Source organism: Nicotiana tabacum, chromosome 8 (assembly GCF_000715075.1).
Source record: "Nicotiana tabacum cultivar K326 chromosome 8, ASM71507v2, whole genome shotgun sequence".
NCBI classification, from domain to species: Eukaryota; Viridiplantae; Streptophyta; class Magnoliopsida; order Solanales; family Solanaceae; genus Nicotiana; species Nicotiana tabacum.
Genome location: NC_134087.1, coordinates 157,408,702 through 157,480,790, shown reverse-complemented (window position 1 = coordinate 157,480,790; position 72,089 = coordinate 157,408,702). Strand labels below are relative to the sequence as shown.

General features: G+C 39.0%; 3 protein-coding genes across 3 annotated transcripts; 1 reads left to right on the top strand and 2 right to left on the bottom strand.

Moving 5' to 3' along the window:
* The first annotated feature begins 9,606 nt into the window (after positions 1 to 9,606).
* Positions 9,607 to 10,182, top strand: LOC142163372 (uncharacterized). The gene has a single exon (XM_075220649.1). It carries the CDS (start codon positions 9,607 to 9,609, stop codon positions 10,180 to 10,182), a length of 576 nt encoding a protein of 191 aa, XP_075076750.1.
* Positions 10,183 to 31,033: 20,851 nt separating this feature from the next.
* Positions 31,034 to 33,669, bottom strand: LOC107803692 (uncharacterized). Its single transcript, XM_016627461.2, has 2 exons — positions 32,423 to 33,669; positions 31,034 to 32,114 (listed from the first exon to the last, which is right to left on the bottom strand). The coding sequence occupies exon 1, from the start codon at positions 33,322 to 33,324 to the stop codon at positions 32,467 to 32,469; it is 858 nt and encodes a 285-aa protein (XP_016482947.1). The 5' UTR covers positions 33,325 to 33,669; the 3' UTR covers positions 31,034 to 32,114; positions 32,423 to 32,466.
* Positions 33,670 to 42,948: 9,279 nt separating this feature from the next.
* On the bottom strand, positions 42,949 to 49,866 carry LOC107803693 (high mobility group B protein 10-like). The gene is made up of 6 exons (XM_016627462.2): positions 49,570 to 49,866; positions 47,167 to 47,245; positions 44,958 to 45,120; positions 44,780 to 44,857; positions 44,099 to 44,460; positions 42,949 to 43,460 (listed from the first exon to the last, which is right to left on the bottom strand). Exons 1-6 carry the CDS (start codon positions 49,779 to 49,781, stop codon positions 43,374 to 43,376), a joined length of 981 nt encoding a protein of 326 aa, XP_016482948.1. The 5' UTR covers positions 49,782 to 49,866; the 3' UTR covers positions 42,949 to 43,373.
* Positions 49,867 to 72,089: the final 22,223 nt, after the last annotated feature.

Genomic DNA, 72,089 nt, shown 5'->3' with positions numbered 1-72,089 from the left:
CTCTGCATTGCGTAAGGCTACCATTCTGCCTTCTGAGGTTAAGCTCTACCTCCATCTGCATTCTCTACATTGCATAAGGCTACCATTTTGCCTTCCGAAACTAAGCTCTATCTCTATCTGCATTCTCTGCATTGCATAAGGCTACCATTCTGCCTTCCGAGACTAAGCTCTGTCTCCATCTGCATTCTCTACATTGCATAAGGCTACCATTATGCCTTCCGAGGTTAAGCTCTACCTCCATCTGCATTCTCTGCATTGCATAAGGCTACCATTCTGCCTTCCAAGGTTAAGCTCTACCTCCATCTGCATTCTCTGCATTGCATATGGCTACCATTCTGCCTTCTGAGGTTAAGCTCTACCTCCATCTGCTTTCTCTACATTGCATAAGGCTACCATTCTGCCTTCCGAGGTTAAGCTCTACCTCCATCTGCATTTTCTGCATTGCATAGGCTACCATTCTGCCTTCCGAGACTAAGCTCTGTCTCTATCTGCATTCTCTGCATTGTATAAGTCTACCATTCTGCCTTCTAAGACTAAGTTCTATCTCCATCTGCATTCTCTGCATTGCATAAGGCTACAATTCTACCTTCCAAGGTTAAGCTCTACCTCCATCTGCATTCTCTGCATTGCATATGGCTACCATTCTGCCTTTCGAGACTAAGCTCTGTCTCCATCTGCATTCTCTGCATTGCGTAAGGCTACCATTCTGCCCTCCGAGGTTAAGCTCTACCTCCATCTGCATTCTCTACATTGCATAAGGCTACCATTTTGCCTTCCGAAACTAAGCTCTATCTCTATCTGCATTCTCTGCATTGCATAAGGCTACCATTCTGCCTTCCGAGACTAAGCTCTGTCTCCATCTGCATTCTCTGCATTGCATAAGGCTACCATTCTGCCTTCTAAGACTAAGCTCTGTCTCCATCTGCATTCTCTGCATTGCATAAGGCTACCATTCTGCCTTCCAAGGTTAAGCTCTACCTCTATCTACATTCTCTGCATTGCATATGGCTACCATTCTGCCTTCTGAGGTTAAGCTCTACCTCCATCTGCTTTCTCTACATTGCATAAGGCTACCATTCTGCCTTCCGAGGTTAAGCTCTACCTCCATCTGCATTTTCTGCATTGCATAGGCTACCATTCTGCCTTCCGAGACTAAGCTCTGTCTCTATCTGCATTCTCTGCATTGTATAAGGCTACCATTCTGCCTTCTAAGACTAAGTTCTATCTCCATCTGCATTCTCTGCATTGCATAAGGCTACAATTCTACCTTCCAAGGTTAAGCTCTACCTCCATCTGCATTCTCTGCATTGCATATGGCTACCATTCTGCCTTTCGAGACTAAGCTCTGTCTCCATCTGCATTCTCTGCATTGCGTAAGGCTACCATTCTGCCTTCTGAGGTTAAGCTCTACCTCCATCTGCATTCTCTACATTGCATAAGGCTACCATTTTGCCTTCCGAAACTAAGCTCTATCTCTATCTGCATTCTCTGCATTGCATAAGGCTACCATTCTGCCTTCCGAGACTAAGCTCTGTCTCCATCTGCATTCTCTACATTGCATAAGGCTACCATTATGCCTTCCGAGGTTAAGCTCTACCTCCATCTTGCATGGCTGAAAGAACGCCACTTTACTTATATCTTGCATGGCTGAAAGATCGCCACTTCATTTACATCTTGCACTGGCTGAAAGATCGCCACTTTATTTACATCTTGCATCGGCTGAAAGATCGCCACTGCATTTGTACCTTGTATTGGCTGAAAGATCACCACTTTATTTACATCTTGCATGGCTGAAAGATCGCCACCTTATTTACATCTTGCATGGCTGAAAGATCACCACCTACTGCATCTCATGGGCTGAAAGATCGCCACCTATTGCATCTCATGGGATGAAAGATTGCCAAATCATCCGAAGGCGTCATTATTCGGAGGCACCATTTTATAGCCCGAGAACGACATGCCATGGCCTGAGGACCCCTTTTATCTTTTGCATATCATTATTCAAAGGCATCATAGTTCGGAGGCATCATTCTCATAGCCCGAGAGCACCATTTCATGGCCTGCGAATCCTTATTATATGCTTCATGGCCCAGGACATCATCCTAACCGTCCAAAGACAACATTTCATGGTCCGACGGGAACTTGCATCATGTTTAAATTTTCGCACAACATATTGTTCATTTGCAAGTAAACCAGCGAGCAATGGTCGTCCTAGCAGGAGCAATCCCGCTCCAATTCCCGCAGCCCTATTAGACTTTAACCATCCATCCTAACCCAAATATCGCGTCCGTCTTGGAAAATCTCCATCGGCATATTCCGCTGACGGATCCTAGACTACATATGGCCTGATTCCTGTAAAACCAGAGATATGTAGGCAGCTCAGGAGCTAGAGCTCGGACCAATTCTTCAAACCATTCCGTTCGGTCAAAATTGGTCATCATATCTTTACTCGATAACTCTTTCATCCTTTCCGAGTAAAGAGGGGCAGCTGTTGATACCCAATTTTTCCCTGTATATTTTTATATGCAAAATACTTTCAAAATAGCATGTATATGCATATATAAGTATGTCCCAAGATTTTACTATTTTTTCTCTTAATTTTTATAGATTTTTTAAATCTATTTATTGCCCTATTTTATCAAGAAAAACCTAATAATTATCCCCAAAATTATCATTTTGGGTTATTCACTTATTATATTCTCATATTTATATTAAAATATAGCTGGCATAATTTTTGCATATTTTTATAAATTTATTTAGTATTTTTTAAAGCTAAATTGCGTATAATTGAAATATTAGCCTATTTTAAGATTTAATTATTTTCGTAATTATAAAATTGACTCCAGTATTTGTAATTTGATAATTACGTATTATTAATCATTTTAGTACCTTTAATTTATTTCCAAAAATTATTTTACTATTTTTTATAAAATAAATAAGGAAAAAATGGCTATTTAAATGTTAGCCCTGTTTATTTCAATTTTAGCCTTATTTGAACCTCCAATTGAACCCAATTTTAAACACAATTACCCTGATCCAATCCCTATTTCAATCGACCCAAACCCAACCCTGTTAAACCGCCCCACCTACTCAATTAATCCAGGTCGTTGATCATTTTTGATCAACGGCCACCAAATACCCTTTCCTTTTTTAATCCTGACCTACCCCCTAACCCTAACCATTTCACAACCCCAGCCGCCTCTAAAACCCTCCACTCTCTCAAACTCTCTCAAGTCTTCTCAGAACCCTAGCCGCCCCTCACCGCTTCAACCTTGAAAGCCACCGGAATCCATGGCTTCCAAGGCTATGGGAGTCTTATACCTACCTCTTGTTGCTCATACACACCTGGTCTCTGAAGATTCAAGGCCTGACCTTGAACGTTTATACCCAGACCTTTGTCAATTCGAGGTTCAACGGTCATCTCCGGCCTTGCTCTGGCGTACCATGGTTATTTGAGTCTGATTCTGACCTCTCCGACTCAGATCGGTGACTTTTCAAAGCCTTTCTCATTTCTAGGGTTCTTCTGAAACCCTAACCCTTCGAGATTTTCTCCGATTCCTTTAGATTTGTTGTGTATCCACGCTTTCCTTAAGATTTTAAATGTTTTCCTGACTTTTCTTTCAAAAACTACTTTCAAAATCTTTCTTTTCCGATCTAGGGTTTTCTCAATGTATTTAAGTGTTTTCTAACCTTCTTTTTCCTTTTATGTGTATTTGCTTCTACTGGGTTCTTGTATTTTCTTCTACCGTGTTCTTACGTGCTTCTTCTGCTGTATTTTTCTATATTGTGTTCTCGTATGCTTCTCTACTGTATGCTTTCTCTATTGTGTTTTTACATGTTTCTCCTACTATATTTTCTTATTAAGTTCTTAAGTTTCCTTATTAAGTTCCTTTTACTGAGCTCTGTTTAAAGGTTCTTCTAAAATTTCTTAGCATGCTTCTTCTATTGTTCTTATCAGTCTTCTCTATTATGTTTCGTATCAGCTTTTGCTACTCTATTTTCTCTTTGAATTCTGCTACTATGTTCTGCGTGTTACTTGTTATCATTGTTTTCTCATGAGTTTCTGTAGCTGAAAGAAACATGCAAGAGGTTTCATAGAACTGAATCCTCTGAGCCTTTTTCGATTACTTGCCTTCTCATCTCTGTACTTGACTCAAGGTGGAAACCCTAGAATTCGGGGGTTCTGCCAAGTTTGACTATGTGATTTAATTGAACTAGAGTTTTTATTTCAGAACCCCTAACTCTTTCAGACCAACTTCGAGTCTTTGAACCAAGTTTGGACATCCGTGTTTGCATATGATTCTGACCTTTAGCTAAACTCTTCTAAAACTCTTTCTTCACTGGATCTTTCTATTGATTTTGCAATGACACCACAGTCTTTTTCATGCTAACCATGTTCGCATGCTCCTTATTTATGATGAATTTCCCTCTAAAATGTTTTTCAAATTTGCAATTGGTTCAAACTTCCTTCTGAATATGGCTTGATTGATTTCTTTCCATTGTTTAATGATTCTTCCTGTTACTCGGCCTAAGTTAAAACCCTTCTTCATCTTTTCTCACTTGGTTCATTCATGCAAAATCTCACACTCTTTTGATTTACTGTTTGTTAATTGATTTGCTTACCTTATTTGCACAAACCGTGTATTTCAAAACCTTGTCCTTAAATAACGTTTTATGTATTTGCCCCTGATTGCATGTTGTGCACAAAGTGCTTATTCAATTTCTTTCCTTAAATGGTTTTCACCTGTTTGAATCTGAATCCCTTAATTAAGGGAAGCCTTATGTAATTGATTGACAATCAGTTCCTTAACTGTTTTTCTTGCCTTATTTCTGCCTGGCTTTTACACTATAAAAGGCACGACCCTCTTCACACACTACAACATCAAAATCCTTCTGAACTCATGCTCTCTCATAATAATATTCTCTTCTTGACTGCACTATGGCCTTTTTACAAGACTTACTGCTTTCCTTTACTTGTTTCCCTGAAAACTGGTATGTCCTGATTTAATTCTTAGCACCACAACAATGTGTAGTTACTGCTTTTGTATCCATGTTCATCTGCTATTTCTGTATATCTCATCACTTAAATTAGCATGTTGATTTTCTTATGTGTGTTTTGTTATGAACCCTCATTCCTCTATCACCCCTATGTGTTTTGAGTGGTGACTTAAGGTATGGAAATGTAAGTTGTTGTCCATGAATAAGTTTGAACCACTGTGGTCTTAACCTCTAAGCAAACAGGCCAGAGGGTATGCCAGCATCTCCCATTGCTAGGTATGCCCTTCAGCCTGCTTTTCTGTTGCCTCTTGCAACTTCCCATTCCCCTATACCCTTATGTGTAATGATTTGAGCTGCTTCCCTTTCCCTTTTTCCCCTTTCAGAATCCTACTTCTGTACTTGCACTCTCTCTTAGTCCCTAAGTTCTGCCCCCCTCTTGTGAGCCTTGCCTTGGGACCTCGAGCTCCCTCTGAACTTAGACACCTGAGGGTTGGCCCTTCCACATTGCACTATGGCTTAATCCGTGATACATTTGGGTGTAAGCACTGCCCGGAGTTCATGTGAGACTCTTAGGGAACTCTGACACACCCCAAATAGGAAAAAGGCTTTGAAATATGATCTCTTGGAGTTGATTTACTTCATACTTCAGACAGGAAGTCTGAATCAGGCTCTCCTTGCTTGTACTTTTTAATTTCTGATGTATTTTTCCTTTACTTTACTTTTTCTGGGTTGTAATAATTTTACAATAAAACTCTCGGGGATGGTCAGTGAAGAGGGAGGGTAACTATGTATGCAAAAGTGGTAGATAACCTACCTATATGAGTTTATGAATTTCTGCATTCTCATATAGATACCATGTCTCTAGGAATCTTGTGTTCGCGTCTAGATACCATGTCTATAAGAATTTCTGCATTTTCATGTATAGATACCATGTCTATAGGAATCTTGCATTCTCATATAGGTACCATGTCTATAAGAATTTCTGCATTCTCATGCATAGATACCATGTCTATAGGAATCTTGCATTCTCATATAGGTACCATGCCTATAGGTTATTTCTGAACTTCTGCATAGCATATAGATATCCTGCCTATAGGAATTTCTGAATTTCTGCACATTATGTAGAAATCCTGCCTATAGGTTCTTTCTGAATCTTGCACATGCATTCCTCATCAGGCAAACATGTTCGTAGGTCTTAAATAATCAACTGCAATTAGATATCATGTTCATAGGCTTTAAACGAAATTCAGCATCTAGATGTCATGCCTATAGGATTTTTGTATTTTTTACTACGTTTATAAAAGTGTCCAAAATCGACAACACATAGAAAGTATATCTATAGGAGCCTTAATCGAATCTGAATCGTTTCACTCGCTTATAGGTCTAAAACCAGTAACAATGATGCATGCTCTTTTGCCAAAACTCATCTTTCTTTAATAACAGACGATTTTCTTAAATTAGTATGTATTCATGTTTGTTTTATTATTTCTGGAATCAGTAGATATCATGCCTATAGGGGTCTTCGTCTAACACTTAGGCAAGCCATAGGGTGAAAGTTTATAAACTGAATCAGATTTTATATGCTACAACCAGTAGGCAAGCGTGACTCGGGCTTCTTATCTGAACTATGTAATAAAACAGACTACCTCGATCCTTTAAGTTTAATCATACCCCAAACAATATGTGTAAGTCATGCTAACTACTTGCTTTTCTCTGCTTAAAGGAGGTTTGTTTGAGCCTTTTCATTTGTTTATACGCTTCCCCATACTTGCCAAACGTGTTTTGATTGTCGCCTTAGTATTTTACCTTTTGAAACCACAAATAAGCCCAATACCTCCTCCCTTTAGGATTAGTAGTCCCAAGTGCCTCCGGGGCTGATAAGATGGGGACGGGTAATAGCATACAATAAGTAAACGAGAGCATTCCACGCTTTAATACCTCAACGGGGTGGGAAAGGGTAGATATGAATATTATGACCACGTGATAATATCTCGTATAGCCCCTCATTGAGGAGTGATTACCGGATGTTGTGTGGGGTGATCCATGTTATTAATAAACCTAGGAACCCCCCCTCCCTTTGTTTTCTTTGTTTCTTTTAAATCTTTTTAAACCATTTCTTTTAAGAAAATCAACTCCTTTTAGTTCCTTTTTCTTACTTTCGTTTATTTGTAACCATTACGTAAAAATCCCCTCTTATTTGAAGTCTTTATTTGTCTATGTGTTATTTGCACTTAAGTTACAACAATAGCTTGGCCGGGAACCACACTAGTGGATAATACCTTCCCCTTGGGATAATTTCAAGCCCTTACCCAATCTCTGGTTGTTCAAATCAAACCTTTCTTAGTGTCATAATGCACTTAAATCATTAGGTGGCGACTCTTCAATTTTTCAATTCAAACCCAATTCTCGAAAGGGAACGAGTTGTCTCTCAAATGTCACAAACCTGATTTTTGCGAGAAAAAAGGGGGGAGTGACAATCGCACCGGTAGTACGAGTATTGAATGGGTTCAACATGACATGTGAGACAACGAAGGGTGAAATAACCCTATCGGTAAACACAGTCGGGACTACCCAAGAAATAAAATTTTATGTAATCGAGGGGGACATGAGATACAATGCCTTGTTCGGGAGACCATGGGTCCATAACATGAGAGCGGTGCCTTCGACCTTACATCAGGCGTCGAAGTTTCCAACCCCAGGCGGAATCAAAAGGGTCTAGGGGAACAACCGGCCGCAATGGAGATGTTCGCTATCGAGGAAGTGATCCCAGTCCCCGCCACCACAAAATCAAAAGGTGAGGGACTGGTCAAAGAGAAAAGCACCAAATAGTAATCACCGACCCCGACCCCGACCGGGCCAGAGAAATGGAAGGAACGCTCAACAAATGGGGAAGATTTCAGGGTCCTGCGATCCTTCGAAGCACCTGATGATACTGATGCCTCCAAGTCGGCAATCTAGGAATTGGAACAGGTCATACTGATCGAATATCTACCGGACAGAAAGGTATACCTGAGCACGAGGTTAGCCCCTGAGATCAGAAAAAAATTTATTGATTTCCTTAAAGCTAATGCCGATTGTTTTGCCTTGTCCCACTTAGATATAAAAGGGATCCCGTTGGAGGTGACAACTCACAAATTGAGCTTGGATCCAAAATTCCACCCAATCAAACAGAAGAGGAGACCAAAGTCCTAAATCAAGCACACATTAATCAAAGACGAAGTATCTAAACTCTTGAAAATAGGTTCTATTTGGGAAGTTAATTACCCGGATTGGCTAGCTAACGTAGTGATTGTGCCTAAAAGGGGAAATAAGCTTAGAATGTGTGTAGATTATAAGGACTTGAATAAGAAAAGTCAGAAGGATTCATTTCCTTTGCCTAACATTGACCGAATGATCGATGCAACGACCGAGCACGAGATGCTGAGTTTTCTCGATGCATATTTTAGGTACAACCAAATACGAATGGACCCGGGTAACCAAGAAAAGACTTCATTTATAACTAAATTTTGCACCTATTATTATAATGTGATGCCTTTCAAATTAAAAATACAGGTGCCACATATTGACGTCTAGTTAAACGAATGTTCGAGGAACAAATAGAAAAATTAGTGGAGGTTTATATTGACGATATGTTAGTTAAGTCCCTACGAGTAGAGGACCATTTGAAAAATTTGTAGGAAATCTTTGACATCTTGAGGAAATACAACATAAAGCTGAACTGAGAGAAGTGTGCTTTCGGAGTCAGCTCGGGCAAGTTCCTCGATTTCATGGTGTATAACGGGGAAATAGAGATCAACTTGGAGAAAGTAAAATCCATAGAATATATCATCGTAGTTGACAATGTCAAGGTGGTACAGAAGACTGACCGGGTGGATAGCCGCATTGGGTCGGTTTATTTCGAGATCATCGGACAAAAGCCACCATTTTTTCTTATTACTAAAGAACGACTTCTCTTGGACCCTGGAATGTCAACAGGCTTTAGAAGAACTCAAACGATACCTATCAATCCCTCTTTTGCTGTAAATTCTTGAAGGTGAACAAGTAGTTATACCTCTACTTGGCAGTCTCCGAGGTCGCGGTAAGTGTTGTCCTGGTCCAGGAAGAAGAAGGTACATAGTTTCCTATCTATTGTGTTAGTAGAACTTTAGTGATGCTGAAACGAGGTATCCTCACTTAGAGAAATTATCGCTCGCCTTATTAAGCGCATCTAGGAAACTAAAACCGTAATTTCAATGACACCACATATGTGTCGTGGCCCCGTACCCGCTAAGAAATGTTATGCATAAACCCGAGCTCTCGGGTGGACTTGCAAAATAGGTTGTAGAAGTTAGTGGGTATGATATTGAGTACAGACCCCCAACTGCTATAAAGTCTCAAATTTTGGTAGACTTTGTGGCCGACTTTACGCCGGACTTGATCCCTGAGGTTGAGGAAGAATTATTGCTTGCCTCGGGGACTAGCTCGAGGGTGTGGACCTTATTCACAGATGGTGATTCTAATGCCAAAGGGTCCGGGTTGGGAATCGTATTAAAACCACCTACGGGTAATGTAATAAGGCAATCTATTAGAACTGTAAAATTGACTAACAATGAAGCCGAATATGAGGCTATGATTGCAGGTCTAAAACTAGCTAAGAGCCTGGAGCCTAAAGTGATCGAAGACATGTATGACTCCCTCCTTGTTGTTAACAAAGTCAACAGGGCATATAAAGTAAAAGAAGACCGAATGCGGAGATACCTGGATAAGTTGCAAGTGACATTACATCAGTTCAAGGAATGGATACTACAACATGTACTCCGAGATGAGAACAACGAGGCTGATGCGTTAGCTTATCTAGGTTCGTCAGTCGACTACGGTGAATCCTATTCTGGAGAGGTGGTGCAATTGATGAACTCGGTGATAGAGGAAGGTCACACGGAGGTAAACTCAACAAGCTTGACTTGGGATTGGAGAAACAAATACATAGACTACCTTCAGAAAGGGAAATTACCATCGGATCATAAAAAATCTAGGGCCATACGAGCTAAGTCTGCCAGGTTTAGCTTGGTTGGAGGAAAATTATATCGAAGATCGTTCTTTGGACCGTTAGCAAGGTGCTTGGGTCCCGGGGAGACTGAGTACGTGATAAGGGAAGTCCACGAGGGTACTTGCGAAAACCACTTGGGAACAGAATCCTTTGTTTAAAAATTTACCAGGGTCGGTTACTACTGGAAAGAGATGGAAAAAGATGTAAAAAATTTTGTTCAAAAGTGTAACAAATGTCAAAGGCGCACCCCAATAATCTACCAACAAGGGGAGATGCTTCACCCGGTTCTTTCCCCTTGGGAGTTCATGAAATGGAGAATGGATATCATTGGTCCCTTGTTGTGGGCACCTGGCAAAGCCCAGTACATCATACTTATGACCAACTACTCCTCCAAGTTGGTCGAAGCACAGGCGTTCGAGAAAGTTAGGAAAAAAGAGGTCATCGACTTTATCTGGGATCATATAATATGCCGGTTCCGGGTACCGACCGAGATCACGTGTGACAATGGGAGGAAGTTCATCGGCATCAAGATTAATAAGTTCTTCAAAGACCACAAAATCAACAAAAAAGACTATACTACAAAATCTGAAGAAGAGGTTGACCGACTCAAAACAAAAATGGAAAGAAATTTTTCTCGAGGTCCTATGGGCATATGGAACAACTTTGAAGTCGAGTATCGGTGAAAAACTATTCTCTCTAGTCTATGACGCAGAAGCTTTGCTTCCGGTAGAGGTAGGGGAATCGAGCCCAAAGTTTCAATATGCTACAGAGGCATCAAACGACGAGGCCATGGCCACAAGCTTAAATTTGGTAGACGAAAGGCGAGAAGCCGCCCTAGTCCGATTAGCGGCTCAAAAGCAACGAATGGAGAGATACTACAATCGAAGGGCAAACCTTCGATACTTCCAAGTGGGTGACTTAGTATTGAGAAACGTTACACTGAATACCAAGAAACCGAATGATGGGAAACTAGGCTCAAACTGGGAAGGATCGTACAGAGTCAATGGTATAACCAGGGAAAGACTCATACTAGCTCGATTCCGGAAATGGTATATGACTACCCAACAACTAGAATGTGGCACACTTAAAGCGATACTACTGCTAAGGTATGAACATAATCTTCTTTGTGGTTTATTACATTTTGAACTAACCCGCGCAGGTACTCAGTCGAAGTCAAAATCTAAGAATTAAATCTGAAAGCACGTGTTGCACTCTTTTTCTCTTGGACCAATTTTTCCCCAAAGTGGGTTTTATGGCAAGGTTTTTAATGAGTTAATAGTAAGTGTGCTACCCTAGTTTGGAAGACCGATCTAAGACCGCAGATTATGGATCATCCATATCAGATCAATAGTATTCGAGCCCTCAAAATTTAGTCTCGAATACTAAGGGCCCATCACACACTAAGTCAAGAACCAAAGTCCTAAGTTCGAAAATTTAGAGGGAATTCTTATTCGTTATTGAAAGTCAATGCTTGAATATTAGGATTAATTGTAAGGGTCAAATGAACCATGTCTGCATAGCTCATTCTCTTCGTGCCAGATAGCTTTTGTGTCGTCGATTATTTACAAGACATTCAAAGTATTAAAAGAAATTTGCCTTCTATTTTCATCGGTTTGCATCTTCACAAGCAATATTGTTGTTAAAGTTACTTAGAATTAATATTGCATTCAAAACCCTTAAGTTATGGGCCTCCCCGAACTGGGGACTGCTACCCGACAATAAATCGGGGAATTTGGGCTACTAAATCCCGAAGGCACTGAGCCTACTAGGCAGGGCCCAAACAAGAAAAGCTACGACCAGCTTAAAATAGCTCGGAGACATTTGAGATAGTACATAAAAAGTAAGGTCCTTAAATACTTTAAACCACAAAAAGATTACTTCAGACCCGATCAAGCTACTCGGTCGTGAATTACGACCGTGAAAAGAGCCACCTTCAGCAAAGAATAATTGTGTCCGGTCAAAATGTTCAAATATTTTAAGAAAGACTTCATTTTTTTATCGGGTCCTCCGAAGTAAAAGAAACTCAGAGTCATTACTAAATCCAGGCCTCATCCGGGCTTTGGTGGAACGAACAGTTTAAGCGATGTCGAATTCTATGCTAAGGCATTGATGGCATATTAAGAAATCCAAAACACAGGTTATAAGTCTTAAATATAAGCAAGTACAGAAAAGTAAAGGACACAATGTGTAGCCAAAGAGAAAATCTTTATATATATTGACCAAAAGGTATTTACAGAGCCACTATGAAACGACCCCAAAATACAAAATATGTAGCTACAAGAAAAGAGAAAAATAAATTAAGGCATTTCCTGCCTTGTCTTCGTCTGAGCCCGACTCGCTGCCCGAACCATCGGGCTGATATCTCGTGCTGGCCTCGGCTTCAAGCCTCTTTGCCTCTTCGGTCTCGGCCGCTAGGTCATTCCCTCGGACATGGATCTCCTCAAGAGTCTCTCTCTGAGGAAGCCTTCACATATTCGATGTTCGTTATTACACGGGCCTCGACTACCTCCACATTGTTCTTGCACTGGCCAACATGTCCTGAACTTCAAAGGCCTTGTTAGAAGCCGCCTCTAATTTGGACTTCAGCGCGGTGTATTCTTACCCGAGAATATCCCGTTCTATAACTGCTGAGTCGAGGTTTTCCTAAAGCTCCTCATTTAGACGAGGCCATTTTTTAGCTTTTTCTCTCATCACCCAAAGTTGTGCTTTACTCAATACCAAATCTTCTTTGGTGGCATCCCACTCTGAGGCCAGTAGATCCATTTTGCCTCTCAACGTCTTAGCTGAGGATTTGACCTCGTCCATTTCAGACCTCATCTGGTCGATCAGGGTTATCTTCTCTTGAAACCTGCGAGGGTTCGATGTTAGCATCTGCGTTTAACTTCTCGTTATCAAACACTCTTACCTTTTTGTCTAGAAGGGTGTGTTCTAGTTTCACCTTCTAGGCCTCCTTTTGAGCTTTATCTAGCTCGGGTTGGAGGGCGGAGTGTCCCTGAGGACTTCATCTTTTTGCTCATAAAGAGCTTTGTACATGTCTCTTTTTCGGACCTGCTTCTTGAGCTCAAACTCAAGTTGACTCTCTTCCATTAGGGACCGGTAGATCTACTCTCATGATGAAGCACCGCCTGAGGCATAAAAGAAGAAAAATCGTTAAAATCGCTTAGGCAAAATGAACTCTTTAAAGATATGATGGGAAGAAAGTTTACCCTATTCAGCGCCTGTTGTGCCTCATTAAAGAGGCTTGGCCCATCTACCTCGTTCATCTTCACTTGGTCATCTATGGTTACCAAGGAACAGAGGTAACTCGCCATACCGACCGGCCCAGATAGAATCCTAGTATCCACCAGTACTGTGAACATGATCTTCTTCTTTCGGTCAGGATCCACACTTGGGACAGGGAACTACTTCTCGAGATTTAGGCTCCAAATCGGCCCACCTGAACCTGGCAGTGCATCCTTTTTTGGAATCTCTAGATGGCCAAAGCCGAAGTAGTCTTCTAGCACGCCGACATTTATGCCTTCGAAAAACAAATTGAGGGCCTCGTCTGCGGCCCCTAATGTCTCAGTCGATTTTTCAGTAATGGCCTGAGCCTCATCTAAAAGAGGATCAATGTGAGACAGAGATTCTGGGAAGTCAATGATGTCGGCAGCCTCTTTCGGAATAGGAGTAACTTCTAGAGGAGCAGTGGCCAGATGTTCCTCCTCGGGATCCTGAGTTGAGGAGGATTCAGCCATACGATCACCCCCCCCCTTCCGAGGCTTCATGTTCTTGTGCGACGTTGATTAGCTCATGGACAACGAACTCTATGTCATCATCTTCGGGGTATTCCCTAAGCCAATAGAGAGATTCAGGGCCTTGGACCCTGGTACGAGTACTTTTCTTGGTACTCTTTCTGACTCTGACTACAATCCTCTTATTCTTGGCCATGGAGGGAGCATCGTAGGAGTCAGGGGACCTTTTCTTCTTTCTTGTTTTCTCCTCCTTCTTTACAGAAACTTCAGTAGTAGGTTGTTCCAAAGCAGAGGACTTTTCAAACGGGGATGAGGCCATGTCCTCAGTAATTGCCTGAAGTTTGGTGGTCTTGGGAAAACCTGCGAAAAGAAAGGACTTAGTCTGAATGAAGATGAAATGAAAATGACTTAGAGGGAAATTCAACCAGGAGAAAAGGGAGACTCACCATAGGAACGAGCCTCACATTTGCCTTTGGAAAGCTTGCGCCACACACGCTCTGAATAGGTAAATTGTTTGTAGATTCCCTCGCCTCACTCCCTAAAATGAGGGAACACACCGGGGACTCAGGCGACAACTTCATATTAGAAAAATGAGTATTTAGAAAAGAGGGATAAATTCAAAGGAGTAAATCAAAAGGAAACAAAATTATGTTTTGAGTTCCACTTTTTGGGGAACGATAGGAACTCAGAGGGAATGAGGTCTTCGGTCATTATTCGAAAAAACCTCCCCTGCCAACCTTTGTCCCTATCCTCATCGATGTAGGATAAGGGAGCCTTCTTTGCCCGTAGAGCAAGCTTGATTAACCCCTTGGAAGATTCATAAGCTGTATACGTGGAGCAAATGGTCGATTGTGAACCGGGGCTCCTCCATGTTATTGGCAAAGTGGCAAAGAAGTGTCATGATTATTCAATAGGACGGGTGGATCTTCCTGAAGCAGATCTCGTACCTCTTACACAAATCAAGGACCATCGTGTCATCGGACCGAGCATGAAGAGATACATATAACCTCTTAAGTATTTGTCCATGTGCGTCGTAATTTCCTCATCGGGACTAGGAACAACCACGTTTTGACTTCCTATTTACAGTCCTCCCGGACCGTTTGGAGCATCTGCTCGGTGATGGAGTAGACATACCTCCATTCCTCCTCACCTCAATCTCCTTGTTTGGAGGCTTTTTCGACCTTAAAATAGTTTTCTATGGAGCAGCCTCCAGGGATATATTCTGAAAGAGGAGGTTTTAGGGCTGCTACCGAAAGTGTTTCCTCGATATCTGTAGCCGGGGTAGATGTTGAAGGAGCAGCGCTTTGAGGTATCGATTTTGAGGTCTTTGCCATCTTGATCTGGGAATATAAAGGTTTGGTTGATATGAAGGATTGAAGATTGATATGAAGATTCGAAGATCTAGTTTGAAGATTTAAAGGCAAAGTATGAAGGTTTTAAGACGAAAGATGAAGATATGGTGAGCAATTTATAAAGATTTGTAAGATTGATGAACAAATAGAAAATCCGAGGGTAACTTAAGAAGATTCGAAATCGGAAAGTAAAAAAGTGAAAAAAGGAAACAAGAGCTTTTATAGGGAGGAAACAACTAATTCGTGACGTTTCGTATTCGGTGCCTACTGAGGATGGTCAACCGGAGGCTGACACATATCCGAAATTAGAACGACGCGACTGATGAGACATTTCAGTGACTTGTCAATTCGCTTGTGGTGTACCAAGGAAGGAACCGGGGTCAATTAGTCACCTGTCATTGTTTCTATAAATCTATTCTCCTAAAGTAAGGGAACTCTCTGTATATGGGTAAAATCGGAGATAGAGTTACCCCTGATTTCTCGGTGAAGAAACGAGAAGAGGACGCAGTTTCACTCAGTCTCGAGAAAAGCCAAGGGCTCCCCAGATCACAGACATGGGGGACAAATGACGCACCAAGATTCAGACATGTCCAAACATGAGAGGAATCGAGCTCGAGCAAAACAAAGAATCGAGGCCAAAGGGAAGGCGGTTAGAGAGAACGAACGCGGGGCCAAAATATCATCCATCAACCGAATATTACGGCACGAATCTTGTCCAATATCAACTGTGGATGATAATTTTCTAGAAGAGAAGGATATTTACCTTACTTAGATTTGTACTAGAATTGAAATTCCTCTACTATATAAAGGAGAGAACTTTTTTATATTTCAACTACTGTTAGCACGCATATCAAAGAAATAAAATTTATTTTTGTCTTCGAGCTAGTGTTAAAAGTATTCTTCAGTTACTCTTTTCTTCAAGTTGTAACCGAGCCCGTCTCGAGGGCTCGATCGGACCAGTTTCAGCGTTCAGCTTAAAGCCAGGTGTAATTGTTCTACCAAGTTTGGTTTGATCATTTAGTTTTTCTTCAATTCAATTATTTGTTGTTCTTAGATCATTCTTGTTAAATTAAATCACGTATCGTTCAAATCGCGTACAAATTTAATTGTTAGTCATTTTAAGGGTAAACAGAGCTAATGGAGGTTGATCTTGGAATCAACCCAGTCAGAATGAAGACATAGTTAATTTTAGATAGAATAAGTCGGGATGCTCCTAAATTTGATTATGTTTATTCAACGTATATCTGAATTTTACGTTAGCATAATTGTCCTCCAAAATAAGGCATTTCAATATCCTCGACCCCCCAGACGATCTCAACCCATGGAAGTATGATATAAGCATTGCCACGTGAATATTTCAATCTACTTGATATTTTTTAAAATAGAATATGTATTTGTACCTTTTTAAGTCCACTAATTATTTGGATCATCTTTTTTCGATTAAATTTGTAAAAAACTTGGAATAAAATTATTTTGGGTATAATTTTTACTTGGCTAAAGATAATAATATTCTACTCAAATTAATAAACATATTCGGCCCAAAAAAAATAAATACACAGTTAAAATAAATAAATACTGCATCTAAGAAGATATAAAAAAATATGCAGTTGGAACTTTATTATCTTGGCTACAAATGATAAAATTCCAACTAAATAGTTTGCAAATTTGACCCGAAAAAATAAATACACAATTAAAATAAATAATTAATGCGTGAAAAGAAGAAATACACATGTTTTTCTGGAAAATATACTATTTGAATTATGTTACTTTGCCTAAACCTTTTTTTATTGGGCTAGAATAATGTAGTTTTAGTTGCATATTTGGCCCGGAAAAAAAAAAAAGAAATACATATTGGAACAAATAGCCGCTGTATCTAAAGAGCAGAAAAAAAGTAATAGGGATAAATATACAATGATTATATCTATAAAAAAAATATACAGTTGGAATTCAAGACACTTTCGACTACTATAGAGTGACAGTTAAATATAATTCTTAATTTTTTTTCGTTTTCCGACTGGAGCAGTCGGACATTTGGTCAAATAGCTAGCTAACGTCTCATCCCACAATCGATCGACTACGGTAGCGAAAACTTTTATGTGCACATTTTTGGGCTAAAATATTACTACTATTGTAGTCAAAACGTAATTGAGTATGATAAAATTAAATTACAAAAATATAAATATGTAGTTTCAACTACTGCAATCGAAACAATTATCAGAATGGCGACTAAAAATTATAATCGGGTAGGGTAGTCATAAAAGGTGAGTTTTTGGTAGTGCAATAAATAAATTATTTTGCATTTGATTATGTGAATGCCACGATCGCAATTTCCCTCCGTAGGATATCGTGATGATACCTAGTCTCTACGACTAGGTAAGCGTAACAATAATGAAAACTAAACAGATTTGAACTAAAAAATTGCAGAAAATAACTTAACATTAGATAAAACCTTCCGAAAACCAAATCTCACACAACACACCCCAAAACCGGTGGAACCGAGTCATAAGCTCTATAGAGTGGAACAAGAGTAACTACTACATCATTGTCTGAAAGTAAGTATAACAGTAAATAAGGATAAAGGAAGGTGACTCCGAGGCCTACGAACGCTGAGCAGGTGATCCACGTCCAATCCGCACTCAACAGTGAGTGAAAATGGTCGTTGGAAGAATAGTACCCAACAAGAGTCGGGGTCGATTTTCATATGGAGTTATGTTACGACCCAGTTTCTCCTATAGGTCGTGATGGCACCCAACGTCGCCGCTAGACAAGCCAACGGTGAATTAGCCATGTATTTATTTTTTTAACAATTTTGAAATAGTTGATTTTTATTTATTAAGTGAGTAAGAGGTAAAAAATTTAATAAAATAAAGCGTAAATAAATATAAGAACAATTGTGGTGAAATAATACTCAAAAGCCATCAAATGTCTTTTAGCGTATTTCCAAGACCGGGTGTCACAAGTGTATAAGCTACTAGTAGAATACACAAAACACTAAACTAATGTCTGAAATAGAGTAGACATAAAGTAAATGCAAAAGAGAGACTCCGGATGCTGCAGAACGGACTCAGAAAGTAGCTCACCACTAAGCCTCGGGGTATTAGGGGTGCGCGTCGGAATGACTGCTAGATGCACCTGCCTCAGATCCTACACGATTAGTGCAGAAATGTAGCGTGAGTACATAAATAACATGTACCAGTAAGTATCCGGTCTAACCTCGAAGAAGTAGTGACAAAGGGTCGACATCGACACTTACTATGGGCCAATAATAAAATGCAGAAATTCTAAACAGGTATGGAACATGGAAATAATAATAATAACACAATAACAATCAATAAATAAATGATTCCTTAACTGATAATAAATTCCAAAATATGCATCTAACATATACTAGTTCCAAATCATTTTCGGTCATTAAATAAATTATACCTCTTAAGCCATAACATAATATCAAGTGTAATCAGGTTCTGAGTATTATCACGCAAGATTTATGCCGAGGTCATATGACCCGATCCAAAATATTGTGTGCACTACCGAGGATCGAACGACGTGAACCATAGATGCATCTATTATACTGCCGAGGCGAACGTCCAGTTCCCATGAGAATAGAAAAGTTTATCTCACTCGCGAAAGTACTTGCGATACGAGAGCGCATGGATTTCTCAGAGTTATTAAGTATTCTTCATTTCTTTCCCCAAAATGAGAAATCTAACTGAAGTTTTCTACTTTAAAATCTCTAGTCTCAGCTCTACTTAAGATAATTAATATGCACAACAAAAATGACAGTACAATTAAAGCATAATATAAATCTAAGACTATCCGGACATCTCATGGAATATAGCTATGCACAAACCCTCGTCACCTAGTGTTTACGTAGCTCCCCACACAAGTAATTAACAACAAAAATACACCTAAAGGGATGAGTTCCCTCTTACAAGGTTAGGCAAGAGACTTGCCTCATTCTCAAGCTCACTTCCGGTCCACAAATCCGCTCTAAATCCTCGACTTAGTGCCAAACAACCAGAAACTAGCCAAATATTATATAAATAAATCAATATATACTCAAAAGTTCATAATTTAACTATTGGGGTAATTACCCTACCCTAATTGGAAGATTCCTAAAATTCGCCCGCGGGCCCACATGCTCGGAGTCTAGAAATTTTTGAAGATAAATGTTACCCATAATCTCATGAACTCAAATATATAATTTTCACCCAATTTCATAATCATTTTCATGGTTAAATTTCATTTTTATCAAAACCTAGGTTTTTCGACTAAGTCCATAATTTCCACAATACTTGTTACAATCTATGAAGTTCTAAGCAGGTTCTTCTATCTCTACCTGGGTTTCCTTTGAAAACCTAATTTTTTGTTTGTACTTCTTAGATCTGGGCCGTTTTTAAACGCTTCAAGCCTATTTCTTTTATGTTCTACCCTATTCTCAAACCTCTTTTGAAAAATCATCAACTTTAAGTTGTTTTACTCTCTTTTTAAAAAAATTAGGGCTTTTTCGGAACTTCTTCTACACTTTGTTTAAATTGATTCTTTATGTTTGAAACTTCTGTCATTGCATATCTTGACTGATTCTATGTTCTTACTGCTTTTTCAACTCGCCTCTATTAAACACCCTAATTTTTAGATCTTCTTTGTTTTGGTTCTGTGTGTTAGCATGACTACTCGATTCTTGTTAAGTTTTGTGGTTACCATGCTTCGAATGGGTTTTACTGAGTCTTTAGCCTACTTATATCACCTCTATGTGATTGTATTCATCTTGGTTGTTCATCTCTTGCCTCTTTCTGTCTATATTGATGACCTTGCCTCTTTGCTACGTCTGTTTGTTCTTCTCTTTTTATATGTTCATAACTCCCTCTTGATTGATTCTGATTTCCTTATTTGATGGTTTGATTGAAAGATTTTTCTTTTAAAACCCTAAAATTCTGCCTCTTCTATTTAAATTGACTGATCTCCTACCTTATTTGTTGTGGTACTTTGTTCTTACTGAATCATTCCTTAACTGGAGTTTTCTAAACTTAGTCCTAATTGACTACTCTATGCTTACTGAACTTTGATTCTTTCCTTATTAATCATGTACTGATCTTTCTTGCCTTATATACTGGTTCTTACCGTTCGAATTAATTCCCCTAACTTAAGGGAGTACTTGCCTTGATTTTCTGATTGACTGACTTTGAGTTCCTTAATTACCATGCTACTATGATTATTACCTTATTTACTACCTATTTTCAAACTATAAATACTCCAGCCTTTCATTAATATAGACACGAACACTTGGGTTCAAAACTATCTCTCATACTAAATAATCTCTGCTCTCTCTCTCTTGTGCTATTTGCTACTGTCTAAGTTAGTCAGCTGCAAGCCAAGGCTAACCATTTGTGCTCTCTTGTTGTTTTCATTCTTCTTACTCTCCTTTTCACTGGTATGTCCTAGTTTCAATTCAAAGTTCCAATAACAACATGTTTCTCTTACTGCTTCAGTTTCTCTTGTTTCTAGTTTGCTTCTATTTGTGGTTCTATGGTGAAACTTGTAGTTAAGATTTACATTATCATCATGTCATTATGCCTTCCTCTTCTTTTAGATCAGTATATTCCCTGTATGTGCGTTTCTGAGCATGTCTTACCAATAATCTCTTATTTGTTGTGTACTTACCATCCTATATCCCATGAATCCCCAAATCCCAATCACCCATCTATGTGGTTGTGTTCTTAATGACTGGTTTTGTGACTGTGTTAGTGTCAGCTATTTCTGAGCATGTCTAAACCGGTCCTAGACCTTTGCTGGGTTATGTGTTTGTGGTCAAATGTTCTATGTGTCCCAAACCCCTTGACCCTTATGTGTGACTATTGAATTTACTTGGTTCTGTGAACTAGCTGTGTATGATCCTGTCCTAAGGTGTTTGAACTTCGTTAACTATTCCAATCTCTCTTTTTTTCAAACAATCTCTGCTGTTTTACTAAACTATTTTCAAAAAGGACTTTTGTTAAATACAATTTTACTAAAACCTTTTCAACTTGTGTCCTTCACTTTTCACTCTACTCTTAGTCAATAAGTTCTGCCCCCTCTAGTATGCATTGGTATACTTTTGAGAACCCTCTGAAGTCTGGCATACTGAGGCTGGCCTTTCCACACTGCACTTGTTCAATTCTTGGTTGCTAAGTCTAGGTGTAAGCACTGTCCGGGATCCTTGAGATCCTTAGGGAACTTTGATGCACCTAGACTCTGATTTGTCTATGGAACTGAGGCATATGTGGCCATAGGAGGCTTTGGGAAACCTGGGCCTAATTGAAGGCTCCCTATAGAATAGCTTCTTAATTTTCTATTTTACTTATGTAATTCATTCATTGGCCTATAATATTTTATAAACAGATATTGGGTATTTAGTAAAAAAAGGTGGGTAAATGCATACTTTATGGGGTAATACGGGTAGAAATACTGCTCTTAGGACCTTAATTTTAAAGTCTCATTGCTTGCCTAAATAGAAAACATGCTCATAGGTTTTATTCTTTAATCTGATTACTTTGCCTAATAGAAATCATGTCCATAGGATTTCACTTTTAAATTTGTTTGCTCGTCAAGTAGAAACCATGTCTATAAGGTTTTACATTCTGTCATGTTTAGAAACCATGCTTATAGGTTCCAAACAATCATGTCTTTAAATCAGTTCAATAATAGATGTCATGCCTATAAGATTTGATCCAATTTCAGTTGCAACGAGTATTTATGTATGTTTCTATACCTACAAATCGTTAACAATCAGTAATACGCCTAGATATCATGCCTATTGGGATCCTTACTCGCAACTCTGTCTAATTTAGTCTAAACAAATCAACTTGATTACACCTAGTTCATTTCTAAATTGGTCTTATTAAGTATTGAGCATTCTTGAAACAAGTTCTTTCAAACTACCTCAATCTCATTAGATATCATACGTATAGGTATTAAAGGAGTCTATTTCAAAATCTGTTTGTTCCGCATTTATAGACACCAGTATTCTGCGTATAGACAAGCCTTTAGGGTGTTTTCAAAAACTGCATTTCTCTGAAACTGTCTCTATCGCTCAATATTTCCTGATCCTAATAGGCTTTTAAAAGAGTCTCTAGGCAACTACTAGGGTATAACTCCCGAGTCTAAAAAGGGTTTTCTCTATTTCTGCATATTCACTTAGATATCCTGCTTTAGGACATTGATTAATAAAAGACCTTACAGGTGCTTGAGTTGTGTTGCTTGTGTGTTTGTTTGAGGAGGAACTCTGAGCCTCTTAATTGCTCCCATTATGTGTGAAAGTCCTAAATGCTTTTGACTGTCGCCTTAGAATTTTTGCCTTTTAAAACCTTAGGGGTACGTCTAGAACTACCTATAAGTAGAGGTCCTAACTCCCTCTAGGACCATTAAGGAGGGACGGGTAGCAGCACGCAATAGGAATCATTGACCAAGAACTCGTTTTGCATGACCAATAAGGGGATGGGAAGGGTAGACCTGGGATATGATGACTACGCTTTAATGTCACATGTAGCCCCTCATTGAGAAGTGTTTATTGGACATTGCGTGGGGTGATCCTATAGGATAACCAACCTAGGACTCCTCTTTACCAAATCCTTTCTTTATTTAAACCTTTATTTACAACTTGTTCAAACCTTTATCTTACTACTTGAGTTATTCTAACGTGCTTTACTTGCAACCTATTTGATTCAACTGCTTACTTGTAATGGACTAATGTGAATATAAGTTCGGCCGGGACTCACAGTTGTGGACCAAGAGGGGTGCCTAACACCTTCCCCTCGAGGTTACTTCGAGCCCTTACCCTAATCTCTGGTAATGCAAACCAACCCAAGAGTTAATCGCTCTAGGTGCCCTAACGCACCATAATCCGTTAGGTGGCGACTCTTCAAATACCCAATTCCCGAAAAGGAAATGAGTCATTACACCCCATGAATGTCGAAACCTGGACTTCTTCCCCACCAAAAAGGGGAGGGAAAAAGGGGGCGCGATAGTATGGGGTTGAGTGTCGGCCAGTCAAGATCACTCATGTCTAGAAAATTAAGGTAGTGGAGATGAGGATGTTGAGATAGATGTGCGGGCACACCAAATTAGATAGGATCAGAAATGAGGTTATTCGCGACAAGGTGGGTGTGGACCCTGTTGAGAACAAGATGCGGGAAACGCGACCTAGGTGGTTTGGTCATGTGAGAAGGATGAGTACAGACGCCCCGGTGAGGAGGTGTGAGAGGTTGAAATTAAAGGGCCTACGGAGAGGTAGAGGTAGGCCAAATAAGGGGTGGGGATAGGTGATTAGCCTAGACATGGCGCAGCTTCAGCTGACCTAGGACATGACCCTTGATAGGAAGGTATAAAGGTTGAGGATTAAGGTAGTAGAGTAGGTAGTCTATAGTGTTCATAACAGTAGTATTGGCACACAGTCTCGCTTTCTGTTGGTAGTAGGTTTTTATGACTAACAGTTGTTTCTTTCATTGTTGATCACCTTATTATCTGGTTGTTGTTTTTCTGCTTATATATGGCTTTTTGGTACTGTCCCTTCTTATATATATTTTTATTAATGTAGTGCTTATGCTTTTCTAAGCCAAGGGTCTATTGGAAACAGCCTCTCTATCCTCACAAGGTAGGGGTAAGGTCTGTGTACATACTACCCTCTCTAGACCCCACAGTGTGAGATATTACTGGGTATGTTGTTGTTGTTGTCTTGTGGAACATTGGCTCGGGATTGCCAAGCCGATGACGTTTTTGCCATCTCATCCAAAATCTCACACTCCTCCGCATAAGGCGTAGTCATAAATTTCCCACCAGCTAGTTGATTCACTACACATTGGTTGGTTGTGTTAATCCCACGATAGAAGGTTAGTTGAATCATGTTTTCCACCATATCATTTTTGGGACATTCCTTAACCATTGTTCTATAGTGCTCCCATATCTCGTGTAGTTGTTCATTCGGCTCTTGCTTGAATGCCAAGATCTCATTTCAAAGTGTGGCCATGAGTCCGGGAGAGAAAAACTTAGCAATGAACTTTTCCGCCAACTCATTCCAAGTGTGAATTGAATGGTTCGACAATCGTTCCAACCAATCTAAAGCTTTCGCCCATAGAGAGAAGGGAAAAATCCTTAGACTCAATACATCCTCGGAGACATTTATTGGCTTGCTCCCTCAACAAGTGTCCACAAACCCCTTCAAATGTTTATAAGCATTTTGTGATGGAGCACTAGTGAAGAATCCCCGTTGCTCAAGAAAAGTGAGCATCACATTGGTTATTTGGAAAATTTTCCCACCCTAATACGGGGAGGGACTATTGCACTAGCATACCCTTCGTTAGGAAATATTCAGTGTGGAGCCGCTCGTGGTGGTGGTGAGGGGTGGAGCGGGCACATTATCACGAGGTACCCAGCCTCTTCGATTGGATTGACGTTCAATAGGTACCTCATCAACTTGCTCATACTCGTCATCCACATCCCCCAAAGGCACATTTCTGAGATCATTTTTCACCGCCATGGTTGTACCTAAAATTTCTCACACAAGTTAGTAACACGGAAGGATACAAAGATATTCCAAAAACAAACCCAAATTTATAGCTAACACCGTCTTAACTCCCTGCAACGGTGCCAAAAATTGATCCACGTCCAATCCGCAATCAATAGTGAGTGAAAACGGTCGTTGGAAAAATAGTACCCAACAAGAGTTGGGGTCAATTTCCACAGGGAGTTACTAGGGGTGTTAGGACTATAACTTCACGAAAGCGATGGAATAGCTAAATTTCACTTCCATAAAAGGTTTTGATTTCTACTTCTACTTTTACCCTAACAATAAGCTAAGAGAAGAAACTAAAAAAGTGAATGATTGTTTTTGGTGCTTTTTCAAATAGTTAAAAAGCCTAGGGATGTAACCACAACCTAGGTGTTCCTCTAATAGGTTAAATACGTTAATACTTATTTTGTTGATTGGGGTGTATTATAACTCTCAACTCTACATTATCCATTCAACCTCTTGTTCAAAGAGTGATTTTGCTCAATTTGGCTTTCTCAAGTCCAAATGTGTATCAAACAAAGTAGTTAATATGAGCTCAAGTCGGCTTCTTACTATCTCTAGTTTGAGCTCTTTAATCAGGCTAATCGAACCCTCAATTAGCCCAATTCCTTGTAAACTAAATTATCCTAGACTAGGTCCCTCTTTCTCAAGTAGAGACCAAGTCAAAAAGGCATAAATCAATGTTTGCAACCATTAATTTTAAAATTGAAGCATAAACTAAGCTAAATAATCAACGCCAATCATAAATAAGCATTAAATTAAGTACCCATAAGATTTACACACTAGGGATGGGTCACAATCCTAGTAAGAATCTAGCTACTCATAGTGGGAATTAAACAAAATAAAGAAGAAATTCTAATTAAACTCATTATCTAAAATTAAAATGATAAAATATAATGTTTAAACACTAAAATAGTCACAAACTTCCTAAAATGGCAAAATGTACCGGCTACAGCAGCTCAAACTTCGAAACTTGACCTAAAAATGTGAAACTCGTCCATTTATAGTGGACCCAAAATTCGCTGACAAAAATGTCCCTTAGGAGGTTCTGCGGCCGCACAATTCCATATGCAGTCTGCAGATTTCTTCAGTTGGCAGGAGCTTGGATTCTGCATATGCATATTTCTAGATTGCCGCTGCGAAGCATCTTCTACGGCCGCATAATTCTTGTGCGGTTCGCACTTGAGCAAGGCTTCAGGTCTTGGTCTTTTGTACATTCTCTGAACTTTGAATCATTTGTCAGTGCAAACCTTGTTTTGCAGCCGCACAATTCATGTACAGTCCGCACATTGGCCAAAATCCTGCTGGGTTCTTTCACTTGATTTGCGGCCGCAAATGGAATTCTGCGGTCCGTACTTTCTTCTACAGCCGCAGAAATCTTTTAGCGGACTGCACTTCTTTAATTCGGCGCCCTTTATTGCCTTGTGATTTGGATTTCATCATGGGCGACCAAACTTCCAACATTCCTGTAATTTGCACATTTTCATTAGTTTCGGGAACATAAATCTATACTTTCAAACTAAAACAAAAGCAAAAAGTTGCTAATAAGTAGTCAAAATCCCCACTTATCAGCAAGCATACTTGAAGTCTTCGATCAAAAAACTAGCAGAAATCTATATTTACCGGCACGAGCAGACGTATCTGGATCTGCACAAAAAGATGTGCAGAAGCATAGTATGAGTACGCCATAATGGTACCCAGTAAGTATCAAGTCTAACCTCAGTAGAGTAGTGATGAGGTCAGGTCAATACACCTACTAGGATATGAAATAGACAGTATAAAATGAAATACGGATATAGAATGGAGAGTAAGAAGCAGCTAATACAGAACAAGGTGATAGCATGATCTAATACCGGAAAGATCAACAACAGAAATAGCATAAAAGAAGCAACTAAAGGACTACAAATATCATGTATGGGCAACTACTGATAGAACATTAAGAAATGAAACAACATATATATTTTCCACCAGAAAACTTTGCAGTGTGAAATAAACTGCAAGAATCACATCGAGGTACATCTTTATGTATAATGAAATCAAACCCGAGGTACCGCCTTGTATAATCAAGAATCACAACCGAGATACCGCCTCGTATTCACTTTTCTCAATTTCAATCACAATCTTTCCTTATACCACCGCGTGAGCCTTATATTTGAAAAATAGGTTTTGAAAATAGTTTTTCCAAAATAGCTACACGCACTTTAGCTCATCGTATCACTCCGCGTGGCTTCACGTAGTTTCCCTACAAGCAACACGTACATAATCCCGCCTTATACCACCGCATGAACATAAACCCAAGCCTTATACCGATGCATGCACATCAATATCATATCACAATAATAAATTCGCACAACATGTGCCCATATATCACAACTTGCCAACAACAACAATATCAATATTTTCACAACAATAGCCCATGACTCCAACACGACGTATACGAGAATACCAACAACAACAATGAATGAAAAATACTCAACAAGATAGATGTTTCAACAATAACCAACATCGCCTCAACATATTAAAGACTTTCACAACTTCTATACCAAATAACTCAACAATGAGAGAATATAATGTATAATCACAATATTAAATAAAACCAACTTCACAGTAAAAGAGATAATATTCAACATTGAGTCTCAAATAATGGAAATCAACAAGTAAAGAGATAACATGAACAAGTACTTCAACAATGATAATTAACAATGAAGAATTAGCATGTAATAATAGAGGAGACAACAAGTTCAATTAAAGCATGGGGACCAATTTAGCACGTAGGATGTAGAACATCTACTAAACAAGTCAACTAAGGCAATTAAGGATATTCTAACACAATTATAGATAATTTGACTATGGGAGTTTGGAACATAATAGGGCATTTCTATTTAAGCATGGAAATAGTCTAAGTGGCGTAAGCCGGTTAAATACTACGTACAACCCATGTACCAACTCGTCATCTTGCGTACACGGATTTCACTTAGCACAATTGAATCAAACAATACCAATTCTAAGGGGTAGTTCTTCCACACGAAGTTAGGCAGGACACTTACCTCAAATAGGCCAATGTAATGCTCAAAAATAGCTTTTCCCTTACAATCCGCCTCCACAAGGCTCAAATCTAACGAAAATCGACTCATTAACATCAACCAATGCAAAAGAAAATAATTACAATAAATAAAGCTTTAATCTTTACACGTTTTTTAAAAGGTCAACAGAAGTCAACTCGGGGTCCACCGGGTCAAAACCCGGGTCCAATGGTAGATTCTGTCTACCCATGACCCCACGAGTTCATATATGTGATTAATTTCAAAATTCGAGTCCAAATCGACTCTCAAAACTCAATTTCTTATTTTTCAAAAAACTTGACAAAGTTTAATAAATTTCTTCTTTGATTCACTTGATTTTGATGTCAAAATCTAAGATAAGTTGATGGAATATGATTAGAAATAGATTAAGGTCACTTACTCAAGGTTTGTAGGTGAAAATCCCCTCTCCAAATCGCCTCCTACGGAATCTAGGGTTCAAAAATGAGAAAATGAAGACAAAAATCTTGTCTCCCAACTATTTGTTCAGTTGCAGATGTCGCAATTGCGACATGGGTTCGCAATTGCGAATAAATCCTCGCAAATGCGGCACTGAAGACTTGAGGGACTCTTCGAAAATGCGAAGGTTGGATCGCATTTGCGACCACTGTTGCCCTCGCAATTGCGACAAAATCATCGCAATTGCTATCTTAGCCCATCTCAGCAGACTTCGCAAATGCGAACACCGGGTTCACAAATGCGAACCTAGCAGTCCAGGCCTACCTTCGCAAATGCGAACTCAGACCTCGCAATTGCGAGATCTGAGGCCTGTTCAGAAAACCAGCAATCTTTTGATTCCAACCACACTCCGCTAAGCGTCTGAAACTCACCCGAGCCCTCGGAGCTCCAAACAAAACATCCACACAAGTTTAAAAACATCATACAAACTCGCTCGCGCGGTCAAAATACGAAAATAAAATCTAAAACTACGAATTGAACTCTAAAACACATGATTTTCAAAGAGATTTTTCAAGAACTTCTATAATTTCAACTAAGCGCTTGAATCCTATCAAATCAACTCTGAACGACACTAAATTTTGTAGACAAGTTCTAAATGTCATAACGGACCTATTCCAAGTCCCAAAATCAAATTTCAAGCTCGGTAGCTAAAAGTCAACCTACGATCAAACTTTTCAACTTAAAATTGGCGAATTTCGGCAAATCAATACAAATCAACCTACGGACTTCAAAAATGAATCCCGGACATACGTCCAAGTCTAAAATCATGATACGAAGCTATCGGAGTCATAAAAACACATTTCCGGGGTCGTTTTCGCAAAAGTCAAAGTTTGGTCAACATTTTCAAATTTAAACTTCTAAGTCTAGAATTAAGGGTCCAAATCAACCCGAATGCTTCCCGAAACGAAACTAATCAACCCCGCAAGCATAAACTCACATAGGTGAAGCAATAAAAGGAATAACATGTCACAATTACACAAAACGATCGATCGAGTCGTTACAGTGACAATTAATAATTGAAAAATAAATCACCTGAAAGTTGATATTTTGATTTTTCTTTTCGCCCATGCTCCAAAGAGGATGTATTCACACTGTTTGCGATCATCATCTAGAGGAACAAGACTATCAAATTACCAAATTCAAGAATACACTAAATAAAAGTCAAGTTCAGAGGGATCTCCATCTATTTTGCCTTAGTTTTATTACTAGACTTATTCATGCTGTAGTGAATAGTGATCATGGCTTGGTACTTACTAATTACTATGGCTGCCTTTGGTTATCCAGATAATAAAACAAAACAAAAAGGTCCGAAATTATGATTAAGCAAAGAAAGGATGTTGGAGTAGGGAGGGTATCCTAAAGTTCCAAAAAAGACAGTATTGCTTTCATTTGGTCACGAGAATATTGGAAGAAAACAGTTGGGACTGCTTTCCACTTTACAGTTACTATTTTTTTTCGAGCCTTGGGTATGAAAAAATCCTTGGTAGGGAACGTTTCACCCTCGAAAGAGGCCCTACGCGACGCGAATCCGAATATAATTGGACTCCAATGCGGGTATCGAACACCGGATGGAAAATCAAAAAAAAATATCTTTCTTTCGCTTGTACTATTATATATTGCTTAAAAATTTATTTGTATTTAGTGTTTACACAAAAACTTATTAATATGTTATATTAAGTGACAAAATGCAATGAAATTATGCTTTAATTATTTATGATTTAGCGATAACAGTGTACATTAAAAACATATTGTATATTTATTGATTTGGTATAAATACCGATACAAATAACTTTTTATTTCTAATGAATAATATTAAATCATTTATCGATATGAACCTAACTTTTTTTAACAAATAAATTATTTAAAGGACAATTACACTGTATGCATGAGTAAAAATTTAGAAGATTGAGTAGCCTATTGAAGATAATGAAATACGTGTAAAACGTTTTTACAAATCGTCAATGTATAAACTATTCATTACAATTACAAAAACCGTCAAAATTAAACGAAAAGTACAACTTTATGTCCTGCATTCATTTCCCGCTCAGCACCGATACTTGCACATACACGCATGCCCCACCTATCTATTCCCTCGTACATATATGTCATCATAGAAAAAGACATATCCTAAAGGCCAAATATATAGATAGCCTATTAACTTAGACCCAATTTTTTATTTCGGCACTTTAATTTAGTCTTGTTCTATTTTGGTCCTTCAATTTCATTTCTTTTGTTCCACTTTAATATAAAAGATTACTAGATTCCATGTGTAATTTGCCTCACCCTTGTAGGCACGTGAAAGCCATTTTTTAAGCCAAATTTCATACTCACAAGGCGGATTCAGAATTTAAATCTTATGGATTCAATTTTAATATTTTTTACATTGAACCTATTATATTTTTAAAGTTATGGATTTATATCTATTTTTTTTACAATTTTAATGAATTTTTACATACAATATTTTACTCTGCGTCGAAAGTTATGGGTTCAGTTGAACCCGTAGTTATTACTGTAAATATATATACAAAAATATTTTTTCCACGGGAGGAGGGCAGAAAAAACGAAAAAAATAATAATTTAAAATTACAAAAAAAAATTGCGGGGGGTGGGGGGCAATGGGGTGGGGGTAGCAGCTGGGTATTTGTCCGAGCTGCATTTTTATCTGCGATAAAAGTTTTTGTGTCAAAAGTGGAACAAAAGAACCCATTATATTTTTAAATGTTATGGGTTTATATCTATTTTTTTTTTATAATTTTTACATACAAATTTTTACTTCGCATCGAAAGTTATGGGTTCAGTTGAACCTGTAGTTATTACTGAAAATATATTAAAAAATATTATTTTTTCCTCGGGATGTGGGCAGAAAAAACGAAAAAATAATAATAATTTGAAATTACAAAAAAATTAAAAAAAAATTGTGAGGGTGGGAGCAGTGGGGTGGGGTAGCATTTGAGTATTTGCACGCGCTGCATATTTACCTAGGAAAAATTTTTGTGTCAAAGTGAAACAAAAAAAATAAGGTTAAAAAGTCAAAATGGAACAATACTGAGTTAAAATGCCAAAATAAAAAAATGGGTCAAATTTAATGGTCTGTATATATATTTGGCCTATCCTAAATGCCATCTTTTCTCAACCAAAACAATTCCATGAATTTCTTTTTCTTTGTTGTTTTTAGTGTATTACGTGGAGTTTCATTCTTCTGTGAACACTTTAGACATGCTATTTATTTAATTAAAAAAAAGATTTGAACTAGTTTGACTCTCTATTTTCCTTTACTTTTTTCTTCTTGTTTTTCTCTTTCTTTTCTTACCTGCCGTTTCAAATTAGACGAGATACTTTCCTTTTTAGTTTGTTTCAAAATAAATAACACATTTTTAAATTTGAAAATAATTCAACTTTAAACTCTTCATTTTACTTATTTTACCCTTAATAGAAGCTTTTGTACCACACAAATGTCATGGCCCAATAAAGTTTTTATTTCTTAAATTTCGTGTCAAGTTAAACTATTTCATCTAAATTGAAATGAATGGAGTATTTATCCCTCCGTTTCAATTTAGATGAGGTAGTTGACTCGGCACAGAGTTTAAGGAAAAAAGAAAGACTTTTAAAATTTGTGGTCTTAAAAGCTTAAGGGGTAAAAGCTTTGTAGGGTCATGACATTTATGTGATTATAAAAGCTTCTCGTTAAGAGTAAAATGGATAAAATAAGGAGTTTAAAGTTGAATTATTTCCAAATTAAAAAATGTGTTATTTATTTTGTAGAACACTAAAAATTTGATTCTCAAATAAGGCCGATAACTAATCTCCATTCTGGACCTGCCACTACCTACCTGTTGAGTTTTCACGCCAAAGGAAGACTTGAGAAGAATTAGCCGTGAAAGCATTCCAAGTACGCGTGAGAGGATATTTATTCTTGGTACCTTCCTATGGACAAACAAACATATCAGATATGGATTTAAATTTGATGGTCTCAAGCTTTAAGGTTATTAATTAGCACAAATTCATTGTACTTTTGAAGGAGATTCCATTAAAGAGGTGCAGATATAATTAAGGAGAAAAGTAAGAAGTTTGTTGACTAGCCAATTAATTTCTTTTACCACTACGTACTGAAAGCTAATTAAAGACGAGTTAAAGTGAAATATCAAACACGTACGCCAAAAGTACTTGTCACTTAGTAGTAGTATTGCTCCTAATTATATATAGAAGTTAACAGTTAGGTGAGAATTAATCACCAGACCCATGATTACTGGCACTGGCAGCAGCTTGAACATCATCTTCAGGAAGGAAGGGGCAATTCATTCAGATCAAAATCCAGAATTCTGCTACTAGTATTATTTCTAACACAAGAGATTTGACTTGATGATGATGATAGTAGAGGCTCATGATCATCCATTGTAGTAGTAATATTATTTGTTGAGCTGCTAGTAGCAGCCGTAGAAATTACTGTGTTATAAATGGAAACATCTTGTATGGACCCTAAATCCTTTAACTTCTTCATCCTCCTCTTTATCGGCCGACAAATATGCGTTTCCTCCTCTTTGTCAGCAGTCTTGTAATTGCTATTCGTGGTTTCCAATTTTCCTGTATCTTTAAGTGAATGTCCATGGGCTAGCAGCATAAGATAATGAACGCCATCGCGTAATTGCTCCTCTTCTGATGATGATGATGAAGAATTTGTCCTGCGGCCTCTCTTAGCAGTAACTGACCAACCACCTACAGCCTTTGATAAATCAGTAGGAGGAGGGTGAATTCCTCTCCAATCCCTATCAGGATGACACCTCATATGCCCAAACAATGATTTCTTTGATGCGAATTTCTTACCACAAATTGAACAAGTAATTGGTGGTTGATTTCGGCCCATCTTCTTCTTCCTCAAAATATCAACTTCTTGTTGCTTCATCTGTTGTTTTCGTTTCTTGGCCCAGGGAATGGGTTGAGCGTGAATTCTCACGTGACCCCCTAAAGCTTTACCTGAGCTAAACCCTTTATTGCACACATGACATATATTCCTACTAGGAGTATTATTCTTCCTCTGAATCTGAACTTTATCTTCATCTTTATAGTCGTCATCTTCATTCAGCTTTACCCATAGTGTTCCAGTTCCACTTAACCTATGTTCTTGCTTATCCACCATTAATGGAAACAATCACATATATACATGTATATGGGCCAAGAATGTGAATAGTAGAAGAAAAAGGAAGCTAATGATCTGAGTGAGTAGTAGTTGCAAGATAGTGACTTCTGCTGAGGTTTGCACACAAGAAAGAGATATATATTACTATGTAAATGACGCGGTAACCGATAAGATGAGAAAAATTAGGGGAGATGAAACTTCCGATGAAAAAACACCAATTACCCAATTTGAATGAAGAGGAAGAGAGGCAGAAAAGGAACAAATCCGAAATGGAAAAACCAATGTACATGTGTCAAAGAAATCAAAATTATATGCAATTCATAAGGCAAAAACCATGATAGTGGGAAAGGAGCTGAGTCATTAGTCTTAACTGCTAAGGGTGGACTGTGGAAATTGACTATCACGTTCCTTTGGTTTTCCTAAACAATCCTTTCTCTCTATAAGATTTAATGTGGGGGTGCAAATAATAGTTTTTCATTTTTCAAATTTAGGGGTGTTCATAAAAACCCAAAAAATCAAATCAAATCAACCAAATAAATCGATACTAAGGTTTGGTTTGGTTTTAATTTTGAATTTTAAAAACCGATCAAATTTGATTTGGTTTTAATTTTAATCAATTAATAACCGAAAAAACCGAACCAAACCGACTATAGAAGTATATTTAAATTTATTATTACGATATATGTATGTTTTTATATAATATTTCTAAAATTGTACATATTAGTTGTTTGCATTTTTAGTCTAATTTTTACTATTATAATAATCTAATTATTTACTTTACATTCTAGTTTGATTGGTAGTTTTCTTTTGCTAAGTACTAGAATTTATTTCATGTTAAAATAATCACTTTTTAATTGAGTACTTAAATTATTCATCACTATTTGATTCAATTATCATTAATATATTTTGATAAATGATAAATTTCTCAAAGAGCAATTGGTTTGATAGTGTTACGTTGAAAATTTAGTCTCTCAGATATGTGTTTGGTAGTGCATGTCTCATATTTAAGAAAAAAAACAATAAATAACCGAAAAACCGACAAAAACTGAATCGATAAAAAACCGACTTAATTAGGTTGGTTTTGTTCCAATATTTGATGAACCGACTTACTTGGTTTGGTTTCTTTTTAAGGAAAATCATCCAAACCGAGCCATGAACACCCTTATTCAAATATTTAACCATTTTACTTTTCCAAATATTATAAGTTGTATGCTGGCAACTTAGAATCATGTGTAATTGAAGAAGAAGATATTCGATATCCTTAAAGATATTATTGCCAATTAATAAGTCAAAATGGAATTTCAATCAAGTAAAAACTCTTGCTCCTAAAGTAAGTGACGTTTTCTTATAAAAAAATGATTTAATGACTTCGAAGTGCAATTAAGTAAGATTTTTGTGATCATCCGCTCAATTTATAACCCCTTTTTGGAACAGAAGAAAACTTCTAAAATACAAAATATATCCAAAAGTTCTTCAAGAGGTTTTCCAAAAACCATCCACAAAGCACTATATATATTTCTAGCTCTCTCATATAGACTTAAGAGAAAAAAGATTTAACGGTAGTAATAAGTAAGGGGAATGTATTGGCATGGATTGATGAAAAAATATATGTTTACATGATTAACAATGTGCATTCAATTTTATCCGTCAAATGCGTGAAGTGGTAAACAACGAGTATAATTTTCCTCTTCAACGCGTTTTAGAGCATGCGTTTGGGTTGAATTCTCATTTCCATTTTTTGACACTTGGAAAATTTCCCATACCGGTAGGGTGTCAATGGATATTTAAAAACCGATTAAACTGACCGAACCGTACCGTATCGAACCGATTTTTAGGTTTCTTTTAATAAAACCGTAGGTTTTTATATAAATCTCTAACCGTACTGATAATTAGGATAGGTTTTTATTTTATGAAAATACCGAACCGTACCGAATAAATTTACATGTGAAAAATATATTTATATATTAAGTTCAAAAATAATAAAATATTAAATTTTCCTTGTGTATTAAAATTATAAAAACAATTACAGGCAAAAAAGTAATAAAATTAAAATCATAATTCCCAAACCTATTATGCTACTCCCACTGAAACTAAATTATTTCCAGCATATTCACTAGCAAGACATAAGGTATTTGTAGCAATTATGAGTAGCAAACTCTAATGTATTGATTATGTTTTCTTTCGTATGATATAGATTTATCTTTTTGAATATTTAATCTTCTATAGACTTTATTCTTGAGTCTCAGTCCCAGCTTGGTTAATATCTTTCCACTCGAGTGATTTATATTTTCTTTATATTTATTTGTTTAATTTCTTTTACGTCGTTGTAGAGTAGTTGATGAATCTATACTCTAGCCATCTTTCACATTTTCTTAATTCATCACCCTTTAAAACATAAAAATGTCTAAAGAGTTTTGTTAAGTCCTATAAAAGTACGTATTTTATTCCATTCTACTTCTACTAGTGACTTTTACTGACATATAAAAAAATACCGAAAATTAACCGAACCATAACGATACCGAAGAGAAACCGATATGATTGGGACGATTTCGAAAAATCTAGTTTTGGTTATATATAATAGAATAACCGAAAAATTGATATGGTACAAAATTTACAAAATATCCATCCGAACCGAACCATTGACACCCTTACATATCGGCCTTCTTAATAGCGTCATTATATAGGGTAAAATATGTTCATTAAATGCTTGTATGATAAAGTGACACGTGGAATCGAAGACAGAAGTAGATCAGGTCCGAAGGCAACGAACTTGTTTTGTTCCCGAAAGGAGTGGTGTTCATGAAGGCAAAATAAATGCTTGCCACCCAGTAGCATTTAATGGAGAATATTCTATAGTATTAAGTACATAGTCCATTACAGAGAATATGGCATTCACTGCCTATCATTACACATTCTTCAATGTCCCTCATAATTGTCATTTAAGAAGTGTTGATCCTAGGACCTTGTTCCTTATGCACCATTATAAATAGAGAACTCAACAACCATCGTAAGGGGACGAATTTTCTGACAAGTTGATACTATACTTTGTTCAAAAGCTCAATAATGTTTTATCTTCTTGCTTATTAACACTATTACTACTGCCTTCAGAAGCTTTGCTCTCGAAATCAAGATTGCTACTGTCTTATCTCGATTCAATGTTACGTCTTATATTCTTGTTTAATTTATTTATCATTTTGGGATTAAATCAATTCACTTATCTATAAACCACGTATAAATTCAACTGTACCGTTTTACTGGTAAACAGTTTGGCGCCCACCGTGGGGTTTAGACAGTTGTGTAATTAAGTTGATCCTTACATCTATTACTAACTCGTTTGGTTCTTTGTTCTTAGCAAAATTTATAGAAAATAGCATATAACAGTTTCAACATCGCACACAATATTGAGGACCAAGGAAATCAGCCTCAACATGAGGATTCAATCAGTAATACTCGCAACGAGGGGGATGAGGCCATGTCGGCCAACGGTGGGCAATATCCGCGACATGTTTGAGAAGCAACTTTTGATGATGCTGAAAGCGAGCACGTCATTGAAACAGTAATGATCTTGAGATAGCAACAAAAAGCCATTATAGGACATCTCTCACGACAGGTTCAACTCACGAAGGAATTGAAGCATGCATTTTTAGGTGCTTCTAACAACGCGAATGGACGAGGTCCAGTTCCTCCCGCAAATCAAACAGCTCAGAGGATCGACAAAAACACCCCAAGGGGCGAAGTCGACTTTGATAGGGCCGGAGGGAAGGGTAACGGATCTGGTAACAACAACGAGAATGATCCCTTTAAAACCGAACTCATGCAGTTTATGAGGGAGATAAACACCCGAATAGATCAAATTTCGGGCACCCCACCAGTGTTGAAAGGACCAGACTCAAAGAATAACACCCAGTTGCCATTCAATCTAAGCGCGGCACTAGAATTGATCCCGAAGCGGTTCAAAATGCCAGATGTGCCGAAATATGACGGGTCTTCGGATCCTCAAGAGCATATCACCACCTATACAATGACGGTGAAGGGGAATAATTTAGCTTCCCACGAGATTGAGTCAGTCTTACTAAAGAAATTCGTGGAGACCCTCACGAAGGGGGCCCTATCATGGTATTCACTTTTGCCTGAGCATTCCATAGATTCCTTCGAGATGCGCAGACCCTTTCATCAAGGTCCATACCGGAGCCAGGAAGGTATAGGCCGGAAAGGCCGACATATTCAGGATTGCACAAGGAGAATCTGAATTGCTACGGGAATTCGTGACCAGATTCCAGAAAGGCAAGATGTTGCTCCCGATCATACCAGACGAATGGGCAGCTAAAGCATTCACTAAAAGTCTGAATCCGAGAAGTCACAAAAATTGAAAGAATGTTTGCTTGAGTTTCAGGAAACAACATTGGCGGATGTCCACAACTGGTACGAGTCAAATATAAAAATTGAGGATGATCAGCTCGGTTTCTCGGCATCAACCAAGGGTTGGGACCGGGAAAAGAATAAAGAGAAGTCAAAGGACGATTTCAACACAGATCGACGAACTTCAAGAGGTCAGTTTTTGCCCTATGAAAGGGTTGAAGGACGCGGTGAAAGTTTCTGGTCGGCGGATAGATTCATTACCAATAAAAGAGTTGATCGGGGCCGGAATAACAGGTCATTGCAAGACAAGGAGTTATCAGGTTCCTGAGATTCCTCCTACCCCAGGCTTTCTGAATACAACTTCAACGTCAGCATAGTAGATCTAGTATCGGCTATGAGGAACTTTAAGGAAGCACGGTTTCCGAAGCCGATGAGATCCGATCCTAGTCAGAGGGATCCTAATTTATGGTGTGAATACCATGGGACCAACGGCCTTCGGATAAGGGATTCGCTTTTGCTCAAGCACTCCATAGATTACTTCGAGATGCTTGCGGACCCTTTTATCAAGATCCATGTCGAGGCCAAGAAGTACAGTCTCGAAAGGCCGACATATTTAGGATTGCACAAGGAGAATCTAAATTGCTACGGGAATTCATGACCAGATTCCAGAAAGACAGGATGTTGCTCCCGGCCATACCAGACGAATGGTTAGTTGAAGTATTCACTAAAAGTCTAAATTCAAGAAGTTCCGACGCTTCACAAAAATTGAAAGAAAGTTTGCTCGAGTTTCAGGCAACAACATAGGAGGATGTCCACAACTGGTACGAGTCAAAGATAAGAATTGAGGATGATCAGCTCAGTTTCCCGGCATCAACCAAGGGTCGGGATCGGGAGAAGAATAAAGAGAAGTCAAAGGACGATTTCAACACAGATTGACGAACTTCAGGATGCCGGTTTTTGCCCCATGAAAGGGCTGAAAGACGTGGTAGAAGTTTTCTGTCGATGGATAGATTCACTACTAATAAAAGAGCTGATCGCGGCCGGAATAATAAGTCATTGCTGGACAAGGAGTTATCAGGTTCCCGAGATTCCTCCTACCTAGGCTTTCTAAATACAACTTCAACTTCAGCATAGTAGATCTAGTATCGGCTATGAAAAACATTAAGGAAGCATTGTTCCCGAAGCCGATGAGATCCGATCCTAGTAAGAGGGTTCCTAATTTGTGGTGCAAATATCATGGGACCATCAGCCTTCGGACAGGGGACTGTCAACATTTGCGCGAAGAGGTGGCGACATTGCTGAAAAATAGCCATCTCAAAGAATTCTTGAGTGATCGGGCTAAACACAATTACGGTTGCACCTTTGAAAACAGAAGAAAACCCTCCTCGTTTGAAGATCAACATGATTTTCCGGGGGGGGGGATGAGATTAACGGCGTGACATTTTTGCCAGCAAAAAAGACGAAGGTATCAGTAACACATAGTAAGAGACTCTGGGAAGTTGCTGAGGATGACATTACTTTTACGGAGGAAGACGCAGACGGATTGTTGCTGCCGCACAATGATGCTTGGTAATCTTTTTAAATGTCTTAGATTTTAAAATTAAACGTGTTTTGGTGGACCCAAGAAGTTCAGCCAATATTATACAGTGGAGAGTGATGGAACAAGCCAAGCTGACCGAAATCATCATTCCGCCTACAAAACTTCTTGTCGGGTTAAATGTGGCAAGTGTGACAACCCGAGAAGACATCCTTCTGCCAATGAATGTTGAGGGGGTGATTAAGACGACCCTTTTCAAGGTCGTAAATGGCGATATTGGCTATAATATTATCTTGTGGAGACTGTTGTTGCACGAGATGAAGGTCGTATCGTCAACATATCATCAATTGATGAAATTCCTAACTCCCGAGGGAATAAAACAAATAAGAGGAAACCAATCGGCTTTAAGGGAGATAAATGCAATCTCAGTTTTCAGTAGCAAAGGGAAGGAGCATGCATCATAAAAACTACAGGAATCAGCACTTTCTCCCGAACTGAGCAAAGCCAACCAAGGGGAGGAGTCGTCGGAATCCTATCAGGTACCAAGATATTTCCAGGTGCCAGTAGAAAGGGACGCAACAAAATCGATAGCGGAAGAACTTGAGCGAGTCACGTTGTTCCAGAAATTGTTGGAGAGGAAGTTCCACTTGGGGACAGGTCTAAACCCAGAGCTCAATTCTGGATTTATCGAATTTCTAAAATTTAATGTTGATTGTTTTGCGTGGTCGCACGCGGATATGACAGGTATCCCGCCAGAAGTGGGCGTGCACAAACTAAGCCTGGATCCAAACATCTTTCCAGTAAAGCAGAAAAAATGCCCTATTGCCGAGGTTAGAAACAAATTCGACAAAAAGAGGTAACTCGATTGATTGATATCAGTTCAATCCGAGAGGTAAAGTATCCTGACTGACTAATTAATGTAGTAGTAGTTTCAAAGAAGAATAATAAATTCTGCATGTACGTAGACTATAAGGATCTAAATAAGGCGTGCCCGAAAGACTCGTTCCCATTGCCAAATATTGATCAAATGATTGATGCAACGGCTAGGCACGAGTTAATGAGTTTCCTCGATGCTTACTCCGCGTACAAACAAATTAAGATGAACCCGGAGGATCAGGAAAAAACTTTGTTCATAACGAACTTTGGCACCTATTGCTATAATGTGATGCCTTTCGGGCTAAAGAACACCGGAGGCACTTATCAGCGCCTCGTAAACAAAATGTTTGAGAAGAAAATAGGGAAAACTATGGAGGTAAAATATATTCATATTAAATACTCGCAACATTAAGCGACACGTGGAGACGAAGACAGAAGTGGAGCAGGTCCGAAGGCAACGATCTTGTTTGTTCCCGAAGGGAGTGGTGTTCATGAAAACGAAATAAATACTTGTCACCCGGTAGCATTTAATGGATTTCTATAACATTAAGTACATAGTCTATTACAGAGAATATGACATTCATTGCTTACCGTTACACATTCTTCAATGTCCATCATAATTGTCATTTAAGAAGGACTTGATCCTAGGACCTTATTCCCTAAGCACCATTATAAATAGAGAACTCAACAACCATTGTAAGGGAGCGAATTTTCTGACAATTGATTCTATACTTTGTTTAAAAGCTTAATAATATTTTATCTTCTTACTTATTAATGCTATTACTGTTGCCTCCAAAAGTTATGTTCCAGGAATCACGATTGCTACTGTCTTATCTCGATTTCAACGCTAAGTTTTATATTCTTGTTTAATTTATTTATCATTTTGAGATCAAATCGATTTATTTGTTTATAAACCACGTATAAATTCAATTGTACTGCTTTACGGATAAACAGTCCTGCCACCAAATTTATTAACTTTAGTTCTATCATACACTATTCCAAGTATATGCTGCTCTGTCATGAAATTCTTCGCAAGAAAATTACATCCCTCGTTTACTTTTTCTGTTCAGCTTATAAAATAATTGATGCATCGAATTATTAAAGAAACAAAAAGAAGAGATAAAGTGTTGATATTGTGGGTAAAACTTAAAAGTGACGTGGACAATAAGAAGCATCAGCCCGACAATAAATTGCGAGAAACAAGAATTTCTCTATGCTCTTGACGACTAAAGTGCTAGCATAATTTTGAGCTAATAACATCCACTGCAGCTGTATAAATTATACAAATTCTGTTGTAAAAAATATTCGAAGGAAAGTTATCGAACATTATATTTGAACAAAAAACTATCCAGACAATTTTTTGGTATAAGTAAGTTGTCATATAATTTATAAATTACATTTGAGTTCAACACAAGATTATAAATTTTGAATTTCCTGAACTGTACCAAAAAGAAAAGTTTTATAAAGTCATAAAGAGCAACATAACCAATTTGTTGATTGTTTGTGCTTCTATGTTCTTTAGCTATGTTAGTTTTTCAAGCATTTGCAGTATAACCGGATAATTAGTTATTGATGTTTATGCTAAATCAAATATTTTAATTTTAATTGTCAAAAACTAAAGTAACAATATATATAATCCAACGATGCTTAAGTGAAAAATATGTATATGAAAGATATATGTCTTGCATTTATTAATTAGATGTAAACCTGGTAGATAAGTTTTAGCCTATTTAACCCTATACATAGTTCAATTTTTTTCATTCAATGCTCACTGAGACTGAGTTAGGGAGAAATTCAAAAATAGCCAGATTTACAACTGGTCGTTCAAAAATAGTCCAGTTTCAAAAGTAATAAAAATTTAGCCAATTTTCATGTAAAGATAAATCTGAGCGAAAACACTGTTCAAAATCAGAAAAATACGTCAGTATATTATGCTGGAGTTCCAGCATAAGTATGCTTGAACTCCAGCATATTATACTAGAGTTCCAGGATAAGTATGCTGGAACTCCAGCATAATATGATGGAGTTCCAGCATAAGTACACTAGAACTCCAGCATAATATACTAGAGTTCCAGCAAGTATAATTGTCCAGTATAATATACTGGAGTTTGGAGCACCGGTGCTCCAGTCTCCAGTATATTATATTGGAGTCAGCAAAGTATACCGGTCCAGCATAATATGCTGGAGTTCATACACAGGTGCACCGAACTCCAGTATATTATGCTGGACCGATCTCTGTTGCAGCAAAATAGTGGCTATTTTTCATTGACTTCTTAAACGCTGGCTATTTTTGAATGACCAGTCCGAAAACTGGTTATACCGTGCTATTTATACACTGAGTTACCGTATTTATCAACATCATAGTGGTACCTATGAAGAAGTTTGAATTCATTTCTTCAAGGTAACGTTGATGTATAAAAAGTCCAAAATTCTTCGACTCCCTCTCCTCGTTGACCTCTTGCTATTCCGATTCTTCACTATTTAGGTTAATAATAAAATTTAAATTTAGACCTTAATAAGAATTACATATACCATTTCGAAGGACAACGTATTATATCCTACAATCAAGTCAATGTGTGATACTTCCATTTGAACGTATATTTTTTAATCAAACAATTAATATGAAACTAGCTTAGTATTAAACACTTGATGAAATACAATTATCGTAAGAGATGGTTAGACCTGTGGCTTTTTTGAGCCGAGGGTCTCCTGGAAACAGCCTCTCTACCCTTCGGGATAGGGATAAGGTCTGCGTACATATTACCCTCCCCAGACCCCACTTGTGGGATTATACTGGGTCGTCGTCGTCGTTGTAAGAGATGGTTAGAAAGAAATATTTCTCTAAAAGGTTACAGCATTCAACAAATGCACTCATAAATTTGAAAGCAACTTTGGCAATATTTACTTTACTGTCTACATGACGTTCACACCAACTACCTACTCAACTCAAAAGTCAAAACTAAGAGCTTGTAAGGATGATAACTTAAATGGTATGTTGATTGATCCAAAAGAAACAGAGTCTAAGAAGAAAGTAGAAATGCATAAATAGATGACCATTTTAAGCATTACACTGCCATCAAGGAAACTGGGATGAAACTTCTTTGATACCAACAGCTGCTCCTGCTCCAAAAGGCTCAGTTTTTCACCCAAAAAGGGAAAGAAAGGCAGAGCACAATACTTTCACAAATCCATCAAAGTCCAAGCTGCCTATGTAAACATGATGATTTTCCAAACAAGAAAGAAAGATGGGGAAACAAAGATGTTTCTTAATCTCAGCCTATTGCGGTTGTGCATGAGATGACTTATATTCCAGCATCTCAGCCTTGTATCTCGCCTTATCTCTCACACCTTTTTCCTGATAAACCTGCATTGCGAGTAACACATATTGAAGATGAGTATCAGCTGAGAATTGAACCCCATTTTCCTCTTCAGCATCAAATATATTTACTGCGATATTTTAGTAACTCCAAAAGTTGTCTCCGTCATACTGCGGACATATCCAAGAATGTCATTTTGCTAATTTTGAGTCTACAACAGAATTTGCAACCAAAGACATACCAGCCACCTTCTCCCCCCAAGGAACAATCAGCTGATGACTTATGAAGCAACCACCCTGGTTAAGGTCTTTTTACTGAAAAGAGGCTACTTTTGACATTTGGAATCATAAAATGCACACAATTACTCAGTGACAAAGGTGGTTAAATACAACATAAAATGCAACTATGCCTTCAAAAAACAATCAACTATGATTCTGCTTAAAAGTCACACAAGAGAACAAGCAAAAAGGGAATAGGTTATTTACAAAGTAACTGTATAATGACAATAGCAACATGTAAATTATCTCCAGGTACAAAATTAAATCCTCATTTCCCAATTATTTTTATCAGCAAAAAAGGAAAAAAGGGTTTACTGAAATGATTCCAGCCTTCAGATGCAGTTTGTACACAGTAAGCAATAAACTAAAAAAGTGAAAGTTTAATGTGTCAAGCCATTTTATCCAACCTGTTTCTCGGCCTCTGTAAGTAGACTCCAAAGAAGTCCAATCCTTTTGCTGATAGCTCTCTCTTGCCCCTGATATGAAGGTTTCAACCTGGCATAATGCTCAGCAAAGAAAAAATTATAACCACTTCGATTTGACTTGGGTCGAGAGGGGTCCTTCAAAGCCAACTTGCGTCTTTTCCTGATCCGTTGGGAAGGCTTAGCTGAAGTATTAACCCTTTGGGACTGGTGTAGCAATGCAGGTGTATGATAAAGTACACCACTTAAATTCTCCGAGCCCAGGTTCACAGTGATTACGTAACCATAATCAAACTTTGCATCAATGGTTCCAATCAGTGAACTTCCAGCCTCCAGATTATAACTCACTACAGTTACAAGAACCATAAAATTGTATAGCGATGACACAAGCTAAGTATGTCAATCCACTATAAAACAGGACATTACAAAATACAAAGGAGCTAAAAGGGAAACCATGAAAGCCAAGTTGCAGGAGAGAAAGAAATCTCCGTACAAGGAATATCAAGTTTCAATACTTCTTTGTTGTAGCTCTCTTAAAATTTCAAACAAATAAAAGGTAAAACATTCTCTAACATGCTATACCAAACTAATGGGGCATAAAGAAACATACACCGGAGGAAGGATCTCATGATAGAAAATTAAAGTCTTAAAAGATTGGAAGCACACCTGAACATTGATTCGTAGCAGCATTATCATTGTTAGCATGTTCAGCTACAGAGTCAGTTACATTTCTATTTGTAGGATCTGCAGAACATATAGAAGAAGTCTCCCAAGTTTTTATTTTTATAACAAAAACTTTAAAACAACAAATACGGGTAACTTTATTGCAAAAGTTTCATGATACCAGCCACAGAGACAGAAGGTTCTTCTTTCCGAAAGTAATAAACCTGCTCGAAATGATAAAGCATGGATAGATAGTACTTCCGCAAGACAAATGATGCACTGGTCACAGAAGATGGAAATCTGAATATTCCTTTCACCTCCCCCCATTTTCGCTCTGTAATAACCTGCAGCAAGTTCCCAATATAAAACCCGAGTGAACTCCAAATCACATTAGACCAACCAAATTGAAGGGGGACAAATTATTTTAGTCCTGATAAAGAAAAAAGGTAGGTTTGAGAATGTCCAAGCAGCAATAATTTCACTGAATTAGGTTCGAGAATAACAAAGAAGAAAGGAGGTTTGACTATGATAAAGCAGCATCAGCTGATGCCATCCATGAGTGCTTGAAGAAAAATAAATCAAAACAATACAAACCAAAACCACTAGCCTCACTGCATTACAGGCACAAAGGACTTTAGAAAAGTGCCAAACACTATTAATTTTTGTTCAGGCAGTTTGCAAATACACAGTTTTATTACTAAGAGACAAGGGGTTGTTTGGTTTAAGGAATGAGGATATTTATTCCCAGTATAAAATTCAGCATTACTTATATAGCGTTTGATTTGCAATATTAAACTTCTCATTACTAATATAGTCTCCATATAACTGATGGAACATTTGGTCTCCGATATTAAGCTCCGCAAAAGTACTACACTCTGCATAAGTTATGCGGTGCTTAATATCAGAAAACACTGTACCAATCAACAAAAAGAATATCAGAGAACACTGTATCACTAATACTGGTATAACTTATGCAAGAATCCATGTATTAATTTATACTAGATAGAATGTAGAGTAAGAATACATGTATTAGCAATACCTTAATAAGAGTATTAAAAGATAAAAATGCCCAGAAAGTAGGCAATCAAACATAACAATCCTCATTTTATTACCCACAGTTTACAACATCAACATACCCAGTATTAACCCACACTGTGGGGTCTGGGGAGGGTAGTGTGTACGCAGACCTTACCCCTACCTTGTGAGGATAGAGAGGTTGTTTCACTTATTATTCACGGTTTAATTCACATATTGTTTTCACTGCCGCATAACAATTCTTACATGATTATTCACCACATAAATAATTCCTACATTATAATCCCTACATAACTAAACCACAAACCAGACGACCCAAAAGAGTATATTCTAGATTTTTTGCATCTCTGAGAAAGACAAAGTAATTTGATTTTGTAAGTGATCCTTTGAATACTATCCTCTCAGATATGCATCAATGTCCTTTTTTTGATCAAGTAGATATGCATCAATGTCCTTGTAACTGAAAGTTAAGTTGCCTCAAATGCCAAGAGGTTGCTGAAGTGGTGAGGAGTATGACCTTGATGAATAGGTGCCTAATTCATGAATTTCAAGGTGCAATATCCATTGAGTGAAACTCCTTGGAATCAGCTCTACAACCAAGGATGAGTTACCCTTTTATGTGAATAGCCACCCTCATGTTTGAGCCTAGTCCAAAGTTATCTCTTGTATATACTAGTTTATTATTAGTTGAAGATGAATGGGGACAGATTTTGAAGAAAAAGTAATCCCCCTGAGGATCCTCATGATGGAAGGTCGCATCTCTTTTTTGGTTTTCTCATCTTTTCTCCCCTTTATCCTCATTCCTCTAAAGCTACAACAAACAGCTGCTATATATAAAGGAATCACCAAAATTCCCACTATTTTTCCTTAGAAATTTCCTACCTCAGCAGTTATAGCAATTACCAGGCCACACCTGTGCATTCAAGACTAAACATATTTACTCAAAATTTCAATGTCTCTTTACCGAAAACGTCTTATGCAGATATGCCAAAAACAGCCAATGGAGCCTTTTAGAAGTATATATCTCGGATATTAAATAAGAACATTGTGCACGTCTGTACGTTTTTGCGAAGTGGAACATGTGTTTCACAAATGAAACCAGAATAAGAAGAGGAAAAGCTTGGAATCTTTGGACTAGCATTTGACAGAGATAAGGTTAAAGGTTTAATATTCAAAGCCCATTATTACACTTAACATAATTTAGGTCTTGGATACCCAATGTAACCAAAAGAAGAAGATTTAGTGTCATGCGTCAACATGCTTACTTTTTACTGTAGTTTCCATATTGAAGGTTCTCTCTCCAAAGTGAAAGCAAATATGTGTGTAACTGAAGCAAAACGTTTGTTTGTACATACCTTTTCTATTCCACCTCGAGACGTAACCTCAATAAAAAGACGGTGTAGATCTAGCGGTGTTCCTGCTACAAGAGGGATCCTGTACAGTGGGAAGAGTTAGAATAAAGGAAGAAAAGATCATGCCAACATTTTTGAGAAAAAAGAGAACAAACCAACTTGATCACTGACTTTCTGATTACTTTCTAAGCAGTAAGCAAGTTAGACAATTCGAAGCAACCTCTTTAACATGAGCTGCAATTCGCTAAAATACAATTAACTCATACCAACTTCAGCAATAGACTCATACCAAGGTTCTCACAAATGACATAAAATATCTTCTTTCCCTATAATTAAATCACAACAGATAAAACCATCAGTGTATATACTTGCGACATTGTTTCTGAAGGGCAATCAACCATCTCTTCCTAAACTTCGCCTCAGAAGATTTTTTTTTTTTTTTTGGTGAAGTAACTTTACCTCGGTAGATTTCATTTTCTTACTTCATCATTCTAATTTTCTTTAGACATTACTGTTTATTTACGCTTTTTTCTTATATCCACTAACCAAGAAGCTTAGAGTATAATCTGTGCTTCAGTATACTAAATTTTAGAGCCAATACTTGATGCATGTACATCTCCTGAACACAGATGATAGTGAGTGAACAAAAAGAACTATGTTCCATATAGTAAAGTATAACCAACTGCTGCTCATTAGGGACGGATCTAGGGGGCGGAAGGGGGTTGAACCACCCTTTGCCAAAATATTACACTGTATATATAAGGCAAAATCTGTTTTTTACCTCTATATATTAAGCTTTGAATCCCCTTGACACAACCCAAAAGAATAGCTTAGTGGTCAAGGAGGTTCAAAACTTTTGTAAGGTCATAGGTTCAATTCCCAGTTTCCCACTAGCTATAATCTTTTTCAACTTTTTTTTTTGAACCCCCTTAGCGGAAATCCCGACTCCGCCACTGTTCATGTATTGACAGTAAAATGAAGTATTTCTCAGGTTTGCGTCTTTTCCACAAGTCCTTAATGATATTCAAGGTCAGTAACACATTTTAACAAAAACATAAAGCAGCAATGTATTGCATCACCACAAGTCAAAAAGTACAGTTTCTATTTATGGCAGTCAAACTTTGCCGGAAAACACAACTTCAACTGTATGGAACCAGCAGGTGAACTTTCAAATCCTAATGAGATGGAATGTGCACTCAATCTGTTAACTGTTCGACTGTAATAATGAGTGACAAACTCATCAATATAAGAATGCCAATTTTATGATGTAAATACAGGATCCAATGAATCTAATTTGGATATGGCATTTACTTGGCTTGAGAAGTGAATGCATAGTTTCTCCCACACTGATTTACCTTATTGGCGTCCTAACAGATTACTTCCTCAAGAACGCATAGCTGTCGAGCTAAGGAATAGAGAACAAGCATTAGGTTATGACAGTATCATGCAACCAGTTCTATGGTCAATAAGATGGAATTAAACTTTGTCTCCAAGAATTACTCTCCAAGATGAGGACTTTGTCATCTTACAAGCTAGTAAAAATTCTTTATCTACATTGGTTTGACTCCCATTACAACAAAAAAGTTCTTAATTTATTACGCTTTTTAATCAAATAAAATGTAATTTATTAATGATGGGAAAACTCCTGTAGGCTGTATAGTATACTAAAAGAGTAGAGAATCTTCAGATAGACATGATTATCCACCAAAGACACCGAATCTTCTATACAAGTAGGAATGCCATGGTTGCACCAAAAAGACACTAAACATGGGAGGCAATTCCTCGGTTGCGCAAAATCAATCTCTTTCTCTTTAAAAGCTCGACTTCCATATTGTCCACATAAGTGCTAAGGGAGCAACATACCAAGCCTGGCGGCGTCTTTTAAAAGCCCAACTAGATTGTGCATCCTTCAAAGTACCAGGCATGGTCCATTGTATCCCAAAACTTAAAAGGTGACGCAGGTCAAGCATTACGTTCACCTTGCGCGCAGAGGAGCAAATACACACCTTTTACTACTACGTTTGTTAATAAAGAATATGTATAGAACTATTTATACTCCTATTAAATTTGGTAACCTTGAATTACTACATGTAAAGTGAACCTTACAGAATATAATTACAAAATCCCCCCAGCCTTGTGAGAGATTATACAGACACCAGCCTTCTAATATGCGGGCCCCGGTACTATCCATGTTCGAAGAACCCTGAGACGACTGCAATGAGCAAAAATCTCACTTATCGGCCTAAAGGACGAGCAAACATTTGACTTGAGACGGCCCTGTCTTGTATCGAAAGATTTTCTATGCTAAAAGAGGGAGGAAAAAACTCAAGAAGCAAGACGCATAATCTAAACATTTTCAAATAACGAAAAGTTAAGTAATTGAAGGTAATAGAAGAAGGGACTAACTGGAAATTGGTAGGAAGGGATGCAGAGAATTGCTGAAGTTTGTTCCAGAAAAGTTGGGAATTTTGAACAATTTGTTGGTACTCAGCTTCGGGCTTAGGGTAAGAGAGAGGCCCTCTTGGGTACCCTTCCGACTGCAGCTGCAACTGCGACTGCGACTGCGACTGCGACTGCGATTGCTCACTACTTTTCTCATCAGCAGCATTGTTGGACATCTTCTCTTGCTCTGGGCAAATTAAATTTTAACGACAAAACTATATGATATAGAAGATTTGTCTCCTAAATACATCCGCCAAGAAAAGGACTCACCAGTTTACTTTTAGTGAAAATACTAAATCTTATACAAATATATTTTTTAGTATGACTAAACTATCCTTATTAAATATTAGTGAGTATTGAGAAAACTTTTTAGGATATGCACACAAGGATAAAAGAGTAAAAGCAAATTAAATTTTTTCTTGATTACGGGGTATTTATTTTGAACGAAAATAAAAAAGTAAACTACTTATTGTGAACCAAGTTCCGTATGCACTTTCTGTAGCTTTTACTCTTTTTTAAACCATCACTTAATATCTTGAGACGACTTATTCCAATATTATATAAAAGCTTCTCAAAGTAAAAGGTTATTAATATATTAGTGACTAATTCGTCAAATTATCACTTAAATAAATTTAGTGAACATCTATCTCATCGTTCTTTTTAAAAATGGTTCATGTTCATTATATTTACAAATTCAATGAACTCATAACACCTTGTCAATTTATATTCTAAATTTTTTATTCTTCTAATTTATTTCATTATTATTCAACGTCGTTAACTTATATACTTGATTATTTTTCACCTTTTTATTTCAAAAATATAATTTATTTGTTTTATATGTAAGTTTGTAATTGTGAGCATGTGATTTTTGCCCAATACGAACTACTCCTATAAAATCTCAAGAAAATAGATTTTTCTTAATTATTTGCCATTTTTAGAAAAATTTTGTAGATTTTATTAATTGTTTGCATTTTTGTGCACGTTTTATTTTATTAAAAATCATGAAAAATGCCAAAAAATATCATGCATTGCATTTAGGTTTGTTTTTACATTTTTAGGATTAATTAATTAATTATTTTCTTTATTAAAAATAAAAATCACAAAAATGATCCATTTTGACATTTTTTCCTTTATTTAGAGAATTATTGATTTTTTTCACTTTTAATTTAGGATTAGTTGATTTTTATAATTTTTGTAATTAGGCAACTAGTTTAATTCCACTTTTTTAGATTAATTTAGGATTTTTCTTTTAATTAAAAAAAGAGATTAAAAATAATCATAAAAGAAAGAGAGAAAAATGATTTGAAGGTTCTAATACATTGTTTTGGGCTGAAATTCAATTTGTTCCCCAATTCCCGAGCCCAAAACCCATCCAAAACCGCCTCTGACCCAAGCCCAATCCCTTCAAATCCGGTTAGCCCCCTTCACTCCAAAACGACGTAGTTGTGTGACAAAACTACGTCGTTTCATTTATTCCAACACATTAAACGACCAATTTCCCTTTAGTCTCCATTAATCCGATTTTTAAACCAAAACCTAGGTCTTCCCTTCTCTAAAATCGCCGCCCACCTCCGTCGTATCTCCGCCGCCCGAAAATCGTCTCACGACGGCGGAGCACCTCCAAACGCCTCCAAATTTTAACCATACAACCTCCATCATCTCCTCGTCCATATCCCGTCATTAGTTTCTCCAAAAAATCACTTGTTTTCTCCGAATTTGACATTTAAGAAATAAAAATTCGAACTTTTCACTTTTTGTTCGATTTTTCTCGACTTAGCCCTCAATTCATAGCAAAGCCCCGTGAATTCCCCAGTTTCTTCAATAAAAGGATTCCGTTTGATGTCAAGACCACCCCATCTCATGGTTTTGGCCAGATTTCGGACAAAAGGCCTTGAACGATCCAAATTCTTCAAGCCTCTGATTCGTCTTGTCTGAGGCATGTGGTGAAAATTGTTGCATGAAGCATTAGCCATAGACGAAAGTCCGGCTAGTATTCATGTAACAATTCCCACCATTGGCTGAGTTTCGTGGTTCATCGAAGTTCTAGTGGGTTCTCTTACCTTTTCTCAAGTTGCTGAAGTTCTTGGCAATCTAATTGGTATACTTCTTCCCCTGTTTTCAGAACCCTTTATGTGTTAACAGTTTTTGTCCAAATTTGTTTGGTTTGATTCATGATTGATTCATCGGTGATAATAACTCATTAATTAGATTAATCGCAGTTGTTAATTTTATTTTTGAGTACTTTTTTTTAGAAAAAAATATGTTTTCCCGTTTTAGTCCAAAGTCTGTTTGTTTAAACCTTCTTTGAGTTGATTCTGTTTATTGTTTGGGTTTGGATTTGGGTCTTTTAATGCCCAGACCCAAGTAAAATTGGGCTTGTGGTTTAAGTGACCCAGAGGTCTAGTACTGCCTGGGTTAAATGCCAGAATGGTACGAAAAAGGGTAAAAAAAACAGGACTGCTGGGGTTTGGAATTGGATAAGGTTTAAGGGAAGTTTATAGGAAGCTTCCAGAAAGCTGACAATGATCATATTAGAGATAAAAGAGGTCTTTGGGTAGGGGTGTAAGTGATTTAAATTAAAGTTTAAAGGGTGCTTTTGAATTAAGAAAATCTCATTTTGTTACCCTAAATCCCCTCTGTAAAAGACCCTCTTTCCAATCATTAGGGCACAGGAAAAAAAAGAGTGAAAAAGAGAAACGACTGAAAACAAAACCTTCCAAAAAGTGTTCTTAAAATTTTTTTGAGCTTCTTTCTGTTTTGGAGTTGTTTTTTGTTGGGGTTTCAGAAACTGGAACAAAAATTCTAGGTTTATTCACTGCTGCTATTGCTGAGTTGAGCTAGGAGCTGCAGATTTCCTTGCTTCTTTTGGCTATTGTTTTTCCATTTTTGCTAGGTATTTTACTAATCTTTTTGTATGCCCTGTTGAGTTTCCTTGAATGAAGTTTTTGTTTTCCTTAAACACTCGATCCTATCCTAATAAATCTGATATCCTAACTATGCAACCTACTTGGATTTCCTCCCCTGAAGTCTATTTCATGTGTGTATGATAATTGAGTTAAAGGTTCTATTTGTTGTCATTCATATAGTTGGTTCATTGTTGTAAGTTTCATTTTGCTTGGGTGCTGATTATGTATCAGAAATGATGCTAAAAACGATAAATTTGTTTCCCTTTTGTCTCTGAATATTTATTATAAGGTTAGTTGTTAGAAGTTCATCAATTTCATATCTTTGTTAAATACAAATATAGGTTCTAGTAACAAGAGCTTTCTTATGGTGGTCTGTATATGAAATATGTAGCTTTGTTTTAATTTGAAGAATTGAAATTTGTTTGCTACTGCTTACCTGACTGTAGTTTGCAGATCCTAACATGAGCTTTCTCATGATCAATTTGTTTGCTACTGCTTACCTGACTGTAGTTTGCAGAAGCATCCTTGGAGATTCAAAAGCTAAATGGCCTCATATAGGATATGTATTTACTAGGCTCTAATTAGGTATTTAATAGTACCTTGTAATGTTGTTGTAATTATTTTCCTTCACTTGATATACAAATTATGAGTTCTATGTAGGACTACTGATTTGTATGAAGCAGGATGTTATTATTTCTTTGGCTCAATACGTAGATGATGATTTTAATGGGACTGTTAGTCGTGTTATGGGTTGATTCATTATGGATGATCTAAATCGAGCTCATTTTCATTTAACAAGTTTCGTTAAATAAATAAGGAGAATGTGTTTGAGCTGTTGGATTTTATTGGATAAACAATGTGAATCTCAGTAGGCAAAATTAAATTTTATGTATCATGTTTGTTTCACATTCGTATATGTCAAGCAGTGAAGTTAGAGCATTGTTTCCTTATCAACCCAGTTCGCACACTTGGGTTCAAAATTGATTGTGTTCAGTTTTTTTTTTTTTTTGAGTTCTAATTGATCAATTTGAGTATAACTGTTTGTGATGCTTCTCTTAATGTTCAAAACAAAATGCGTCCACCTACTATTAATCTCACAATTTGGACCCTTGCATGTAATCTTGAGCTGCAGATTAATATTTGAATTTTGTGAACATGTGTAGTCTGTCTTTAGGCGTGAACTTGATGAATGTTGCTTCTTTTTTTACCAATGAATTACTAGCAATTGAGTACAATCTTTTAAAACAAATTGAAGATTACCATCTATAATTGAACTCCATAATTCATGGCCCTCATACTAATACCAACTAGTATAGAAAACGCTTTGAATATTCCCTAGTATGTTTTAGGCACGCGATTAAAATTATTACAACTATGGGTACGGTTCCCATGATGTGGTTGTGATAACTAGTTTTAAATTAGTAAAAATAGGAGCACCTTTAGTTTGCCTTTAAAATATATAACCATTTCCTTTAAAATAATTTGAGGTGTGCCATGCTTAAAACTTATAATACATGGCCCTCATAAAATTAGATCAAGAGCTAATCCTTGTAGAAAATAATTTGGGGTGTCCCATGCACAAATAAAAATCCTATAATATATGGCCCTCACATAAATAAAAATTAGTATAGAAAATGCCTTGAACTTTCGTAATTTGCTTTAGGCGCGTTAATTAAATAATTGTCATAGCTACAGGTACGGTTCCCGTGACGTAGTCTTGACACTTAATTACTAAAATCCGCGGGTACATTTATGTGACCCGGCCACAATTTAATCTTTAATAATCTAAACATGTTGTAGATCGTGGGTACGGTTCCCGTGACATGATTCGTAATATGTAACAACAAATAATTAAAAGCGGTTTAAAAGGTTAAAAATGCACAATAGGTTTAAAACATGTATTAATCAGATAATTAGGCCATTAATAATAGTTTAAGCGACCGTGCTAGAACCACGGAACCCGGGAATGCCTAACACCTTCTCCCGGGTTAACAGAATTCCTTATCTAGAATTTCTGGTTCGCAGACTTATAAAATAAAGTCAAAATGTCCTCGATTTGGAATTTTAAAGTAAACCAGTGACTTGGGACATCAAATAAACTATTTCAAGTGGCGACTCTGATAATTAAAATAATCACATTTCGATTAATGTCACTTTAATTGGAAAAACTCCCATATACCCTCAGGGTGTAAAAAGGAGGTGTGACAGCTCTGGCGACTCTGCTGAGGATCAAAACCCAGAATCTCTGATTCAGGGTTCAAGAATTCGAGCTTAGAATAACTGTTATAATTGGCTTTTATTTATTATCTGATTTTTATTGCATGTTTGGGCCTAATATGCTAAATGTCACTTTTTATCGCTTTGATATTATTTGAACTGTATATAAACTGTTACGAAACCCTTCTCTTCTCATCTTTGGGGATGTGCACGCTTGCATGACTCCTTTTTCTGTTAGTGTCATACCTTGAATTTAAAAGAGGCTCAGACAAGTTACAAAGCCGGATGGCCTTTTGGTTCCCAGTACGTAGCCCCCCTCGGCTCGAGTTGTCCGCTCGGGTACACCAAGTCTAGAACAATATACCTAGGTTTTAAACTTAGAATAACTCAGTCTTATGCTGGATCCCTAGTAGGAACATTTGTTTGCATCATGTGCATTTGACTTTGGGGACTTAACACAGGGATTGGGTCCGTCTAGGACAGGTGGATCCCAGAATCGAAAGACCATCCTGATGCATATTTTACGTGCTACTTGTACAATTATTTGCTTCAGTTTGCATGTTGACCGGTTGCTAGAATAGGCAGGAAATTGGGAAAAATAAAATTGAGGTATAAGAGAGATGATTACCCGCCTTTGAAAAAACCTAGTGTCCAAAATATGCCGAAACGCTGTCGAAATTTTGAAAAAAGAAGAAAAGAATTTGGTTTCAAAAGTTTCATGTCTTTTCTCTATTTTGTTATGTCAAAACTGACCGAACTACGCAAGTTTGATTCTCACTGGATATGGGATACGTAGGCAACCCTCACCGGGTTCAACTCCATTTTTTGCAAAAATAATCCAAAAAAATGAAATTTTGTTATTTTGTCATAAATAAAATTAGGTAATGTCGTTCTTGTCTAAATAGATCAGAATGTCCCCAAAAGGACGTCGTAAGGCTGTTTTTGCAATAGTAACCACCTATTGCCCTTTTTCAAATTTTTGGCTACCTAGCAAGCACAACCCTAAAATCTTCCTTTGCATAGTGTTGAAGGGTCGTATTTGCAAAAGTAGTCGTGTTATTTAAATTTTGTAAAATTGACATCTTTTATAAAATTTGCTTTGTCTTAAACCCATCACCTTAATTTAAATGTGCAGAATGAGCACGAGTCAAAACTTGCCAATGAAGGTCATGACCAAGATTCCTTTGGAACTGTATATATGGTGGGAAGATCTGGGTAAATCAGGACGAGATGTGGTCAACCATTACTTGGGGGGTCTCACCGGCTTATTGAAGATCAAGCCTAGATAAGACATAATAAAAGCCTTGGTTACATTTTGGGATCCCGCCCACAACGTGTTTCATTTCTCGGACTTTGAACTCATACCCACTATGGAAGAGATAGCCGGTTATGTTAGGAGTACCGAAGCTTTGAGACATAAATACCTAGTTTCCCCAAGAGCCGTCACTCCGCACAAGTTTCTAGATTTGCTAAAGATAAGCAGGGGGTCCAATACCCAGATTTGGCAGCTAGTTTTTTCACTCCACAATTCATATACCAGCGATACTGACACATAGGGTGGTTCAACAATCCAGAAAGCAAAATTTGCAGCAAAGGGAATCGACTAAAATGGGAAGAACATAGATGCTTCGCTTTCATGGTGGCATTTTTGGGTCTTCTAGTGTTTCCCAAGAAGGACTAGAATATCGATGTACGGATAGCCGGGGTTGTCAACACTTTGCTTACTCAGGCCAAAAGCACCCTTGCACCCATGATAGTGTTTGAAATATTCCGAGCTCTTACGGCCTGCAAAGCCGGAGCAGACTTTTTTGAAGGATGAAACTTGTTGCTACAAATGTGGATGATTGAGCATCTATGTCATCGTCCTCAATACATGAACTATGGGTCGACGGGGGAAAGCTGCATAGAGGAGTTTTATACAAGGGTCGACATGTTGAACATGCCAGAAGGGGTCGCAGAATGGATATCTTGCCTCCGCTCCGTCACTACGAATCAAATAGAATGGACGTTGGGCTGGCTTCCTGTTGATAAAATCATATACATGCCAGCCACTGGTCCCCACTTCCTCCTGATAGGTCTTAGAAGTGTCCAGCCTTATGCCCCGTACCGGGTTTTGAGACAGCTAGGGAGATGTCAAATAGTTCCCAAGGATGAGGATCTTAGCCTTTATGTGGTAGAGATCCGTTCTGATGACCAGTTTTATGAAATAGTGGTTCGCCAGATGTGGAGTGAGTTCCAGTATTTGATGGCAAATACCCGAGTACGTGATCTATCTAGAGGTGAAGTCTCACCCGATTACCTCGCTTGGTACAAAAGGAAAGTTGAGTTTGGAAGGCCAGCTAAAAGACCCCACCTCCAAGAGTTTGTTGAAGCATCACAAGAACAGTGGGAGTGGTTGACAAAGAAAATGAATATCGGGCCACCATAAGCAGGTTAGAAGGGCAGATCAGAGACCTCAAGTTCGCTAGTGATATGCAAATCGCTGCAGATGAGGGTGAGAAGAAAAATTTAGCCCAAGAAAATGAAGTCCTCTGGGCCCAGATCCAAAGGACGAAGATAGCTACTGAGAATCCAGAAAGGAGCAGAACGGATGAGAGACTCATTAATGGTCTTAGAAAGAAAATATGTGAGTACGGGAATAATTTAGAAAAAGCTGAAGGCAGTTTGGCAAAAGCTTGGGCACAGTTAGCAAAGAACGCAGAGGGGCGGGCAGAATTTGTTTGGCAATTAAAAAGAAAATACGATGGAGAAGTCACAAACTTGAAGAAAAATCTAACTACCCTTGAGAATGAGATGGCTAAACAAGCCAAGAGCTTCAAAGCCGAGAGAGAACATTGCTACGCTTTGATGGCACATCTAGAGGGAGACCTACAACATTTGCAAGAATAGAATCATACAACCACCTAGGTTTTGGAGGCTAGATCTCAGCAGATTAGGCGTTTGTTGCAAGAAAAGGGCATCATCAGGGAAATGGTTCGAAGAATCGTAGACTATATTATAATGAAGTGCAACGAATGTGAAGACATGACCAAGTCCATGTTCTTCACCACAGTAATGATCTTCGTTCGCCAGATAATGGATGATCTCTACCGCCTCCAGGATGACATGGCGCGTAGGCCCGCAGCAAGACCAGTTGGTGTTCCTAGGACAGGATTGGAGGCGCTGATGTACTCCTGATTGTTTTCTCTTTTTCAAGTTTGTATTTTCATTCCTAAAGTCTGTTTCGAGTCTGTTTTAGTTTTCAATTCTCAAGTATGTAGGATCGAGTCTTTGTAATAGAAAAAAATTAAAGGTCTTGTTTTAATGAAAATTTGAAAAAAAACCAAAAAATGTTTTATTTATTTGGCATTTTATTCTCTGAACTACGTAATGATCTGATTCACGCAGTGTCGTGATATGTAGGCAATCCTTATCGGATCCAGTCATTATTTTTGTAAATAACTCAAATAAAAGAGGAATGTGAAAAAGAGAAAACCAAAAAGAAAAACCAAAAAGAAAAGAGAGAAAACATGGAAAAGAGAATGAGAACAAAAGAGAAATGAGAGTGGAAAAGAGAGCAAGAGAGAAGATCGGGGAGATAAACAAAGCTTGGATGAGACATGCAATCGTTGCAAAACATGTAGAAACACATTTAACTGTATAGGTGCATCACACCCACAATGTGCGATTTCCTATGTGTTAATTACTTCAAACTAACCAATTTGTTGTCTACTGTTGAGTACAGGTTCTGTTTATAAGGTGGTTAGTTTGTGGTAACCTGGCTTCACACCCTTACTTTACAAGATCCAAGGGCAGTGTAGAAATGTCATCCGAAGGTCATCCACCAATAATTCTCATCCTAGAGGATAGCCCACTATCGGTTATCCCAACCTTAGAGTCAACGGCTGCCAAAGAGAATAGGGCATTGCACCTCCGCGTCTTGGAAATGTGGGATGCCTGATCCAATGGTAGAGATCCGTCGAGTGCCATACCTAGTTTCCCCGAGCTACTTCCCAGAGCAAGTGGAAATTCCAACGTCCCAATAAGTTACCCAAATACCCCACTTGGATATCCCACCATCTCAGCTCACTTCACTGGAACACCTTCTGAGGTTCGCCCCCAGGTAGTTTCGGGAGTGGCCTCCAACATATTTACCGCACCACCAACCTTGGCTACGGTACAGTCAACTGTGCCCAGGCCAAGCTTTGATCCATCATCTTTAACTTTCCAAGTACCATCTTTTCCACTAGAACCTACCCATTTCACCACCAATTCTTACCCTCAACAACCCCGGTACGAGTTTACCGCGGGATAGAAGAAGGCTACGAAGAACCCCGAGCAGGAGGAAATCACTCAAAAAATGAGGAGCATGGAACAGAGCCTTAAGAATATACAAGGCTTGAGCGGACAAAAGAGCGTATCCTACGCCGATCTATGTATGTTCCCACATGTGCATTTGCCCCTGGGTTTCAAGACCCCAAAGTTCAAAAAGTATGACGGGCACGGGGATCCCATAGCCCACCTCAAGAGATATTGCAATCAATTAAGAGGGGCAGGCTGAAAAGAAGAGCTCCTAATGGCTTATTTCGGAGAAAGTCTAGTTGGCATTGCATCTTAGTGGTACATGGATCAGGACATATCTCATTGGCACATTTGGGATGATCTGGCTCGAGATTTTGTCAGGCAGTTTCAGTATAACATAGACATAGCTCCCGGCAGGAATTCTCTGTCGAATCTCAAAAAGAAGTCATCGGAAAGTTTCCGAGAATATGTTGTTAAATGGTGCGAACAAGCAGTCATGGTCAAGCCCCCGATGGATGAGACAGAAATGGTGAGTGTTTTTCTACAAGCCTAAGAGGCTGACTACTTTCAGAATATGATGTCTGCAATAGGGAAACAGTTTGCCGAGGCCATCAAGATTGGTGAGATGGTCGAGAATGGTTTGAAAAAAGGGCACATATTGAGCCAATCTACCATAAGAGCTACGTCCCAAGCAATTCAAAGAATATCCGGAGGTGTAACGAACAGAAAAAAGAAAGAAGTGGAAATGGCGGCTTCAGGTCCGAGAAACCCCCATCCGCCTAGGAGTTACTTCTCTCCAAGCACCCTGCAACATTATTATCCCCACCAGGATGTAGCTTATGCTATGGCCCCCAGCCTTACACGGTAATGAACGCCCAGCCATATGCTCGGCCACCACAACAGTTTAACTAGAACAAATCTCCACCTCCTAGAAATAACCCTCCCCACCAAGCTCAGTATAATCCCCGACCTCCACAAAATAATTTTCCCTACAATGCTCGTGCTTGGGAGCCACCCAGGAGAACAAACTTCACGCCTATTGGTGAGTCATATTCTAGCCTTTCCCCTAAACTCGTCCAAATGGGTTTGCTACAACCCGTACCCCCGAATAGACAAAACCTGGAGTCACCTTCCTACTGACCCGGTACCCGATGTGCCTATCATTCTGGGGTGGAAGGGCATGACACCGAAGACTATTGGGCTCTCAAAAGGGCCATTGAGAACTTGACAGAGCATAAGAGGGTAGTACTGAAAGACGAAGAGATCCCCAATGTGACCAACAACCCATTGCCGGCTCACAACAACGGGCCAGTCATTAGGATGATTTGTAAAGATAAAGAGTTTGACCCAGCTCTAAAAGCCATCATTGCCATAGCCGATGTGGAAAAGAAGCCAAAGGTTGCCGCGAAGCAAGATAAGGGGGGGAAGAAAAGTAAACCCACCCCTCAAAGTTCAGAAAAGACAGTGGAAACCAAAACTGGGGTAGTACCACCAAAAGATGCCATTCTCTATGTTCCTTGGGGTCACAGGAAAGAGCAAATGACATTGATCCCTCCAAAAAGGTTCGAGCTGAACAAGGGACCTAAGATGTACGTGCTTAAAGGGACCTCTGTGGTACGGGGCCTAGTAATTTTACCAAGGCTGAATGAGCCCGTGGTTATTGGCATGCACCACAAAAGCCCATGACAGACCCTACTGCCGTCCCATGGAATTATAACAAGGTGGTAGTAACCTACAAGGGAAAAGAGGTCCTAGGAGAAGCAAATGAAACTAACCCAGCTAAGAAATACCTTAACTTGGAGGATTTGAACAAAGCCAAGAAGAAGAGTTTCCCACTCAAGAAGCCTGTCAGTGCCGAGGAGGCCGAAGAATTCTTCCGTAAAATAAAAACTGCGGACTATGAGGTAATAGACCAACTCCGGAAGTCTCCTTCACAGGTCTTACTCCTATCTCTACTAGTAAGCTCCACCGAGCATCAGAAAGTGTTGATAAAAACCCCAATAAATCTTATGTTCTGATTGAAACCACTGTTGAACAATTGGAAATGATGGCGGAAAGATTCTTCGCAATCAACCAGATCTCATTTAGTAAGAATGATTTGCCCCTAGAAGGGGCTGCCCATAATAAAGCCCTTCATTTGATAGTTAAATGTGAGGGGTACTATGTGAAGAGAGTCATGCTGGATAGTGGATCCGGAGTTGATATCTTCCCTCTCTCAACTTTGCAAAGAATGGAAATTGGGACTAAGAGAATCAGGCCTAACAATGTTTGTGTGTGTGCCTTTGATGGCATCAAGAGAGACACCATAGGTGAGATCAATTTGATTTTGACTATTGGTCCTATGGATTTTGAGGTGACATTTCAGGTCCTAGATATGGACACTTCTTATAATTTCCTCTTGGGAAGGCCTTGGATTCATGTGGCAGGGGTCGTACCTTCCACTCTCCACCAGATGGTGAAATTTGAATATGAAGATCAGGAGATTGTCATCCACGGAGAGGACGAGCAGTCAATTTACCGGGACCCGTCAGTCCCATGTCTCGAAGCTAGGGAATGTAGCGAATATATAGTCTATCAAGCTTTCGAGGTTGTGGTCGCAGATCAATGTGAGGAGGGAAGCCTGTGTCCTCGTCCTTTTCTGTTAAATGCATCCATCATGGTCGCTACTGAAATGATCAAGCATGGTTATAATCCAGGGAAGGGACTCGGGGCATCATTGCAAGGTATCACAGAACCTATCACTTTACATGCCAGCAAGAAGTTCTTCGGTGTGGGTTTTCACGCCACAGAAACTGATGTGACATGGGCAAATGAACGAAAGAGCAATGGTTGGGTTCTACCTCAGCCAGTCCCACATTTATACAAAACATTCGTCAAGCCCAAGTACGCAGAAGAAGAAGAAGATGAGGCCTTCACGACCGAGGAAATTGAGGAAATATGTGGAGCTATGAGGCAGATGTTGTATGAAACCCACATAGTCCAACCGGGAGAAGGCTCGAGCACCGCTGAGGTGCTATATATGGGGCCCAATGCCAAGTTACAAAACTGGAAGGCTACTCCGTTCCTAGTCAGGCGGGAATCCCGTTCTAATAATGCGCCTTTAAATAATATGACTTGCTTGCGGACTTTATGCCTAGATCTAAACACGCTGTCTAATTGTGAAATAATGAATCAAGAGCTGGAATACGATGAAGAAGAGGCTTTTAGGGAAATAAATCAAGAATTGGAATAATTTGAGAATAAGCCTAAGCCAAATCTAAATAAAACCGAGCTAGTAAATTTGGGTAGTTCAGAAGAGGTCCAAGAAACCATGATAAGCATTCACATAGATGAAAGGACTAGGGATGCGATGGTCCAACTTTTGTTTGAATTCAAAGATGTGTTTCCTTGGTCCTACAATGATATGCCAGGATTAAGTATTGATCTAGTGGTGCACAAATTGCCAACTTACCCTGATTGTCCCCCTGTCCAGCAAAAGCAGAGGAAGTTCAAAACTGATATCAGTGACAAGATCAAAGAAGAAGTCACCAAATAGTTGAAGGCGGGGGTGATCCGAGTGGTCCGATACACCACCTAGTTAGCTAATGTGGTTCCCGTGCCAAAGAAAGATGGGAAGACTCGAGTGTGTGTTCACTATCGAGATCTGAACAAAGTAAGTCCCAAAGACAACTTCCCTTTGCCAAACATCCACATCCTTGTTGACAACTGTGCCAAATATGAGATATAGTCTTTTGTAGATTGTTATGCTGGATATCATCAGGTCTTGATGGATGAAGAAGATGCAAAAAAGACAGCCTTCACCATACCCTGAGGCACCTATTATTACAGGGTCATACCTTTTGGACTGAAGAACATCGGGACAATGTACATGAAAGCTATGACTACCATCTTTCATGACATGATGCACCAAGAAATCGAGGTGTATGTGGATGATGTGATCATTAAATCCAGAACACAGGATGACCATGTTCGGGACCTGAGAAAGTTCTTTGAGCGTCTGCGCAAGTATGATTTGAAGCTATACCCGGCTAAATGTGCATTTGGAGTTCCGTCTAGAAAACTTTTGGGATTCATCGTCAGTCGGAGAGGCATTGAGCTAGATCCAATGAAGATAAAATCTATTCGGGATTTGCCTCCTTCGAGAACCAAGAAAGAGGTTATGAGTTTGTTAGGAAGGTTGAACTACATCAGCCGATTCGTTGCTCAGTTGACTTCCACATGTGAGCCCATATTCAAGTTGTGGAAGAAAAATGCTGATAAGTTAGGATTTTAACATGTTTTATGCCTCTACCTGCCTATGCTTTGATCATATATTGTTACAAAATAGTCCTAAAAGGCTCACAAGTTGTGCTTGATTGCAGGTTTGATCGACAAAGTGACGAAATATCAAAGATCGGCTCAAAAAGGAGTGAAACCTGCTCAAGTATCAAATACCAAGAAATTTAAGAAAAGAAGGCCTAGTGGGACCGCGTAAAGTGGAATGCGGCCGCACTAGGTGGTTCAGAGAGTTGTTGAATCAGGCTAGAAGAAGCACGGCCGCAGTACACATCTCGCGGTCCGTAGTGAAGGCTCCGCGATTGCACTACTCTTTTGTGCGGTCTGCGGTCATGGGATTCAGAGAGATGAAAGTTTGCAAAGTCAGAGCCATGCGGTCCGTAGTCGTGATTGCGCGGACCGCGCCAGCTCCCTCCGCGGCCACGGTCCATTCTACGCGGTCTGCGGAGTCCAAGTTCAGAGAAGAAAGTCAAAGTTAAAGAGCCCAGTGCAGCCGCGGTCCATATAGTGTGGCCCGCACTGACCCCGCAGAGGTATTTTTTCCAGTTTTTTTAGCCTAGTATAAATAGAACATTTTACCATTCTTTAGGCAGGCGGAGAATCAGACAAGGGCTGCGGTCGTGAGAACGAATTTTGTAGCCATTTTTGGCACTTTTTCTTTACATTTACAATAGATTTTTGTATTTTAATTTTAGCAATTAATTAATATGCTTAGTTCTTCATCTATTTCTGTATTTTATTCTTCAAGCATGAGTAGCTAAACCCATTAGCTAGGGTTGTGGCTCAACCCTAGTGTGGGTAATTGATGGGTGTTGCCATCTAATGTTAGATTGACTATGGGTGTTTGCTATTTGGGTTGATTTTATGTTTTAATCTAGAATTGGTGGTTGCAAACACTGATTCAAGCTTTGTGGGTTTAACTCTTCTTGAAAAAAGAGTCTATGACCCCAAAATTGACCCAACAAGAAATTGGGGTGGACTCATGAGAAATGATAGTCCCAATTAATGGGTTAAACCTCGAGAGAGTAATTACCCTACTTGAACCCTAGTTGCTTGGTCTAATTTGCCTACCCATTTGGTCTCGAGAGAGTCAATTGGGTAAAGTCACTTTCTCTACCGAGAGGTGTGAGAGTGGGTAAAATTATGCAACGGTTATAGCATAAGCCCCAATTATGTCAATTGAACCTTAGTAACATCTACTCGTCAATTAGCCACCTAGGTAGTGTCACGACCCTAGTGCCCTTCTTCCCATTAGATACACCTTAGCAATATTCTCGTAGCATAATTTAGTGTTAATCAATAGTTTTATAAAAATAGTTATAATTCGAAAACCCAAAAATGTTTGAAGTGACATTAGGAGTACAAACACATCTCTAGGCTAGACAGGCAATCCAACTCCACTACTAGCTCCCTGAGGAAATCGATCCCGACCTTCATATCGGGTAAAAGCTATTGCGACCCGCTCTTCCTACCTTAGTGTAGCGTTGAGTTGGCAGCGATCACTTTTTGGCGCCGTTGCCGGGGAGCTTACAGTGTTGACTATTTGTTTAGTTAGTTTTGTGTTTTGCTTCTCTTTCCTTCTTATTTACTAATTCTGTTTGTGTCGATCAATCAAGTACAAATGGATCTTAATGCAAATGACCCTCTCGGCAATGTGATAGCGGGGAAGGAGGCAGAGGATCTAGAACAAGATGATGTCTTACCTCAAGTTCCACGGAGGGGCCTAAATGCCAATATAAATGCAAATGAGAACAACAATAATCCAGACCCTCCTCCGCAACCACCGAGAGTGGATCCCAGAGTTTTACTAAATCAAGGATACGCCAGTGCTATAGTTCCTCCCCGAATCCGGGCGGGGAACTTTCAAATCACAAATTTTATGTTGACCTTGCTCGAGCAAAGAGGGTATTTCACGGGCGCCTCCGATCAAAATGCCTACAAGAACTTGAAGGGGTTCGTGGATACATGCTGGGGTAGCAAGCAGACAAACGTGTCCGAGGATGCATCGAGATTGAGGCTTTTCCCGTTCTCTCTTCGGGGTAAAGCATTGGATTGGTTAGAAAGGCTCCCCAATCATTCTATTACAACATGGGATGAATTGGCGGACAAATTTATTGCCAAGTTCTTTTCTCCAAGTCACATGGCGGCTCTTCGGGATGAAATTCTAGCCTTCAAGCAAGAGCCAACGGAACCTTTGCACGAGATATGGGAAAGATATCGAACAATGGTGAAAGAGTGACCTAATAACGACATGACCGAGGCTATGATTCAACAAACCTTTTATCGGGGCATCAACACCACGAATCAATGCATTGTGAACCAATTGGCCGAAGGGAACTTTATGAAACTTTCTTACCAAGAGGCATGTGATGTACTTGATAAAATGGCCGACACCTCTTCAGCATGGCAAACCCGAGCAAATGTGCCTAAAGGTGACCCTACTGTCATCCATTTGCACAAGGAATTACACGATCATGGCCAAGCTATTGCCGAGCTTACAACAACTATGAATCAATTGGCAAAGGCGCAATTGCAACAAGTCCAAAACCCGCGCCAAGTCAAAGCATTGGAATGTTTTTCTATTTTGAAAAGGAGGCAAAGAAGGCAACATCCTCAAGGTAATAACTACCAAGGGAATAGAGGCAACTCTTTGAATCAACAATGGCATCCTCAAGGAAATTGGGCAATCAACAACAAGGCGGAGGTAATTGGAATAAAAACAATCAACAACAAGGTGGTGGCAATTGGAATAATAACAACCAAAACAATAATTGGGATAATAAAAGCAACCAAGGGAATTGGAATGTAATAACAATAATTGGGGCAACAACAACAATCAAGGAGGGTGGAACAATAGAGGGAACCAAGGCAACTGGGGGCAAGTCTTTCAAAGGCCCCCCATGTACCAACAATTGAACAATCCACCCCCCTTTCCTTCTCAAGGTCCGAGTTCCTCCGGGAGTGATATGGGGCGAATTGAAAGCATGTTCGAGCAAATGATGAAAAATATCCAAGATTTCGATGCCCAATTAGCTTCTTATAATACATCTATCCGGAACTTGGAGGTGCAATTAGGCCAAATCTCTCAAGCATTGAATACTCGTCCCAAGGGTGCGCTACCAAGTGATATGGTAGTGAACTCAAAGGGTGGGAATAATAATCATGTGATGGCGGTTACAACAAGAAGTGGGAGAGGCGGTGATGTGAATGCCTCAAAGCAAAAGCAAGTTATGGATGAAGATGTTGAGTTGCGGGATGATGATGTACCTTTGATTGTTGATGATGTGACTAATCAAAATGTGAACAATGATGTGCGGATTGATATTGATGATGAAGCCAAGGTAGAGACTCAAGATGCCATGAACCCGTCTAGGGAACACGCGATTGACATGCCCAAGCCGGTTGTACCAAAGGCCAAGGCACCTTTGCGTAGGCCACCTCAACCTTATCATCAACGGTTAACAAAGCAAAAGAGTGACAATCAATCCAAAAAGTTCATTGACATAATGAAGAGCCTCAAAATCAATGTGCCTTTGGTGGAGGCACTTGAGCAAATGCCGGGGTACGCTAAGTTCATGAAAGATTTGGTAACAAAGAAGAGGTCGATGGAGTGTGAAACAATTAAAATGACTCATCAAGTGAGTGCCATAGTGCATTCAATGGCACCCAAGCTTGAGGATCCCGAAGCTTTTATTATCCCTTGTATTATCGGAAGTGTGGATTTTGCCAAGGCCCTTTGTGACTTGGAGGCTAGCATAAATTTGATGTCGTACTCGGTCTTCAAGACTTTGGGAATTAGACAACCTAGACCCACCTAAATGAGACTTCAAATGGCGGATCGATCGATGAAGCAACCTTTGGGCATAATCGATGATGTACTTGTCCGGGTGGATAAGTTTATACCGTGGGGCGACTTTGTCATATTGGATTGTGAGGTGGACTTTGAAGTGCCGATTATTCTTGGTAGGCCTTTCCTAGCTACGGGGAAGGCATTGGTTGATGTTAAAGCTGGTGAGTTGACTTTCCGAGTGGGGGATGAGAAGGTGGTATTCCATGTTTGCAAATCAATGAGACAACCCAATAGCACGGAGGTATGTTCATTTGTGGACATTGTCACAGCTGTGATAGTGGATGACACAAGTTCCATGATCCATGTTGAAGATCCCCTTGAGGACGTGCTTCTTAATATGGATGTCAATGATGATGCTAGTAGAGTGGGATGCGTGAATGCATTACATGGTATGGGTTCATATTCATATGAGCCTAGGAGGCTATCCTTGGATCTTGAAAACCACAAAACTCCACCAACAAAACCATCGATTGAGGAGCCACCGGTGTTGGAGTTGAAGCCACTTCCTCCATACCTCAGGTATGAATTCTTGGGTTCAAATTCTACTTTACCTATTATTCTTTCTTCTTGCCTTACTAACATGCAGGTTGAGGCCACCTTGGCGGTTCTTCAAAAGCGGAAAAGGGCAATCAGATGGACTCTAGCTGATATTCGGGGAATAAACCCCGCATTTTGAATGCACAAAATCATCTTGGAGGACGATAAAAAGCCTTCCTTGGAGCATCAAAGAATACTAAATGAGGCGATGCAAGAGGTTGTAAAGAAAGAGGTTATCAAGTGGCTAGATGCAGGGGTGGTTTATCCTATTTCTGACAGTTCGTGGACCTCTCCGATGTAATGTGTACCGAAGAAGGGTAGTATGACCGTGGTGACTAATGACAACAATAAGCTCATTCTGACTAGAACGATCACCGGGTGGAGAGTTTGTATGGATTACCGGAAGCTGAATAAGGTGACTAGAAAAGATCATTTCTTATTTCCATTCCTTGACCAAATGCTTGATCGTCTTGCGGGCCGGGCTTTCTATTATTTTCTGGATGGTTACTTGGGGTACAATCAAATTCTAATTGCCCCGGAGGACCAAGAGAAGACCACCTTTACATGTCCTTATGGCACATTCGCTTTCTCTAGAGTGCCATTTGGATTGTGTAATGCTCCGGCGACCTTCCAACGTTGCATGACAGCTATTTTCACCGACATGGTGGAGGATATCTTGGAGGTCTTCATGGATGATTTCAGCGTGGTTGGGTATTCTTTTGAGGAGTGCTTGGTAAACTTGGATAGAGTGTTGGCCCGATGTAAAGACACCAACCTTTTTCTCAATTGGGAAAAGTGCCATTTTATGGTATAAGAAGGTATAGTGTTGGGTCACAAGATCTCGAAGCGAGGAATTGAAGTTGATAAGGCCAAGACTGAGGTTATTTCGAGGCTCCCTCCCCCTACTTCTGTCAAAGGGGTGAGGAGTTTCCTTGGGCACGCGGGTTTCTACCAGAGGTTCATAAAGGATTTTTCTAAAGTGGTACATCCGTTGTGCAAGTTGCTAGATAAAGATGCAAAGTTCTTGTTCGATGAGAGTTGTATGGAAGCATTCGGGCTTCTTAAGCTCAAGTTGACTTCTACCCCCATTATTACCGCACCAAATTGGAGCTTGCCTTTTGAGCTCGTGTGTGATGCTACTGACATTGTGGTTGGGGCTGTTTTGGGCCAAAGAATCAACAAGATGTTTCATCCGGTGTACTACGCAAGCAAGACCATGAATGAGGCTCAAAGAAATTATACTGTCATCGAATTGTTGGCTATTGTGTTTGTTATGGAAAAGTTTGACCTTACCTTATGGGGGCCAAAGTTATAGTGCTCACCGATCACGCCGCCCTTAGGTACTTGATAACCAAGAAGGACTCCAAGGCAAGATTGATGAGATGGGTGCTACTTCTTCAGGAGTTTGATCTAGAAATTGTTGACCGGAAGGGTAGTGAGAATCAAGTGGTGGACCACTTGTCCCGTTTGGAAGAGGAGGGGAGGCCTTGTGACGGCCTTGAGATCAATGATTCATTTCCCAACGAACAACTCCTTGCGGTGTCAATGAAGGATATTCCATGGTTTGCCGATGTCGCCAATTACCTTATGACCGGAATAATCCTGTGTGAGCTCTCTTCTAACCAAAGGAAGAAGCTCAAGCGGGATAGTTTGGATTTCTATTGGGATGAGCCACACTTGTTCAAGATTTGCACGGATGGTGTGATTCGTAGATGTGCCCCGGAGAAAGAATAATTGAGTTTCCTAGAGGCTTGCCATTCTTCACCCTATGGTGGCCATCATGGCGGGGCGAGAACGGCTTCTAAAGTGCTTAGTTGAGGATATTATTGTCCTACCTTGTTCAAAGATGTGGGCGATTTGGTGAAGAGATGTGATGAGAGCCAAAGATCCGCGGAATTTCTAAAAGGGATGAGATGCCCCTCAATACAATTCTCGAAGTGGATATTTTTTATGTTTGGGGCATCGATTTCATGGGTCCTTTTGTGAGCTCTTGTGGGAACACTTACATTCTCGTGGCGGTGGACTATGTCTCAAAATGGGTTGAAGCCGTGGCTTTGCCCAACAATGAAGCCCGGAATGTTGTGGCATTTTTGAAAAAGAGTATCTTCACAAGGTTTGGCACTCCTCGTGCTATCATTAGTGATGGGGGTCTCATTTTTGCAACAAGGCTTTTGACACATTGCTTTCTAAGTATGGTGTCAATCATAAGGTTTCGACCCCCTATCATCCTCAAGCTAGTGGCCAAGTGGAAGTCTCCAATAGAGAAATTAAGAGTATCTTGTCTAAAACTGTCAATGCTAATAGGATTGATTGGTCAAAAAAGTTGGATGACGCTTTTTGGTCTTATTAGACGGCTTTCAAAACTCTGATTGGTATGTCATCGTATCGGTTGGTGTTTGGGAAAGCTTGTCATCTTCCGGTGAAGCACAAGGCCATGTGGGCTTTGAGGAAGTTGAACTTAGAATGGGATGTTGTGACAAATCTGCGGGTTGAACAACTTAATGAGCTTGATGAGTTTAGATTCCATGCCTACTCCAGCTCATCCTTGTACAAGGACAAAATGAAGTACCTTCACGACAAATATGCTCGAGGCAAGGAGTTCAAGGTTGGAGATATGGTTCTCTTGTTCAATTCCTGGTTACGTCTGTTTCCGGGTAAGCTCAAGTCAAAGTGGAGTGGGCCGTTTGAAGTTGTGTTTGTGACCCCATTTGGTGCTCTTGATCTAAGGAACAAGAATGGTGAAGTATTCAAAGTCAATGGATATCGGGTCAAGCATTTTCTTGGGAAATTTGATGATAGCCACGTGGTGACACTTCTCCATCTAAAGTGATGTGCTGGTAACATGCGTCGTGTCGTTACGTTAAATCAGGCGCTGCTTGGGAGGCAACCCATTTTTTTCCTTTTTGTTGTTTTCTGTGTTTTATTGGTAGTGTAGGTTTGATTTTTGAGCTAACTGATTGTGAGATGTTGCAGGAAATGAGTTGATGTTGTGCAAAATAGTTTGAAAAAAGAGTTGAACAGTCTCTGAAGATTGCCAGTGCGACCGCGGTTGCTTTTGTGCGGTCCGCACTGGTGATGGTCAAAAGTGGTGCTCTCTGAAGTTTGCCACCGTGGCTGCATTCCATTTAGTGCGTTCTGCGGTGGACCTCGGCGGCCGCAGTCTGTTTCTTGCGGTCCGCGGAGGTTGCCTACTCAAGCTTCATTTGAACAAACCCAGCGCGGTCCGCGGTCGGTTTTGTGCGGCCGCGCTGGTAGGTAAGGCTGGGTCCCATGGGTTTTCTATAAATAGATCCCACATGTCACTATTTACCCTTTTCGAACTTTTTACACTCAGGGACATAATAGTACTGTTCATAACCTCTTTTGACCATGATTCTTGCTTGAGATTAACTAATTACATTTCAGCTTCTCATCTGGTAATGTTTTACTCAGTCCTTGTGCATTCACTTGATTAAGTTTGTTTTATTTTTTAGCTCATAACTTCTTTTTCTTCTCGTTAGTTTTGTCTTCTTTATTTAGTTGCTAGCTTAGGGTAGTTTTAAAAGTTGAGTTTGTGTGTTGGATATGCATAATGGTTGGGCAAATGAGTAGGGACAAAGTAGGTGAACAAATTTGAACAATTGGGCAAAAACACAAAACCCTAACTTAGTGCCTGTGCAAAATACTCTCTACGGCCCGCGGTTGCCTTTGTGCGGCCCGCGGTGCCCTGATGCGGTCTGCATTACCATTTTGCGTGGACCGCGGTGCCCAAGTGATTGAAATTGAACCTATACCCAGCGCAGCCGCATTGCACTTTATGCGGTCCGCGCTGGCCAACTGCGGCTGTGGTGCTACTTTGTACGGGCCGCGGTGGTTGGATTTAGAGAGGTGGTGTTACAGTCCTTACATCAATGCGGAACGCAATCGCTTTTATGCCTTCCGTGGTGCCCCAATGCGGCCACACTACTTTTTGTGCGGGCTGCGGTAGGGAGAATCATAGAGATGTTGTCCAGGGCCTTGTCCCAATGCGGACCGCAGACGCCTTTACGCGGTCCGCGGTGCCCCCAGTGCTGCCGCACTCCTGTTTGTGCAGGCCGCGGTGCCATGTTCTGCAACATTTAATCTGCTATCTGCAATTCAATTTCAAGATTTGTTTCACTGCTTCTGCTGATACTAACCATGTTAGATGTGTATGCTTGCAGATAATGGTCAAACAACGAGGTAAAGGTGCCAAACAACCCGACCGAGGTAATTCCTCCCGGGGAGGGAAGCAACGGATGGTAAAACTCACTCCCCAGGCTAGACAAAACATAAAGGACATGAAAAAAGCAATCAAAGCGGCTGATAGAGCCCTTGACACCTCGGGGAGTGAGTACGAGCCCTCCCGGGAGATTTCTTCAGATTCAGTTCCTCTATACATCCCATATCCGGAGAACGCC

Excerpts from the sequence above, each read along its gene's own strand:
- LOC142163372 (XM_075220649.1), top strand. The coding sequence starts at position 9,607 with ATGATTGCAGGTCTAAAACTAGCTAAGAGCCTGGAGCCTAAAGTGATC.
- LOC107803692 (XM_016627461.2), bottom strand. The coding sequence starts at position 33,324 with ATGGTGGATAAGCAAGAACATAGGTTAAGTGGAACTGGAACACTATGG.
- LOC107803693 (XM_016627462.2), bottom strand. The coding sequence starts at position 49,781 with ATGTCCAACAATGCTGCTGATGAGAAAAGTAGTGAGCAATCGCAGTCG. Across the intron at positions 45,121-47,166 it reads CTCGAGGTGGAATAGAAAAG|GTTATTACAGAGCGAAAATG; the intron begins GTATGTACAAAC and ends AACTTGCTGCAG. Across the intron at positions 44,858-44,957 it reads ACCTTCTGTCTCTGTGGCTG|ATCCTACAAATAGAAATGTA; the intron begins GTATCATGAAAC and ends TATGTTCTGCAG.